This window comes from Globicephala melas, chromosome 1, assembly GCF_963455315.2.
Source record: "Globicephala melas chromosome 1, mGloMel1.2, whole genome shotgun sequence".
In the NCBI taxonomy this organism is placed as follows: domain Eukaryota; kingdom Metazoa; phylum Chordata; class Mammalia; order Artiodactyla; family Delphinidae; genus Globicephala; species Globicephala melas.
In genome coordinates this window covers 91,870,519-91,941,297 of record NC_083314.1, presented here as the reverse complement: position 1 = coordinate 91,941,297, position 70,779 = coordinate 91,870,519, and the positions used below count along the sequence as shown (strand labels likewise).

Genomic DNA, 70,779 nt, shown 5'->3' with positions numbered 1-70,779 from the left:
AAATAAGAAGTTTTAGAAACCCTACCATGTAAACAACAAAGCGCTGTTGACTGTAAGGCATCCTGATTTTATCTTCTTTTTTTTTTTTTTTTTTTTTTTTTACGGTACGCGGGCCTCTCACTGCTGTGGCCTCTCCCAATGTGGAGCACAGGCTCCGGAGGTGAAGGCTCAGCGGCCGTGGCTCACGGGCGCAGCTGCTCCACGGCATGTGGGATCTTCCCGGACCGGGGCACGAACCCGTGTCCCTTGCATCGGCAGGTGGACTCTCAACCACTGCGCCACCAGGGAAGCCCCTATCTTCTTATTTTTTTAAACTTTTTATTTTATACTGGAGTATAGCCAATTAACAATGTTGTGATAGTTTCAGGTGCACAGCAAAGTGGCTCAGACATACATATACATGTATCCGTTCTCTCCCAGACTCCCCTCCCATCCAGGCTGCCACATAACATTGAGCAGAGTTCCCTATGCTATACAGTAGGTCCTTGTTGGTTATCCTTTTTAAATATAGCAGTGTGTACAAGGACATCCTGATTTTAGAGATGTTAGAATGTGGAAAAAATAAGGGCATCTTAGAATCAATAAAATGGGTACTTCTCCCCGTCTCCTCTTTTTATGCTCCATAAAGAATGTGGTCCATATTTTCCCAGGACCCAACAGCCCAGAATTAAAATGGGGTTGATGCGACTCCAAGTACCTGCATTTTAGGAGGCCTGCTCCCTCCCCATCTCCGTCATTTCTGGGAGTCTCCACAACACCTCGGCCTTCCCACTTGGCTTTGTTTCAGCCTCTCCTGTGAGGCTGCTGCGGTTCTGAGGGATGCCCTCCCCAGGCAGCCTCTGAGAGCGCTTTAGCTCAGCTTGCCGGCAGTCCCTCGAAGGCTCATCCCAGAGGACTTTTCAGTGCTCATTTCAAATGCCATATCTGAGAAGTCGAATTCACCATCACTCCCCCCCCCCCCGCCCCCGTCATCACAGTAAGAAAGGACATCGCCATGCTAAGGCAAGGTTTTGGATTTTCTTTAACTCAAGCCGGGATCCCTGCACTACCTTTAGATATAGGGTCTAGCTCACATCGTTACGTGCCATGTTGAAATGGATGGATGGACTTCAGGACCCAGTAGGCTCTCGATTCTGCAGCCCAAAGAAAGCAGCACAAACATACCCTCAAATCGAGGGAGGCCTAAGTGTGGAGGGAAGAGGGGCAGCTCCCCCTCCCCCAGCCCAGCACCTGCCGTCCCTTTGCTGTCCTCAGCTGTCTCCTTGACCATGGGCTGTGGCCGCCAGGGGGTGGTGGTGAGCTGAAGAGACGTGCCTCCTCCCACGCCCCTGCAGTTCCTGGAAGGTGCCCATTGCATCCTGTTTCTGTGTCCTCCCTCTGCGCAGAATGGTGACACCCACATCTGAGTGCACCTTCCAAGGTGCCGCTCATACTTGGCTCCCTCAGACTTTCCTGACCATTTTCTCCCACGTTCACTGTCCTCCGGACGCTGCCACGCCGGGTGGCCCTTCTTTGTGGATTTCCTCATACTCTCCACCAGCGCCATCCAGTGGAAATACAGACGGTCCCTAACTTAACGATGGTTTGACTTTACGATGGTGCGAAACCCCTTCTCATCCAGTGGAAACCTGCTTTGAATATTGAATTTTGCTCTCTTCTCGAGCTAGTGATACGCGGTATGACACTCTCTCCTGATACTGGGCTGGGTGGCCAGTCAGCGGCTCTCAGCCAGACACGCGGTCTCCGGGGGTAACCAACCGATGCACTACCACCATTCGGTGCCAGACAACCATTCTGTGTTTCACTTTCAGTACAGTATTCAGTACATTACATGAGGTAGTCAACACAGTTATAAAATGGGTTTTGTGTTAGATGATTTTGCCCAACTGTATGCTAATGTAATTGCTCTGAGAATATTTAAGGTAGGCTAGGTGTATTAAATGCATTTTCAACTTACAGTGAGTTTATGGACATAATCTCTCCAAAGTCGAGGAAGACTAGTATAATGCTAGCCACCTGTTTAATTTTAATTGTTCTAATAGCCGCATTAAAAAGTAACTTTAATAGTATGTTTTATTTAACCCACTATATCCAAAAATTATAATTTCAACATGTAAATCAACTTAAAATGATTAATGAGATATTTTACAAGATTTTCTGTCCCTACTAAGTCTTTGAAATCTGATGTATACTTTATACTTAGAGCACGTCTCAATTCAGATCCTAAGTTTTCACTAGAAATACTTTAACCTGTATCTAGATTTCAAAACATTTACAGTTGAAAAAATTGATTTACATACCCAAATCATCCCAAATATACCTAAAAGATTTCAATGACTGAATTGAGTATCAGTTTAAAAACTTAAGCTAATTAAAATGAAATAAAATGAAGATTTGAGTTTCTCAGCTGCACTGGCCTCACTTCAGGTTCTCCGTGGCCACATGTGGCTGGTGGATCCCACGTGGCACAGCTCAGTTCTAAACCATAGGCTTCCTGAGGGTGGGGATTGTTTCTTTGCCTTCTCAGAGTCGTACATGGAGCCCAGCACATAGAGGTAACGAAATGTTTGTTGAATGAGTGACTAACAGAGTTGGGACTTCTAAGAAAGGTAAAAGCAAGAGGATAATAACGTATTTATAGATCAAAGCCTGCCTGGATCAGTTCAGTTCACCAGGGCATTTCTCTGGAATACAGCTCCTTCACCTAAATCCTTTTAGATTTTAGAGAACCTTCTCCCCAGCACCAACCCAGCTCTTGTTTCCGCCCACTCATTTGGCTTCTGAGAGCTTCGAGAGCTTGGTTTTTCAGATCCCCGGGGCTGAGAGGTAGAAACAGATTTCACTTCTTCCCCAGATGTTTCCAGCTAGAGGCTCTGCATTTCCCAGGTCTCAGAGCACCTGGCAGGCCAGGTGGGCAGGAGTGGGTGGAGCCACCCTGGCAGCCCCTTGAAGGGCGGTCCAGCAGGATTCTGTGCTCCAGCTGCAGCTAAGGCCAGTGGAAGCATCCGTCCTGTCAACGATGACCCTTAGGGACAAGGGAGCAGAGAAGACCAGGGGGACATGTCCTCCGAGTCAGTCTCTGTAGATGGGAGCCCAGTGGATGTTTAGGTCCTTTCTTCCAAGCCAGAAGGTGCTTCTTGGAAGGTGGGTGGAGGACAGCCAAAGACACGAAGACGGGAGGATCCTTCACTCCATCAAGGTCAGTGTGGGAGGAAGTAGCGTGAAGGTTTTAGTGTTAGAAGATGAGGTCACATTAATCTCTCCAGGTTCCGAGGGAATTATTAATCCTTGAATCCCCTGCTCATGTTACACACCTGAGGGCCATCCTGTCTCAGAGACCAGGTGACAAAGTTACAGGAGCAAGTTAGGAAATTCGAGAGGGTCCCAAAACCAGGCTAAGGAATTTTAAATACTCTCTCCGCTAAGAGGAATAATTAGAGCCTGGCCCGGCACCTCCCTCATCAAGCTTTATCCAGTTTTGCTGAGTCATTCAGCATCTCCTGCAAGTTACACAGGCACCTTCTGAGCTCCTTTGTTCTTCTGGGGTGCCTCCTGAGTTTGCACCTTAGGGAAGCTGTGGGCCTCCTTCTGAAACAGAAGAATATTGTAGAGACAGAGTGAATGACGGGGCCTCCTGAGGGACAGGGGTGGCTGGGTGGCAGTGAGGGGAGTGCAGCAGAAAGAGCATAGACCTTCGGGAGAGCCAGGGCCAGGCTGCGTTCCAGCCTTTCCTAGCTATGTGAGCATGAGAAAGTTGCTTAACCTCAGTGTGCCTCAGTTTCCCCTTTTTGTTGCAAAGAAGTTGGAAGAAAAGCTGAGATTTAGTTCACAGATGCTGTCTTCTTTGTCATATTAACCCCACAGAGCACAGCTGTCACGGGCCTCCCTGGGCAGTCTGTGTGTTCGGTGCCTGTGCTCTGATGGATTCCAGACCTTGAGTCAGGCTCTTCTCCTTCCCCACACTCAGGGCCTAAAGGAGAATCTCTGCCTGCAGAAAGCCAGCTGCTCCTTCCAGCCCAGGGCAGAACTGACCCCGGAGCCCTGGAGAGTTCCAGGCGTCCTTTAAGGCCTCAGCTGCCCACTTCTCTTCAGTAAGTTCCCTTGCACTTGCCCCAGTTGGATGTTCTCTTCTGCTGTCAGGGTCACTGAAGGGTAGTACCCTTGCCCAGTAAATGGGTCCCCAACTTAGGAGGGGAGTTGGGGCAAATGCTGTGATTACCTCTGCTTTGAAGAGCTCAACTAGACCTCTCACCTGCTATACCTAACCCTGAGGTTGCTCTCCACTGCCCTGCCAGGAAAGTACCAGCCTGGTATGGAGGCCTCATGGCCAGCTGGGCCCCTTACTGCTCTCAGCTGCAGCAGCTGGCCTGGTCCCAGCCCCAGATATGTCTGATTGCCAGGTAAAGGCTGGCCAACACCTGCTGTGTCTTGTCTTTTTCCCTCCTGGCTACCTGGACTCTCCAACTGGCCCTGCTGCTGCCAGGAGATTTAAAGGGCCAGTGCCATGGTTTTTCTCTTCTCAATGTTTCACTTTTTCTCCTTTTGGAAACCAGACATTTGAGGTCTAGGACATTCAAAAGCAACCATATATATGGGGGAATTTAGAAAGGCACCACACAGACCTTACATGTACATCTCAGACTGATCCCTGACACAAAGACACCATATAACAATTGAAACACACACACACACACACACACACACACACACACACACACATACACTACAGCAACTTCTGGAGAAGGGTGAGAATCTAATCTTCTGAGTTACCACATTATAAGATTCAAATATTCATTTTTTAAAAAAATCACAAGGCATACAAGAAATAGGAAAGTATGGCCCATTCCAAGGGGAGGGGGGTGGTAAATCAGTGGAAACTATTTCTGAGAAAGACCAGATGGTGGACTTACTAGACTTTAAGTCAACAGTCTTAAAGATGCTCGAAGAGCTAAAAGATGTGGACAGAGTTAGGAAAACAATGAGTGGAACTACCATATGACTCAGCAATCCCACTACTGGGCATATACCCTGAGAAAACCATAATTCAAAAAGAGACATGTACCACAATGTTCATTGCAGCACTATTTACAATAGCCAGGACATGGAAGCAACCTAAGTGTCCGTCGACAGATGAATGGATAAAGAAGATGTGGCATATATATACAATGGAATATTACTCAGCCATAAAAAGAAATGAAATTGAGTTATTTGTAGTGAGGTGGATGGACCTAGAGTCTGTCATACAGAGTGAAGTAAGTCAGAAAGAGGAAAACAAATACCATATACCAACACATATATGTGAAATCTAAAAAAAATGGTTCTGAAGAACCTAGGGGCAGGACAGGAATAAAGACGCAGACGTAGAGAATGGACTTGAGGACACGGAGGGGAAAGGGTAAGCTGGGATGAAGTGAGAGAGTGGCATGGACATATATACACTACCAAATGTAAAATAGATAGCTAGTGGGAAGCAGCTGCATAGCACAAGGAGATCAGCTCGGTGCTTTGTGACCACCTAGAGGGGTGGGATAGGGAGTGTGGGAGGGAGACGCAAGAGAGAGGGGATATGGGGATATATATATATACATATAGCTGATTCACTTTGTTATAAAGCAGAAACTAACACAACATTGCAAAGCAACTGAACTCCAATAAAGATGTAAAACAAAAACAAAAATGAGTGTAAAAAATGGAAATATCAAAAAAGATATAGAAAACATAAAAAAGGAACCAAAAGTACATTTTAGAACTGAAAATTACAATAACTGAAATGAAAAATTCACTGGAAGGATTCAAAGGAAGTTTCAAGAAGGAAGAAGAAAGAGTCAGGGAATTCCAAGTAGGATAAATTCAAAGAGATGCACACCAAGACACATTATAATCAGACTATTGAAAGACAAAGACAAAGAGAGATCTTAAAAGCAACAAGAAGGAAGTAACTCATCACATACAAGAGCTCTCCAAAAAGATTATTATCAGATTTCTCTTAGAAACCTTGGAAGCCAGAAGCAGTGGGTTGACATATTCAGAGTGATAAAGGAAAGAAAAACCTGTCAGCCAAGAATCCTATATCTGACAAAACTGTCCTTCAACTATTAAGTAGAAATTAAGACATTCCCAGATAAGTGAAAGCTGAGAGAGTTTTTTTATCATTAGACCTCCCCTACAAGAAATGCTAAAAGGAGTCCTTCAGGTTGCAATGAAGAGAGACTAGAGAGTTATGTGAAGCCATGTGAAGAAAAAAAGACTCCTGGAGAAGGTAAATACACATGTAATGATAAAAGCTAGTACTATTATAACTTTGTTTTATAACTCTCTTTTTGTTTTATATATAATTTAAGAGATTAGTCCATTAGAAAATAATTATTAGTCTATGTTTTTTGACACACATGTATAAAGATGTAATTTTGTGACATCAATAATCAAAGAGAGGGGACAGAGCTGTATAAGAGCAAAGTATTTGAATGCTATTCGAATTAAGCTGATAGATATTCAAATTAGAGTGTTGTAATTATAGGATGTTGAATATAATTCCCAATGGTAACTACAAGGAAAAATAGCTATAGAATAAACACAAATAAAAATGAGAAGGAAAATGAAAAGTTTCATGACAAAACATCAACTACACATAAAAGATAGTCATGCAGGAAATGAGGGAGAAAAAACTATAAGGCAAATAGAGGACAAATAGCAAAATGATAGAAGTAAGTGTCTCATCAATAATTTATTTAAATGTAAATGAATTAAACTCTCTAATCAAAGGCAGAGATAAGCAGAATGCCTTAAAAAACCATGATTGAACTACATGATATCTACAAGAGTCAGACTTTAGATCAAAGGCCTAGATAGGTTGAAAGTGAAAGGATGGAAAAAGATATTCCAAGCAAACAGTAACCAAAAGAGAGCAGGGCTATACTAATATCAGACAAAATAGACTTGAAATCAAAAAATGTTATAAGACAGAAATAAGAACATTATCTATTACAGAGTGTTCAATAAAGCAAGAAGATATAAAAATTATAAACATTTACACACCTAATAACTGATCAAAAACTGACAGAATTGAAGAGAGAACTAGTTCTACAATAATAGTTGGAGACTTAAACACCATGCCACCATGCTTTCAATAATGGACAGGACAACCAGACAGAAGAAAAGTAAGGAAATAGAGGACCTGAACAACATAATAAATGAACTAGATTCAGCAGACATATTAGAACATTCAACCCAACAACAATAGTGTACACATTATTCTCAAGCGCACATGGCACAATCTCCAAGATATGTGGGGACACAAATAAAGCATCAGGAATTTAAAAAATAGATATCATATCAACTATCTACTTCAACCATAATGGGATGAAGTTAGAAATCAATAACAGAAGGAAACTGGAAAATCCACAAATTTGTGCAAATTAAACAAAACATTTTAAATAATGAGTCAAATAAGAAATCACAGGGGAAATTAGAAAATACTTAGAGATGAGTGAAAATGAAAACACAGAATGCCAACACTAATGGAACACAGCAAAAGCACTGCTAAGGGGGAAATTTACAGCTAGAAATGCCCACATTAAAAATAAGAGGATCTCAAATAAACATCCTAACTTAATAAATTAAGGAACTAGGGAAAGAATCAAACACAAATCTAGCAGAAGAAAGGAAATAATAAAGATTATGGCAGGGATAAATAAAAAAGGGAATAGAAAAACAGTAGAGAATATCAATGAAAAGGTTCAGGAAATTTCTTTGAAATGTTTAACAAAATTGACACACCTTTGGCTAGACTGACTAAGAAAAAAGGGAGAAGATGCAAATTACTAAAATCAGAAACGAAAGATGGGACAGGACTACTGATTCTACAGAAGTAAAAATATCACAGCAGAATACTACAAACAACCATATGTCAACAAATTGGATAATCTGAATAAAATAAATATGTTCCTAGAAACACAAAACCTAACAGGACTGAAACATGTAGAAATAGAATTCCACATGTTATTTATTTTAAATTTAATTGCTTTCTAAATTCTTGAAGCCTTGGTTTGTATTTATTTATTCTTAATACTATAGACATGTAGAAAATTTATTTTCTCTATTCCACTATCACAGAAGCTAATAAATAATGATTTTTATTTTTTATTCAGATTAAAAAATACTCTTTACATCGTGGATTACCAAAGTTTACCCAGACAATATTTTGAAAACCTTTAAAAAAATTAGTATATGGTAGGACACATTTTAATACTACTGTTGGTATTTATTTAGTGTGTTGTTTTGTATTCTGTGGCTATTTTATACAGAATTTTTAATTTACTTTGAGAGTTCATAATGTCAGCAGTATAGCTGGAAGGATGGAATGCAGTGCAGAGTCAGACTAGAGACCAAATTCTCAACTGAATATTGGATACAACATGTTTTGATGTCCTGCACAGTGTTCTCTAAAATATTAGAACTTATCAACACGCTACAGTCAAGAGAGAGCACATGTAAATCCAGAAGATGTGGCCACATAGGCGCTGAATTTCAGCGTGGCAACCACTGGCTGCATCACGCCCTTCAGCCCACTCTCCAGTTTCCCAAGTCCCCACTGCTTGCTACTGCCTTTCTCACACCCACTGCACCTACGGGTGTGACCCCTGGGCCTGGGGGCTGAGTCTGACAGCCTGCTCGGCCAGCCCTCCTCATCCTCTTGCAGAATTGTCCTCTTCCTCCTGAAGGGGCCACCTGTGCTCTGGGCGTCCCTATGTCTGCAGTTCCTTGTCCTACCAGGCACTGCCTCTTTCTCCTGCCTTCAACCCCTCTCCCTCTTAGTCCCTCTCAGTGTTTGAACACTTAAAATCTCTTCCATATTTTAAAATCTGTCCTTGTATTTTCCAGCCTTAAAAAAAAAAAGAATGAATGGATGAATGCTAATGTAATAATACCTGTTCTACATATTTTAAATATTATGACTGTTTAATGTTAGTTTAAGAAAATCATTTTCTCAGTGGAATCTGGTCATGTTTCTTTTCCAAGCTCAAGATGTGTAAAACTCAGAATGACAACTTCTTTATATTGTGAAAAATATAACTATTGAGGGCTCGCACTTTTGTGTGTGAGTGGCCACCATCGCCTCCTTGTGGGCAAACCGAACTAGGAATCCACCTGACCCTGAGCTGCATGCTGAGTCTGGACCTCAACCTGGAGCCCTGAGGACTGGCAAGGTCAGAATGGCTGGAAGCATCTGCCATGGGGACTGAGCTCTGCTGGTCTCTGGTGACACAGTCTCCCAGCTCCCCAACTTAGCAGAGATGTGCAGACTCTGACTCTGTGACTTAACAGGGATTAGATAGAATATATCTGCTTTCCTCAAACCCCCACTCCATACTCTATCTTGGTGGTCAGAAACCTTCATTGAATACTGGGTTCATACCTTTCTATCCTTGTAAAGTGTTAGCTAATTTTAAACTTATTTTTCTGTAGTGTACCAACCTTGCATTTTAACTTGTAAAATCCATTTGCTTTTAAAAGTTCTTCTCATCTCTTTTCATATATCCATTACCTTGTAATATACTTTAAACAAGGGAAAAGTGAACCCAGACCAACCTTGTCCTATTCTCCTCATTCTGAAATAACGTTCAAGCTTCAAAGAGGAAAGTTGGCAGGTAGGACATTGTTCTTGAGGAGGTTGTATCACAGAGCGTCATCAAAGGCCACCTGAGCCACCCTCTCCTACACAAAACCACACGCGGGTCAGGAGCCAAGGATCAGGGCAGGAATCCGTGGACCTGGGCAGCCAAGGTGTGCTGGGCCCACTCTGCCTGTGGTCCTGTGCCAGTCCTCCAGGCTCCTTGCTGGTCCCCCCTTCTGGCCCCGCTTGCAGCAGGAGAGGCTCCTAGCTGCTCAAAGGACAGCCCTCTCCCCCCCCACTCAGATCCCTCTGTGACCACCACAATCCAGGTCACTGACCCAGTCAACCCAGTCAACGTGAGGGTCATCCAGCTGGCTGTCGGGACATCTCTGGACTGCACCTGGATATCTTCTTTGCTGGGCCTGGTTCTGAATTTAGAGTCACTATTTAGGCCATAAAGCTACTCGATTAATTAACGGTTGGTCATTATCACTCAGGCATACGACTGAAGGGACGAGTCCTCCATAGTCCCCGAAAGGAAAGCACTGACCACATTTACTTTTTCTGTAGCTTGTCGTGGGTGTTTCTTGTATACCATTGATAGTCTGTTCTAGAAGATATGCTGCTGTCAGGGATTATAAAGAGTTGGGGGAGCGTTAGGATTGCTTGGAGTCCTCATCTTCCTGTGCTAGTGGCTCGTTTAAAGTTTCGATATGAGGGACACCACTCTTCGGACTTAACTTGGCAGTCAGAGCCTTCCAGAGCCCGGGGGAACTCGGCAGCCCAGGAGCAAGCCTGAGCGATTCCTGGGAGGGCAGGGGAGGTGGAAGATTCGTGCTCTTGTGATTCAGGCTTGTTCCCCGAGCGCACTGCCAACTCCCCCGATTTACCTGAGATCTGACTGGGGACGGGAACCAGGCTGCCCTCAGCGTCCTGGCGCCCAGAGCTCGGCTCCCGAGTCCCCGCGCCTGGAGGGGGACACGGACTATTTCCACTGCTCTGGGCGCAGATACCGCGCTGAGGACCCCGGGTGCCCCGGGTCGCAGGAGGCCTCGGAGATTGGGTAGTAGTTGGGGGCGGGGCGGAGAGACGCGGTGGGGCGTGGCCTCACTCAGGCCACACCCAGGCTTGATCCAGGCACCCGGATAAACTTCCACAGCGGTTCGGAGAGGGTACCCCGATCCACGAACCCTGACCATGGCAATGATCCGGGGTTACTGGGATATCCGCGGGGTGAGCGGGGGTCCACCAGGGCGGGCAGGGAAATGCTGCGCAGCTGGGGACCGGTTCGCCAGAAACTTCGTTTGTGGGGCTCGCTGCAGCCCAGCCCCTTCCCTCCGCCTCTCCTTCCCTGGTCGGGGAGAGGGTTGGGAGTGTGGGAGGGGACCCGGAGCACAGAAAGTCGCGCGGTTAAACCTCATGTCTGTCCTTTGTCCCGGCTATCTCTCTCAGCTGGCTCACGCCATCCGCCTGCTTCTGGAGGACACAGACTCAAACTAGGAGGAGAAGAAGTACCCGCTGGGGGACGGTAATGGCATCCTTGTCATGTCCTGGCTTCTGCTCAATTCATGCTGATTTGGTACCAAGCAACCCATGTCCTGGCCCCTGTTATTTCTGTCTGCTGCCCTCCAGCAGCTGGAGAGAGGTCTAACCCTTCCCGAACTCTTTGAGTGTCTAGCTGGCCTCCAAGGCCGGCCATGAGAGCCGATGGCCGGGCCCCTGTATCAGCCATTGGCACGGGTTCCTTTTATTGCTTGCACTAACCCTTTGTAAATCATACTCATGTGGGCTCCAGAGCCGTCTAATTATGCTTTCCCCCAAAACTCCATGCGAGATTTAGAGGTTCAGATTCCAGATCCACCTGTTCAGGGGCTCTTGTCTCTGACTCCTTGGTAGGTCCCCCAGGAAGGAGGGTTGGACTCCGGGGCAGTTTGTTTCACTGCATCTTCTTTACCACAGCTCCCAACTATGACAGAAGCCAGTAGCTGAATGAAAAATCCAAGCTGGGCCTGGACTTCCCCAATGTAGGTGCAGGGGCTGGGGTGCTCTGGGGGAAAGTGGACGGTGTCCCTGTCCATCTGCTTACCCAGCTTAGAGGTTTCAGGGTCCGGTGCCTTCTGCTCGGCCTCTCAGCTTCCTGGTTCTCTTCACTGCCTTTCCATAATGCTGTATGTCCCAGCTCATCCCTTCATTTTACAGTATATTATTTAGTGTCTACCATGGGCCAGGCTCTGTGAGTGCCAGGTTTCATCTCTGCCCTTGCTCAAGGGAGTGGGTGCAGGGGAGCCTGGTGGCCCAACCGACCTGGCCTGTTGTTCCTCCAGCTGCCCTACTTAATTGATGGGGCTCACAAGCTCACCCAGAGCAACGCCATCCTTTGCTACATTGCTCGCAAGCACAACATGTGTGAGTGGAGCTGTGGGTGGGGGAGGGGCACAGGTGGCCATGCCCTGGGCTTGTCTGGGGCGGGATCCTGAGGGTGAGTCCCTGTTGTGTGGCCACAGGTGGGGAGACAGAGGAAGAGAAGATTCGCGTGGACGTGTTGGAGAACCAGGTTATGGATGTCCGCTTGTGCATGGCCATGATCTGCTACAGCTCTGACTTTGTGAGTCCCCTCCCACCGGGCCGGACAGGGTTTGAAATGCTGGTCAGGGTCGCGTCTACACTGGTCTTTTGCCTTTGAACTCCTTGGAGCTACTGATCCACCAAGACATTCCCTTGGAAACTCTGACTTAGTTCCCACCAATCTTAGGATAGAGTCCAGACATCCTTGGGTGGAAATTCAGTTCCTAGACAGGGTGTTTTCCTCGTTAGCCCAGCACCTCCTCCTCGGCATCTCAGGCATAAACACATGTGCCCAGCAGGCAGCCTGGGGTCAGACTTTGTTCCTCTCCCTCCTTCCTTTCAGCCTCTCAGATTCTCCTCATCTGTTCAGAGACTGCATCGGCATTCACACCCTTTCTGTCACCCACGCTGGAACTTAGGACTTCTTTCCTGAGTCATTTGAGCGTTGATCTTCCTGAGGTCTGAGGCCTGCGCTCTGCCAGGTCTCACAGCACTGCTGGTCTGACCCACGGCAGGTGCTTGGAGCTGAGTGGTGACAGGTTCAGGCGCGGTGTTGTTTTGCCCTTTGCCTTCCCATCTCCTCTCACAGATGGGAGGTGGTACCTGGTAGGAGTCTAATGAACACAAGTGGGTTAAATCGCAGCCTGGGCACTGACCCAGGTGTACTTGGCAGCTGGGATCAGGCACAGCCCTGGGAGGCCTGGTCTCTGCCCAGGGAGTCTATATCTGAGGGCAGTGACAGCTGTTTTGTGCCTCAGGAGAAACTAAAGCCTGATTACTTGAAGGAGATCCCTAAAACGATGAAGCTCTTCTCAGATTTTCTGGGGAAGAGGCCCCGGTTTGCAGGGGACAAGGTAAGGGGGACGGCTTCGGGGGATGGAGAGCTGTTATTTTTCCCGCGTTCAGAGTTTGGTGCCCATTCACGCTTTGCCTTTCTGCAGCTCACCTACGTGCATTTCCTGGCGTACGACATCCTTGACACGCACCGCACATTTGAGCCCAGGTGTCTGGATGAATTCCCAAACCTGAAAGACTTCACTTCCCGTTTTGAGGTGATTCTCCTGACCCCTCTAGTATTTATATCTCTCTTCTCTTCCCTCTCTTCACTGATGCTTTCCTAGTTGGAACGCAAATGAAGAATAACATTTAATGAGGACTTGGTTTATGCCAGAATCTCTGCTCAGCATCTAACATATATTGTGTCAAATTTAATCTTTGTAACATTCCTCCGTGGTAAAAGAATTATCCTCTTCAGTTTACAGATAAGGAGTTAAGCTGAAAGGATAATTTCTGAAGGTCACAGGGCCAGTACAGGCTGTGCTGGGCTCCCAGTCAGAACATCTGGCTTCTATGGGCAGCAGTCAGTGGCTCTCCTTTTCCTGTATGGAAAAGAAAGCTCAGGTCCTTTACCTGTCTGGTTCACAGCTCTGGAAAGTGTGGAGGAAGCAGAACCTTCAGGAGTTTGCCTGCAGCTGGCATTAGTAGAGTTGAGACACCGTAGGACTGATATCAAGTACTAAAAACACAGACAATATCTTCTCTAGATCTCCAGAGGGGTCTGCACAAGTGAGTCGCCGCCAGTTGTATTGAGATTCTCAGGACTGTAGTTGGTGCTGGGATTTGAGTACATACATAGGTGTCCTTTGGAAGGATTTTATCTCGACACCTCTTATAGTGGGCACTTTCCTTCCCTCATCTTCCTTCCTTCTTCCTGCCAGTTACCCAAGATTCCGATCTCAGAGGCGGGATGGTACATTTATTTTTAGTAACATTCACTGATCTGACCCTCTCCTCTGTATGAGGCACTGTGTCAGGCACAGTGGGGATGAAGAAGCAACACAGTCCTGGCGCCCACCTTCTGGGGCTCAGTGCAGCTGGAGAACTACAGGAACCCCGAGCTGTGTGGTGTGCGTGGAACCACTTGGTGCTGGAGGAGCACAGCCTGACCTCACCTCCCAGCTCATCATCGGTCACCCTCAGTCAACCAGTGGGAGAGCAACAAAGTCTGCTTTATGTCAGATTTGGGAATCTGAAGCTCTAATCCAATAGGTTTTTCAGTACAGTCTGTTCTCTATTCCCACCCCCACTCCCCACCCGGCCCCATCATCAAATCTGCTTTCTTAGCTAGTTCTCATCAGCTCTGGTTCTGCTCCAGGCTTATTGGCCTTGAGAATTTTGCAAGAGCTGGGATGACTTCCCGGCAGGGAGGATGGGGACAGATGTGGGCTGCAGTATGTGGCCTGTTGGGGCCTGAGCTGTTGGGTACAGGCACCCCCAGGATCTTTGAATCCTTGGAACTTATTGGGCACTGTCTGTCTTGGGAAGACTGTGCACAGATACACCTGAGTGTCTCACTGCCTAGTTGGCTGCAGCAGTACTGGGATGTGGTAGGTTGGGGCCCAGTGAGACTGGGCTCAAGTCCCAGGCCAGGCAGGTGGACTCTGTCCTTTAAGTGGAATAATTAGAGTCTGGCTTGGCCTGGCCTGTGCTCCACACCTTCATACTGATCTCGGGTGGCCTCGGCCTGCAGCGGCTTGAAGCAGGATTTTGGTTCCCAGCCAGAGACTGAGGTCGGGTCGCAGCGGTGAGAGCACCAAATCCTAGCCACTAGAACAGTGGTCAGTGACAAGGCCCTGGCCTTTGGCTTTGCAGAAAAGAATTCCCACGAAGATGGAAAGTAGTGAAACAAGCAAAGTGTTTATTAGGAGAAAAATAAGAGTACTGTACGTGTGGATAGACACCCGGGTGGGCTCAGAGAGAGAGTCGCGGCCTTGTGGTAGTTTGAATCACTTTTATGGCGCATTTCTTCCAGGTTTCCTTTGACCAGTCATCTTGCTTTGCCTGATTCTGAGTCTGTATTTGATGTATCTTAGGGTCCTCCCCTATGTGCTTGCACATCTCTTAGCCAAGATGGATTCTAGCAAAGAGGCCTATGGGTAGTTGACATCACTTACTATGAGTTGGCACTCCCTCGCTTTTTGACCTCCAAGGAGCCTTTTTGCGCATCTGTAGTCAGGGAGGTCTCCTTGACTTCGAGAATGAGGAATATGTGGTCTTTTATCTCTTATCTGGGCAGGGCCCAGCCTCCCCCATCATCCTGCTTTTATGGAGTTTCTGCTATTACGGAGTTTTTGTCCACAGGGGACAAACTTCAGCTGTTTGGCCTGGGGCCCATCTATCTCCTGCCTCAAATCCCCCCCTGAGAGACATGAACCCCAAGAAATCTTTATTGGGAGGACGAAAGGCAAAGGTCTGTCTTCTGTAGCTTCTTCAGGCTGTCAAGAGGCTCACAGACCCTACCTAGTTGGGGTCACAGAGCTCTCGCCCTGACTCATTAAGCGACCCGGGGTGACATCTGCTGTTATTCCAGCAGGATCTGTTCCAAGAAGTGTCTGGAATCTCTGCATCACCGTCATCTTGTCTGGGAAACCGTTGTGTCCTTAGAAAGAACAAGCTAGGCTTCTTAATTTTAAGTAGATTTTTATTTATTTATCTTTGGCTGTGTTGGGTCTTTGTTGCTGCTCATGGGCTTTCTCTAGTTGCGGTGAGCAGGGGCTACTCTTCGTTGCGGTGTGCAGGCTTCTCATTGCAGTGGCTTCTCTTGTTGTGGAGCACGGGCTCTAGGCACACGGGCTTCAGTAGTTGTTGCACGCAGGCTCAGTAGTTGTGGCGCATGAGGTTAGTTGCTTCATGGCATGTGGGATCTTCCTGGACCAGGAATTGAACCTGTGTCCCCTACATTGGCAGGTGGATTCTTTTTTTTTTTTAACATCTTTATTGGAGTATAATTGCTGTACAATGGTTGTTAGTTTCTGCTTTATAACAAAGTGAATCAGTTATATATATATATAAAAATATATATACGTATATGTCCCCATATCTCTTCCCTCTTGCGTCTCCCTCCCTCCCACCCTCCCTATGCCACCCCTCTAGGTGGTCACCAAGCACCAAGCTGATCTCCCTGTGCTATGCGGCTGCTTCCCACTAGCTATCTATTTTACGTTTGGTAGTGTATATATGTCCATGCCACTCTCTCACTTCGTCCCAGCTTACCCTTCTCCCTCCCCATATCCTCAAGTCCATTCTCTAGTAGGTCTGAATCTTTACTCCCATCTTGCCCCTAGGTTCTTCATGACCTTTTTTTTTTTTTTTTTAGATTCCATATATATGTGTTAGCATACAGTAGTCGTTTTTCTCTTTCTGACTTACCTCACTCTGTACAACAGACCCTAGGTCCATCCACCTCACTACAGATAACTCAGTTTCGTTCCTTTTTAATGACTGAGTAATATTCCATTGTGTATATGTGCCACATCTTCTTTATCCATTCATCTGTTGATGGACACTTAGGTTGCTTCCTTGGTATCAATTCACATTCCCACCAACAGTGCAGGAGGGTTCCCTTTTCTCCACACCCTCTCCAGCATTTATTGTTTGTAGATTTTTTGATGATGGCCATTGTGACTGGTGTGAGATGATACCTCATTGTAGTTTTGATTTGCATTTCTCTAATGATTAATGATTTTGAGCATTCTTTCATGTGTTTGTGGCAATCTGTATATCTTTTTTAGAGAAATGTCTATTTAGGTCTTCTGCCCATTTTTGGACTGGGTTGTTTGTTTTTTTGATATTGAGCTGCATGAGCTGCTTGTAAATTTTGGAGATTAATCCTTTGTTTAATCAGTTGCTTCATTTGCAAATTAATCAGCTGCTTCATTTGCAAATATTTTCTCCCATTCTGAGGGTTGTCTTTTCGTCTTGCTTATGGTTTCCTTTCCTGTGCAAAAGCTTTTAAGTTTCATTAGGTCCCATTTGTTTATTTTTGTTTTTATTTCCATTTCTCTAGGAGGTGGGTCAAAAAGGATCTTGCTGTGATTTATGTCATAGAGTGTTCTGCCTATGTTTTCCTCTAAGAGTTTGATGGTGTCTGGCCTTACATTTAGGTCTTTAATCTATTTTGAGTTTATTTTTGTGTATGGTGTTAGGGAGTGTTCTAATTTCATTCTTTTACATGTAGCTGTCCAGTTTTCCTAGCACCACTTATTGAAGAGGCTGTCTTTTCTCCACTGTATATTCTTGCCTCCTTTATCAAAGATAAGGTGACCGTATGTGCGTGGGTTTATCTCTGGGCTTTCTATCCTGTTCCATTGATCTATACTTCTGTTTCTGTGCCAGTACCATACTGTCTTGATTACTGTAGCTTTGTAGAAGTCAGGGAGCCTTATTCCTCCAGCTCTGTTTTTCTTTCTCAAGATTGCTTTGGCTATTCGGGGTCTTTTGTGTTTCCATACAAATTGTGAAATTTTTTGTTCTAGTTCTGTGAAAAATGCCAGTGGTAGTTTGATAGGGATTGCATTGAATCTGTAGATTGCTTTGGGTAGTATAGTCATTTTCACAATGTTGATTCTTCCAGTCCAAGAACATGGTATATCTCTCCATCTATTTATGTCATCTTTAATTTCTTTCATCAGCATCTTATAATTTTCTGCATACAGGTCTTTCATCTCCTTAGGTAGGTTTATTCCTAGATATTTTATTCTTTTTGTTGCAGTGGTAAATGGGAGTGTTTCCTTAATTTCTCTTTCAGATTTTTCATCATTAGTTTATAGGAATGCAAGAGATTTCTGTGCATTAATTTTGTATCCTGCTGCTTTACCAAATTCATTGATTAGCTCTAGTAGTTTTCTGGTGGCATCTTTAGGATTCTCTATGTGTAGTATCATGTCATCTGCAAACAGTGACAGCTTTACTTCTTCTTTTCTGGTTTGGATTCCTTTTATTTCTTTTTCTTCTCTGATTGCTGTGGCTAAAACTTCCAAAACTATGTTGAATAATAGTGGTGAGAGTGGGCAACCTTTTCTTCTTCCTGATCTTGGTGGAAATGGTTTCAGTTTTTCCCCATTGAGGACGTGTTGGCAGGTGGATTCTTAACCACTGTGCCACCAGGGAAGTCCCCAATTCAAGTTTTGCACCAGCTTACTTTTAAAATTCATTTATTCAGTTAAATTTATTTTAAGCTTAGTCAATCCTGACCATTCTCAAAACTCTTTTCTTGGGGTCCACTTTCCACAAAGCTTTTTGTCAGTTTCTGTATCCAGTACTTTTTTTTTCCATCTAGAAACAGCCACCTGTAAGTCAGACCTACTTCTTTTTCCCTTAATAAAATGCAATTCCATTCCTCATATCTTCTTTACTAAAAACACACATCCTACTTTCTTTAAGCAACCATGAACTGTCCTTTGTATCAGCACTCTGTAGATTGGTAAACATAAATCCAAATAATAATTTCCTGAAAAATGTGCTTTCTTACAGAAAATATAGATGTGTGGCACCAAACATATTTATTAATAGTTCTAGACCTTTTGTTTCTCTGTAAAAGGAAGCCAGTGTTCAGTAATGAATGTTTCAGTATCTTATTTTATTCCTAAAAAGTTCACCCGAAGCTGTTATCTCATTTGAATTTTTTTCCTTAGAAGTTTGTTCACATTGAGTTACTTTCCTTGCTGACAAATTTACAACGGATATAACAAGATTTTATTAGCTTATATTAAACCTAGATGCAATAAAAGTGTTATACTTAATGTTGATGACTCTAAAGACATGTCTATATTAATTAGATCAACAAACTTAAACATTAATACCAGTTATTAATTTAATACTGAATATTTCCCAGTTCATGTGAACCTGAAATTCACTTAGCTTAATTTCTCTTGTATTTAGAATTGCCTGATTTGTAAGTGCTTACTTTCCTTTAAGCCAATTAAATAGAGCTTATTTACAAATTAACCTCAGCAATATTATCCGAAGACAAAGACATACACTGAGACATACATATATCCAGACAGATCCAACGAGAGATCTAACTTCATTTTCTAAACTTAGTCATGAATTAGATATCACAATGTAAAACTCACTAGTTTATAAATAACAGTTGGAATAAGAAACATTTTAAAAGGCTTCATTCCAGTTTTTTTTCTCAGCTTCAGGAATTAGAGATGGTCTAGATAAGTGTTCCTGAGAGCCCTGGTCTCAAGGCACAGGAAGAGAAAATCAAGTTCTGCTAGTAGGACTTGTTCCTCAGTGTCAGAATTCTGAAAAAAGTAACAAGCTAGCTTTTTCTAATTGCACATGAAAAAAGAACCAGTTTTGGAATTTAAAAAAAAAAAAAGTTTTTTTTCTTAACCTGTTTTCTCCAGAGACTAAAGAATATTGTGGCCACACTCAAAAATCATCTTTCTTTTTCCTTGGTCATAGTTTCATAGCTAAAATTTAGACCAATTTAACGCTCAGATTGGCCTGGATACAGGGGCAGACTGGCTGATAAAATGTTGTCCTGGCAGGGATTGTCCCTCCAGAGAGGTGGGGGTCTTAGTTTGATCAAAAGAATCTGAAGGAGTAAGGGAACTTGCAGGAGTGGGGGGAGCTTGGTTTCCCCCCTGAGAGTTGGGAGAAGTTAGAAGGGATCATTTAGAAGGTCAGGAGAGTTTTCCTCAGTCCATTTCCCCATACTATGGCAGTAAAGATCTAATTGTAAGAGACCCATTTTCAGGCCATTTTTTTCCATCCCCCTACTTAAATAAAGGCCAGGCAATGTTACAGCAGGACCTAAGCTTTCCTTTCTCAGCCCATCTGGCTTAACTGCACTCCTAGAAATGAAGTCCGCATTCTGGAAACATTACTAGGAGGCACCTGAAGGAGATTCAGAGCGTCCTCTGAATTTCCTTCAAATCCTGTGCTTGGTGGGATTTTGAGTGTCCTCTACTCTCCCACTGATCCCTGACCAGACATCTCTGGTCTACCCAGTCCCTCAAGTGAGGGGTTCCTTGAACCACTGCTGGTGCATTGCCAGGGCTCTCCTTGAGCACTGCAGTCTGCTTGAAGGTGGCTAACCCAATAGGCTGTCTGTTGCAGTGTATGGACTGCCAACGCCTGGAGTGAAGGGGGAACTCTGGAGGAATTGGAGTTGGCCGCAATGGAAAATGCCATGGGGGTCAGGACCTGAGGGCCTGAGGGGTGGGACTTGAAAAGAAAGTGAGGCAGAGAGCAAGAGAAAGAAGGCAAGAGTGAAAGTCAGAGGCCTCAAGCCGCAGCTGGGCAAAGCCCGCAGTTTACCTTAAATTCCCTGGTTTTGGCACCAAATAAGATCTCAGGTGGCCTCAGCCTGCAGCGGCTTGAAGCAGGGTTTTGGTTCCCGGCCAGAGACTGAGGTTGGGTCGTGGCGCTGAGAGCACCAAATCCTAGCTGCTAGAACAGTGGTCAGTGACAAGGCCCTGGCCCTTTGGCTTTGCAGAAAAGAATTCCCACGAAGATGGAAAGTAGTGAAACAAATAAAGTGTCTATTAGGAGAAAAAAAAAGAGTACAGTACGTGTGGATAGACACCCAGGTGGGCTCAGAGAGACAGTCACGCCCTTGTGGTAGTTTGAATCACTTTTATGGGGCATTTCTTCCAGGTTTCCTTTGACCAGTCATCTTGCTTTGCCTGGTTCTGAGTCCATATTTGGTATATCTTAGGGTCCTCCCCTATGTGCTTGCACATCTCTTAGCCAAGATGGATTCTAGCGAAGAGGCCTATGGGTAGTTGACACCACTTACTATGAGTTGGCACCCCCTCGCTTTTTGACCTCCAAGGAGGCTTTCTGTGCATGTGTAGTCAGGGAGGTCTCCTTGACTTCGAGAATGAGGAATATGTGGTCTTTTATCTCTTATCTGGGCAGGGCCCAGCCTCCTCCATCATCCTGCTTTCATGGAGTTTCTGCTATTATGGAGTTTCTGTCCACAGGGGATGAACTTCAGCTGTTTGGCCTGGGTCCCATCTATCTCCTGCTTCACTATCACCTTTCATCCAGGTTTTGCTGAGTGAAATCTGGTCTCTTCTGCAAGTTGTTTGGGCACTTTCTGAGACCCTTTGTTTTGCTAGGCGTCCATCCCTCTGTGGGCAAACCCTGGGAACCTAGAAGTCTTTTCTGAAAAAGAGGATGTTTTTGCAGAATGAGAAGAACAAGTACTCCCATAACAAGATGTTGACTGGAAAAAAAAAAACCCTCACAACTTAAGAGCAGTGAGTTTCAGTTTTATTTGGGGACCTTACTGAGGACTGTAGCCCGGGAGACAGACTCTCAGAGAGCTCGGAGGAACTGCTCTCAAGACGTAAGGTAGGAGACAGTAGGTATATGAATTTTTGGCTGGGAAGTACATGTAGTCAAGCATGCATCTTGGTAAAAGATTAGTGCTAATTATCGAAAAACAAATATCTCAAGTTAATGATTTTAGTGTTTTTATATGTGTAGGTAGATGCACGAATCTGGGGTGACTGAAATTCTTTGTTCGATATGCATCCTAACCCTTTAAGGTCCCCCATATCCAAAACACAGAATGTTTCATCCTGGTTTTCTCCATCCTGAATTCCCCTCAGGGCGCACTGTCAGTGGGTGACTGCAGTGGGTTGCAGCTTCCTCCTTTCTAAAACCGATAATGAGGGAGACTCTTTAGGCTTTTTACTATTCGTGGAAAAGACTTAAGATTTACGTTCATTCTTGACAAATCCTTAAAAGAGGCTGTGAATTAGATTTTGGGTGAAGGAGGCTTTCTAACCATTTGAATTTAAAAAGGCCTCTTTTCCTTTATTTTTTCCCTTTGGTTTCAGGTTCTACCTTATTAAGTTAATCAGGCTCAGTCTCAGGTCATTGTGGGCTGTATTTACATTTCTGAAATGTGGGGATTCGCAAGACAAACATAGTTGCTTTTATTTTTTTGTTTTTAAAAAATATTTATTTATTTGGTTGCACCAGGTCTTAGTTGTGGCAGGTGGGCTCCTTAGTTGCGGCTCATGGGCTCCTTAGTTGTGGCATGCAAACTCTTAGTTTCAGCATGCATGTGGGATCTAATTCCCTGACCAGGGATTGAACCTGGGCCCCCTGCATTGGGAGCTTGGAGTCTTAACCACTGTACCACCAGGGAAGTCCCCACAGTTGCTTTTAATTCCCCAAAGAACTGGGCTGCCACCTAAATGATACCAAAAGATTGATTTGCCCAACTACATTTTCTTTAATTTGTTTTCTTATATCAGAAGGAAAATTTCCAACTAAACTGGAAATCAAAAGATTTCCATATTCCAGAACTTTAGGGATCAGTGTATCATGCCTTCAAATGTTTGCAGAAGGTCCTCTTTCTGAGTGCACAAGTCAAACTCAGACCAATTTACCCTAGGGACAAACAAAGCAAAACAAACAAACAAAACCCCCAAACCAAACTCCATTATTGCTTTTGTTAGCCCCTGAATATTAGACCCCAGCTTTTACCTCATACTCTGTGGACTCATGTAACCCTATTGGTTTCCTTTATCATGTTTAATTAACATTGCCTGAGAGACAGATTATATACCCTGTCTTATACCAGGCAGGGGAGCATTCCCCAGTGAGACATATTGTACATCCCCACAATATATCAGGTAAAAGAGATGAACCATCTTACATAAAGCCTGTTCAAATACACCAATTTTTTGGGACTTCCCTGGTGGGGCAGTGGTTAAGAATCTGCTTGCCAATGCAGGAGACACGGGTTCGAGCCTTGGTCTGGGAAGATCCCACAGGCAGCGGAGCAGCTAAGCCTGTGCGCTGCAACTACTGAGCCTGTGCTCTAGAGCTCATGCTCCGCAACAAGAGAAGCCACTTCAATGAGAAGCCCGCGTACCGCAACGAAGAATAGCCCCCACTCGCTGCAACTAGGGAAAGGTTGAGCGCAGCAACAAGGACCCAATGCAGCCAAAAATAAATAAATAAATTTATTTAAAAAAAACACAAATACACCAATTTTTAATAAACTTTCATCTCAATTCTATCAACTCTTATACCTTTAACTGTTGCCCTCATTAGGACCCTATTAACCAGTCTTGGTCTTATAAGGAGTCCCAGAAACTTTCCTTTTTATTCCCTGGCCATTTTACCCATTTCTGTATAAAAGGCTTTGGGGTCTCCAGTGAGGGGTTGAGCCAAGGGACCCAGGGCTTTTTGTCAATCTTTAACTTGATTGATTGGCATGTTGCCCCGAGCAATTGCTGGTCAAGTATCTGAATGTAATTTTTTTTACCTTTTTGCCTTTAAAATTTTTCTAAACTGGGGTAAATAGAGTGGACTTGTTTGGGGCCCTTTAACATTAGGAGGACCAATAAGGGGTCTTTTTGGCCTCTCCAAAACATCCTTTTTGGTAGTGTTGTATCAAAACCGTTGTTTTAATGCTGTCGAAGTCTGTTTCATTTATCCCATCTCTTAATAACCATCTGAAGATTTCCATCCTATAAACTAAGGGAGTTCTTAAGGTTAGCCATTATATTTCTTTGTATCCACCTTCTAGTTTGGGGTTTCCATAGATACCAATAAAACAACTGTTTACAATGAGAGGTCTCTAAAAATTTACCAATTTAGAAGTTTTTCCAATTTAAAGGATCAATTGTTAGGATTTTTAGTTGTGATTCAAACCAATAAGATGCAAGAGGCATCCCCAAAAGAGAGTGCAAAGGATGTAGCCTTCACCAGAACCAGAAAGTTTACTCCCAAATATAGTCGAAGAAAATAAAGGCCTTTGTTGTACAGGGACACAAGGAAGGTTGAGACAACAAAGGCGCTTTATGGACTGGGACCACTTATGACACGTTTCCCTGAAGCTGGCGTAGCTGGACAAAAAGACTGCTTGGAATCCCAGATGCAACTTTCTGCCAAATGTATACCATATGTGTACCTTCTCAATTGCAGAGACTAAGCTACCAAAACACAGTAGAAGATGCCTAAGATCAGGTAGAATATTTATATCTCAAAGGCATGGGGAGATGATGCACGTTCCTCCTAGAAGGGCATTTGTTTCCTTAAGGTCAGAATTTTGGGAAAAAAAAAGTTTTAAAAACTTTTTGGCCAAAATAATCACAATTTTACCAAGGCTTTTGAATTATTGTGCTTTCTGTGGGGAATCAATTTTGGTGTTACAAAAACGAAGTTGAGAGAGAGACGAATAGCATGAAGGAGAGCATTGCAGTGGACACTTAGAGGAGCGGGGAGGAGCAATGGAGAGCAGGTCCAACTTCAGGGGCTTTTTAAAAATTCGGATATAATTTCAAGCCATTTTTTGTTGCTTTTCTGCAAGAAGTTACTTTCTCATTTCCTCTTTTAGAAGCTTCTAAATACCAATCGAAATGAGCATTCCATTCAGTCTGTTTGATCTTATAGCCTGCTTTCTCTAGCTGTATACACCCAAAAAACCCAGTATTGGAATGTCCAAAGAACCCCGTTTTGGCCATTTTTAGGATGAGATCTCCTTTGGTATAGCTTCCCCAATTACGTATTTGCAAGTATAAGCTCCGTATGTAATGTACCTAAACCTGGCTGTGGTGTTAGTCATAGGTTAGCAATCTGTCACTCTTCTTTCTTTTGTTTAGAAAGCTTTGTTTCCCATTTCAGAGTCTGTTTTTCAGGATAAATTACTATTGAAACTGTATGTGGTGGGCCAGTGTGTTGTTTTTGAGCTGAACTCTCCTAGTTGTCACCCTAGAGTCATTTCAGGTCTTTTACACGTCTCAGTTTCTCCCTCTGACAGTCTAAAGCCTCGATGGGCACTGGGAACACTGGATGGCCAAATCTTTTTGTGTGTCCCCAGACGGGCCACTTTCTGTAAATTAAAGAATGGATTTCCCTATGGGACTGCTGTGTGGTATAAAGGACTGGCCTCCACCACTCCTGCAAGTTTCTCAGTTGCCTGAGAAGGCCATACCTGGCCAGGAAGAGCTCTGTCCCTTATCTTTGGAGTTAAGAGCTCTTATATGGTATCTACACTATATTCCAACTAATTCCGTTAAAGCAGTCAATTCAAGGAAAGATGCCAACCAGCCCCTTACCTACTCACCCAGCCTGAACCTTCCCAGTGGCTCTCGACTGGGTACTTTCTCAGTATCTCTGAACTGAGAAGTCAGGTACCTTTTTCATCTGCCACTGAATAAAACTCAGGATTGTCAGCCAAGATGGTAAAACTGAGATCAGGAGAGACTCACCCAAATTCGTATGGACATGTAGAGAGGTGGACCGGCACAAGGGGCCTTGCTGGTACCAAGGCTCCAGATCCTTGTAAAGTTCCGGTGAGGGGAAGAAGTCTCCTCTGGGCCCCTTTGTGGCCACTAAAACTGTCCACTGGAAAGTAAAACCCACACAACGTAAGAGCAGTGGGTTTCCCTTTTTTTGGGGAACTTACTGAGGACTATATCCCGGGAGACAGCCTCTCAGATAGCTCTGAGGAACTGCTCTCAAGAAGTAGGGGAGGAGGTTTGGGAAATAAGAATAATCAACTCTAAGTCTTGGTAAAAGATCACTGCTAATCACCAAAAAACAGGTATCTCAAGTTAGTGATTTTAGTGCTTTTCTGTGGATGGAAAGGTGCACACATCTGAGGTGACTGGAGTTTTTCCTTAGTTATGCATCTTAACTATCTAGCAGCCAGGTATCCGAAATACAGAATGTTTCATCTTGTTTTTTTTCCATCCTGAATACCCCTCCAGGCACAGTTGGTGAGCAACTGCCCTGAGTGGTGACTTAACTCTTTGTATAAGTGGATGATGAATGAACCTTGTTCTTTTTGTTTTCCACTGCGAGGAAGGGAGTGCAGCAGAAAGAGCTCAGAATGGAGAGTGAGAGCGAGCCAGGCTGCATTCTAGACATATTACTTATGAGCTGTGTGACCAGGAGGGAGGTGCTTATCCTCTGTGTGCCTCAGTTTCCCTTCTGATAAATGGTGACAGTAGAACCTATCTTGTCAGGTAGTTGTGTAGAGATTCTAAACCTATATTATCATCTCTAGTGGATATACAGCACCTTATACAGGGTGGAGTCTCCATATGTGATAAGTCTTATTAAGAAATCAAATGAATTACAGGAAATTGGAAGAGTCAGCTTTCCAGAGCTGAGCATCCCAAAAGACTGTCTATTGCCCCAACATTTGACCCCACATGGAAGGGCTGTACCAGGGTACCAAACTTGGGGAGAGCTGCATGAGCCCCAGTGGGGCAGCAGACCTGAGGCCTGGCCTTCTTTTTCCCACCCTCAGGGCTTGAAGAAGATCTCTGCCTACATGAAGTCCAGTTGCTTCCTCCCAGGCCCTCTGTTTCTAAAGACTGCCATGTGGGGCAACAAATACTGCCCTGTAACCAGGAGACGGGAGTGAGGAGCCATTGTCCTGGAGACCAGGTGGACCTCCCTGTGCACAGAACCGTCTGTCTTTTTCTTTCTCCTTCTTTTCACTCTAGATGCCGTCTTGGCCCCCTTTATCTCCCTCCCAACCCCCTTTTCATCCATCCTTTATTCAGTTCCCCACTTTTCTTCAGCGAAGTTCCTCCCCCACCCCACATTATCCCTCCTGCACTAAAGCCAACTAGACTATCCTTCCCTTCCATGGTTGCTTCTGCTGTGAGGAGCCCGACCAGACCCCTGGCCCACAGAGCTCTGCTCTGAGCTCCCAGCACTGCCCTGAAGATCAGAATTGGCCTGGTGTGCAGGTGCAGGCCCTGCCTCCCAGTATGGTTCCTGCCCAGCCCTGTCTGATCCCCAGTAAAGCCTTAATGATACCTGCTGTGTCTTGTCTTATTCCCTCCTGGCTTCCTGGAGTCACGACTGACTGTTGGGTGTGTGTGGGTGTCCATTTTTCCTTCTGTTGTCCACTGCAGAGGCTCCGTGGATGGGCATGCATGTGTGTGTGTGGCGGGGGGTTGGGAACAGGTGGTATTATACTATTGCTTGCTCCTTTCTATTTCTACTTCATGTACCTCTGTTCTTTAGCATGGGGTCTTTACAGAAGGGGGGCCCTTCTGTGCCTGGTTCCCTCCTTAATTCAGCATTCATGGGAAGCCTCCTGTCAGCTTGTGGTACTCTGTGTCATGGTTCAGGGGGCTCTTGGGTGTGCTGGGGAAGGGGTTTGAGTAGTCTACTGATAGTGTGGGATCCTGGTGGCCTACCTTCTGTCACCCTTTCCTGGAGGCTTTCCCTGCTTTAGATACCCTTCATCTGTGTTCTTAGATCTCAATAAAACATACCCCCACTGTATTATAATTGTTGTTTTACTTGTTTTGCTCTCCAACTCAACCATAAAGTCATTGAGGAAAGAATCCATGTCTTATTTGACTTTATACTTCTTATATCGATCATACTGCCTGGTGCACAATAAACATGTAATGAAATTTGGAAATTTGAAAGAATTATCTCTAGTTAAAGCCCTGGCGAACTCTACAGCCATTATATGGATTTAGAGCCTTGGATATAGTTATCTCAGCCATCTGAGATAAAGAATACATTTCAGAAGGTTTAAAATCTACAGGTCTGGGGGAAAGCCATTAGCTCTCTCTAGCTTAAGCATTTAGTAGGCTGTAGCTGCCCCTTGGATATCCTGATCTGAAATGGGCAGGCCTAGTGGGCTGGATCAAGTGTAGCCACTCTGTGCAGTCAAGAGGTCGTGTGGCCATTTTATGTCAGGATACCTGCAAAGTGTAGGGCTCTTTAGAGTACCATCTTATTAGCAGGTTCCTCAAACAGTGGCTGGATAGTGGAGTTGGGCCATCTTAAGGCACGGCCTCAAGTCTTAGCTCAAAACAGGGAGTAGCTTTAGAGAGGTATCCTGTTGAACATTTGTCCAGATGACCATTTCTTGCAGTTATTACATAAACAGCAGTAAAAATAATGTTAAAGGTCTTTAAGAATTAAGTGATTAAAGATAAAAGTGGTATGCTAAAACAAAGTCCAGTAACGGAGAGCAGCCAAGATGGTGGAGTAGTAAGACTCTGAGTTCACCCTCTCTCATGAGCACACCAAAATCACAACTCTCTGCAGAAGAACCCATCAATCAAAAAGACTGGGACCTACCAGAAAAGATCTTCTATAACTAAAAGACACAAAGAAGGAACCACAACAAGATGGGTAAGAGGGGAGGACTCCCGATATAATGAAATCCCATACCCTCTATGTGGATGACCCTTTTTTTTTCTACCAATACCAATACAATTTTATTGAAATATGGAATGTGAACAGATGTTTTCAAACAAACAGTCTAACCTTATACAAATGTATGGCATTATTAAATAGTTAATAAAGATCCTAAAATGTGACACAGTGGTAGACACTTTGAGCTCTAGCTCACCTAGCTGAGGTGTGTGAGGTCCCCAGAGCTGTGGCATGGCTCTGTAGCTGGGGTCAGGGAACTGCTTGCAAACCATGAGTGAGAGTTCTGAGCCCTGCATCAGGCTCCCCAGTCTGGGGGTTCAGCACTGGGAAGATGAGCCCCCAGAGCACCTGGCTTTGAAGGCCAGTGGGGATTAACTGAAGGGGGAAAGAGATTTCACTCTTAAAGGGTGCACATGAACTGGAGGGACCCCCCCTGAAGTGCTGGCCTCAGCCAACTAAAGAGTTCGGGACCTGCACTATCACAGGCACCAAACACCCTTAGACCAGAACAAGGGGCACAGTTAGGAGGTGGTCTGTGCTGTGTCAAGGGGCTCAGCTGCACAACAAGAAGTTCTTGGCTTACCCCTGGATCCTGACCATCATGTGGCTGGAGAAACTGGGCATGTGGATCAGGCAAAAGGCTGATTGGCAGCAGGTAAAGTTGCTGCTGTGATCTCCTTCTGGTCGGCCGTCCCTACTCAGCAGAGACCAGAGCTGCCCTTCATCTTTCAGCCCTGCTGCCCCCTGTGTTTTCTCAACACCACAGAAAGACAAGAAAGGCCTGAGCCTGTCAGAACCAAGGAAGCTGATAAGAGGGTGAACAGAGACCTCGGTGATCTCTGAGAAACAGTGAAAGGTGACACAGGGTGTGAAAATTTCACCTCTTTTGAAAGGAATCTCAAGAAAGAAATACAGAGCAGAAGCAAGAAGAACTACAGTCCTGCAGCCTGTGGAATGGAAACCACAATCACGCAAAGTTAGACAAAATGAAATGGCAGAGGAATATGTCCCAGATGAAGGAACAAGATAAAACCCCAGAAAAACAACTAAGTGAAGTAGAGATAGGCAACCTTCTGGAAAAAGAATTCAGAATAATGATAGTGAAGATGATCCAGGATCTCAGAAAAAGAATGGAGGCAAGGATCGAGAAGCTGCAAGAAATGTCTTAACAAAGACCTAGAAGAATTAAAGGGTGCACACAAAATATCACACATACTGGGATCCAGAGCAAATGCAGTAATTTGATAGGATCCTGAGTCAGACCTACCTGCTGGTCTTGCAGAGCCTCCTGGAGAGGTGAGGGGTGGCTGTGGCTTACCCTGGGGACACAGATACTAGTGGCAGACATATTTAGGAACGTTCAACCAAAGTAAACACTCCTGTTGGTTGCTGCCATCTTAGCTCAGTAGTACCAAGCCCTGGCCCCCCACCAACAGCCTGTAGGCACCAGTGCTGGGATGCCTCAGTCCAAACAACTAACTAAGCAAGGGCAGTGTTCCGTCCATCAGCAGACAGGCTTCCTAAAGACTCCTGAACCCATAGCCACCTCTAGACACACCCCTAGACGTGGCCCTGCCCAGCAGAAGGCCAAGACTCAGCTCCATCCACCAGTGGGCAGGCACCAGCCCTTCCTGCCAGGAAGTCTGCACTAGCCTCTAGACCAGCTCCATCTATCAGGGGGTAGACACCAGAATCAAGAAAACTATGATCTTGCATCCTGCACACAGAGTCCACCAATAGCAGCCCATACCCTACCTTGGGACCAGCTGGGCCCTGGCCCTGCCCACTAGCCAGCCAATGCAACCTTCAGGACACTCTGGACCCCATACCCAACTGTATCAGGAACTGCTCCCACCTCCACCCCAATGATCTGAAATGAGGTCTTGGACCCCTGGGCCCTGCAGGCAGACTCCAGGAACCAGCTCTGCCTGCCAGTAGTATGGCACTAACCCCAGGATCTGGCAACAGCCCTGGAGTCTTCAGAAACTTGGCTCTACCAACCAGTGAGACAGCACTAGCTCCTTGGCCCCTAGGCTTCTGTAACCAGCTGCCTCATGGCCAGGCTCTGCTAAACTGCAGTTGGAGCATCTGCATAAGGCAGGACCTGGCAACAAGCAAGCTTACCAGACCACCCACATAGCCTGACACAACAAAAGGACCCATGCAGCCCTCTTAGGGGGAACCCCTAGAGCATATAGCTTGGATGATGAGAGGGGAGTGCACTGCTGGGATGCACAGGACATCTCCTGCAGAAGGCCACTTCTCCAAGTTTGAGAAATGTAACTAACCTACCACATACATAAAAATACAAAGAGCAACTTAGACAAAATGAGGTGACACAGGGATATGTTACAGATGGAAGAATGAGATAAAACCTCAGAAGAACTAAGTAAAGATATCCTTCTCTCCAGGAGGAGAATGGATGTACAGAGTGAGAAGTTAGAATTTGTTAACAAAGAGTTAGAAAATATAAAGGACAACCAAACAGAGACGAAGAATACCATAACTGAAATGAAAAATACACTAGAAGGAATCAACAGTAGTCTAAATGATACAGAAGAATGGATCAGTGAGCTGGAAGACGGAGTAGTGTAAATCACTGCCACTGAACACAAAAAAAGAAAGAAAGGAAATGAGGACAGTTTAAGAGACCTCTGGGACAACATCAAGCACACTAATATGTGCATTATAGGGGACCCAGAAGGAGAAGAGAGAGAGAGAAAGGACCTGAGAAAATATTTGAAGAGATAATAGCTGAAAACTTCTCTAACCTGGGAAAGGAAACATTCACCCAAGTCCAGGAAGCACAGGGAGTCCCATACAGGATTAAGCCAAAGACAAACACGCCAAGACACACTGTAATCAAAATGACAAAAATTAAAGATAAAGAGGGAATATTAAAAGCAGCAAGAGTAAAACTAACAGATAACATGCAAGGGAACTCCCATAAGCCTATCAGCTGATTTTTCAGCAGAAACTCTGCAGGCCAGAGGGAGTAGAATGATATATTTAAACTGATGAAAGGGAAAAACCTACAACCAAAAATACTCTACCCAGCAAGGCTCTTGTTCAGATTTGATGGAGAAATAAAAAGCTTTAAGACAAGCAAAAGCTAAAAGAATTCAGCACCACCAAACCAGCTTTACAACAATTATTAAAGGAAACTTCTCTAGGTGAAAAAAGAAAGGCCACAAATAGAAACATGAAAATTATGAAGTGAAAAAGCTCACTGATAAAGGCAAACATACAGTAAAGGTAGGAAATCATCCACACACAAGGCTAGTAGGGAGGTTAAAGACAAAAATAATAAAATCATTTGTATCCAAAATAAGCAGTTAAGAGATACACAAAACAATTAGATGTAAAATATATGATATTGAAAACAGTAATTGTGAGGGGAGGAGAGTAAAATGCAGGGGTTTTTTTCTACTAAACATTTATAGAAGACTTAACACCTATCCTTCTGAAACTATTCCAAAAAATTGCAGAGGAAGGAACACTTCTGAACTCTTTCTATGAGGCCACCATCACCCTGATGCCAAAACCAAAAAATCACAAAAGAAGAAAATAACAGGCTAATATCACTGATGAACATAGATGCAAAAATTCTCAATAAAACACTATCAATCTGAATCCAATAATACATTAAAAGGGTCACACACCATGAAAAAGTAGGATTTACCCCAGGGATACAAGGATTTTTCAATATCTGCAAATCAATTAATGTGATACACCACATTAACAAACTGAAGGCCATATGACCATCTCAACAGATGAAGAAAAAGCTTTTGATAAAATTCAACATCCATTTATGGTAAAAATTCTCCAGAAAGTGGGCACAGAGGGAACATACCCCAACATAATAAAGGCCATATATGACAAACCCACAGCTAACATCATACTCACTGATGAAAAGCTGAAAGCATGCCCTCTAAGATCAGGAACAAGACAAGGATGCCCACTCTCGCCACTTTTATTCAACATAGTTTTGGAAGTCCTAACCACAGCAATCAGACAAGAAAAAGAAATAAAAGGAATCCAGATTGGAAAGGTAGTAAAACTTTCACTGTTTGCAGATTACATGATACTATACATAGAAAATCCTAAAGACACCACCAGAAAGCTAGTAGGGCTCATCAATGAATTTGGTAAAGTTGCAGGATACAAAATTCATACACAGAAATTGCTTGCATTTCTATACACTAACAACAATCAGAAAGAGAAATTAAGGAAACAATCTCACTTACCATCACATAGAAGAGAATAAAATACCTAGGAATAAACCTGCCTAAGGAGGCAAAAGACCTGGACTCCAAAAACTATAAGACACTGATGAAAGAAATTGAAGATGACACAAATGGATGGAAAGATATGCCATGTTCTTGGATTGGAAGAATCAATACTGTTAAAATGATCATACTACCCATGGCAATCTACAGATTCAATGCAATCCCTATCAAATAATCAAGGGCACGTTACACAGAACTGGAACAAAAAAATTTTAAATTGGTATGGAAACACAAAAGACCCCAAAAAGCCAAAACAATATTGAGAAAGAAGAATGGAGCTGGAGGAATCAGGCTCCCTGACTTCAGATTATACTACAAAGCTACAGTAATCAAAACAGTGTGGTACCGGCACAAAAACAGAAATACAGATCAATGGAACAGGACAGAGAGCCCAGAAATAAACCACTTATGGTCAATTAATCTATGACAAAGGAGGCAAGAATATACAAAGGAGAAAAGACAGTCTCTTCAATAAGTGGTGCTGGGAAAACTGGACAGCTCCACGTAAAAGCATAAAATTAGAACATTCTCTAACACTATATATAAAAATAAACTCAAAATGGATTAAAGACATAAATACAAAACCAGATATTATAAAACTCTTAGAAGAAAACACAGGCAGAACACTTTTTGACATAAATTGCAGCAATACTTTTTGGATCCATCTCCTAGAGTAAAAGAAACAAAAGAAAAAATAAACAAATGGGACCTAATTAAACTTAAAAGCTTTTGCACAGCAGAGGAAACCATAAACAAAACAAAAAGACAACCTATGAGAGGGGAGAAAATATTTGCAAATGATGAGACTGACAAGGGATTAATTTCCAAAATATACAAATAGCTCATACAGCTCAATGTAAAAAAACAAACAACCCCATCAAAAAATGGGCAGAAGACCTAAGTAGATATTTCTCCAAAGAAGACATACAGATGGCCAATAGGCACATGAAAAAATGTTCAACATCACTAATTATTAGAGAAATGGAAATCAAAACTGCAATAAGGTATCATCTCACACCAGTCAGAATGCCCACTATCAAAAAAATCTACAAATATTAAGTGCTTGAGAGGGTGTGGAGAGAAGGAAACCCTCCTACACTGTTGTTGTGAATGTAAATTGGTGCAGCCTCTATGGAGAACGGTATGCAGGTTCCTTAAAAAACTAAAAATAGAGCTATCATATGATCCAGCAATCCCACTCCTGGGCATATATCCAGAAAAGATGAAAGCTCTAATTCGAAAAGATACATGCACCCCAATATTCATAGCAGCACTATTTACAACAGCCAAGATATGAAATCAACTTAAATGTCCACCAACAGATGAATGGATAAAGAAGATGTCTCACACACACACACACACACACACACACACACACACACACACACTGGAATATTACTGAGCCATAAAATAGGAAATAATGTCATTTTCAGCAACGTGGATGGACCTAGAGATTATCATACTAAGTGAAGTAAGACAGGGAAAGATAAATACCACATATCACTTATATGTGGAATCTAAAAAATGATACAAACGAACTTATTTACAAAAGAGAAACAGATACGCAGGCATAGAAAACAAACTTATGGTTACCAAAGGGGTAAGGGTGGGGGCAGGGAGGGATAAATTAGGGAGTTTGGGATTAACAGATACACACTACGTATATAAAATAGATAAACAACAAGGACCTACTGTATAGCACAGGGAACTATATTCAATATCTTTTTATAACCTATAATGGAAAAGAATTGAAAAAAAAGAATGTGTGTTTGTGTATAATTGAATCACTTTGCTGTACACCTGAAACTAACACAACACCATAAATCAACTATACTTCAATTTTTAAAAAAGACATGAGAGAGCGGGAAAAAATGCCCAGATCAAAAATAAATCTGACATGAAGAAAATAAAGTCTAGTAGAGCTAAAAGTTAATGAAACTGGTAAGATAAGTCAGTAAATGTTTTTGGCTTTGCGGGCCATATGGTCTCTGTGACAATTGGTCCCCTTAGCAGCCATAGACAATACATAAATGAATGGATGGAGCTGTATTCCAACAGAACTTCAAAAACAGGTGGCCTTAGTTTCCCTACTCATGATTTGGAGGCTCAAGTTAAAAGGACATAGCTACATTAAAGCTTAAATCTTAGATTTGAAATGTAAAAGGTGATTATCAAGGAAAAAAGGAGCAAAATAACTCAATCCTTAAGAAAAGAAGGAATACGTGATGATGAAGTCAGTTGCAAATGAAGTTTTTCTAATCATTGTGGTCAAAATTATAAAAGGTAAAGACATACATTTTAAAGTCTGGGGTAGAAGCAGTAGAATGTATGTACTTCAAACTGAGGCAACCAAAAAAGATGAATTTTCTGGTGGTTGGGATCTGGCAGAGTTCTTAAGACTTGGGATTCTTTGGCACCTCATGGCAGTGCTCCTACACCATTCAATGTGCACCTTTCCCTCTAGAATGAGAAAACAAGACACATTCTGAGAACATGGCTACCTGCATTGGGGTCTCCTCCATTGACCTGTAATTACCTGCTGTTAATTACAAGTTCCATGCCTAGTATTCCTCCATTATCATTGTATCAGCAGAGAAAGATGAAGCTGATAGCGATCCCAAGCCAGCGGCCTACAGAAAATGGAAGTTTAGTCTTCCTTCGTGTCCCATGGGGAATAGTCCAGGCTGTTGAGGCAGTTTTGCTCCATGAAGTTATTCAGGAACTCAGGCTCCTTCCATCCTGTGGCTCTGCCATTCGTAAGGCTGCTTCCTCATTTCCTTGGTTGCAGCTCTATCATGAGTATGGGAAAGAAAACAGAGCAAACCCAAGGAGCAACTTCCCATTATACAAGTGAGGCAGAAGTTGCAAACATCACAAGTGATCACATTCCATTTGTGATCAGTTGTGTGGCTTTACCTAGTCACAAGGGTAGACACATATTTCAACAGAAGAATAGATTTGGTGGACAGCTGCAGTCTCTCCCACACCCAGGAGACTGAGGATTAAAGGTTAAACTCAAGCAGAAACCTTGGGTTTAAGCCAGTGGTTTCAAGCAGGTAGGATAGAGACTAAGGTATTAAAGATAAGATGTTTATCTTCAGATAGACCTAAGGGGAGTGGCATATCCTTTAGTGTTCCTTCTTGCTGAAACAGGAAAATAATTTTTTAGAGGTATCAGGTAGCTCACTGAATCCCTGGGAGGGCCAAGGAGTTGGCATTGGAAGCTGGGTAGCTAGGAAGTGTGCCTAACCACAAGTGGGACTGTCCTAGAGACAACCCCACAGCCACTGCTGGGCACAGACACTGGGACTCCTAACCCTGACATGTGGCACTGGAGGCGAATGTGTCACCACTGTTGCCTCCAAAATCCTGATCCCTCCACCACTACCCATGCCAGATAAATTCTCAGGGCCTGCCTCTTTGGAACTGAGGTCCTGTACCACCGTGTGTAGTTAACAGAGCCTGGGTCACAGGCCCATGCCTCAGCCACAAGGGAGGCTGGAAGAGCAAGTGAATTAGTTAGGGTTTTAAGTTCTGCTGTATATAACTAAATAATAACAGTGGCTTAAATAGGACAGAAGTTTATTTCTCATGTGAAAGAAGATCTGGAGGTAGATAGTTAAGCACTGAGAATGTTGGCTTCATAGTAGGTTTAATGACTTAGTTTCTTAACTTTATGCGTCATCATCCTCAGCAGGTGTTTTCCATTCTCTATGTCACCTCATAGACACAAAACGGCTGCTAAAGCCCTGTCACATCTGTGTTCCCGACAGCAGGAGGGAGAAAGAGGAATGGGGCTTGCTCTTTCCCTCTTAAAGAAACTTCCTGATAGTAACATATAACATTTCTATTTATATCTCATTGGCTAGAACTTAATCATTTTGGAAATGATGTCTTCCTGGGAAGTAACATGCCCAGCAGAAGTGGAGATTCTGTGACAACAGAAGATGGGGAGATGGGATATCAAGTGTCAACTAGCAATCTTTTACCTCGGGGAGGTGGGACCTATAATGTGAGAAATTCCCCACCTATAAGAATGATGTTTAAAAGATGCAGAGGATAGATGCCTAACAGAAACATAACCTTTTCCACACGTGCATTTCCAAACAATCATCCCTACAGCCACCACAAGACACTCATGCAACCATCCCTGTACAAACAAAAACACGTGTACCCTCTTTCACCCAAAACAGGAACCACCCAAAGTGTCATCAACTACTGCATCCAGTTCCAAGTTTGGCATCTCGGGGTGACATTCAGACTGATATTTTGAAAATGACAGACTAAAGCATAATGTCAGTGACTTCCAGTTCATCCCATATGAAATAGTAAGGGAATGGGAGGTGTAAAACAGGGAAAATTAAGCGAGCTCTATAACTTAAAACAGCCTGCACTCAGATTTGCAGATAAGCTGTTTTGCATTTATCTACAATGCTTATAGGACGTTCTTCTTTGGTGAGAGGATTCCAAAGAGATGCTGCATAATAAGGCTTTTATACTAAACATTGATACCTGCAAACTAAAATTACTCCCTGGATCAGCTCTTGTGTCCATCCCTCTGGTGACCCCACTTCCAGGTTCATGATCGTCCCACTTTATTAGTCTACCACCTGATTGATAACAGACACAGAGACCAGCCTGCTCTACGTGGTAACTCAAGACTTGGAAGCAAAGAAGAGCGTCCAGTCCTGGTGGATTCCAGAACATGCCCATTGTCCTATTCCTATTTAATCAGATCTGGCTTTTCCTAGACTCTCCTTGGTGGGGTAGCCACACCCCCTGAAAAAGCATAGTCCTGTCTAAAAGGCCCAACAGCCATTCTGCATTTCCTACATTCTTCTACTTTTCTCCCCATTTTAAACATAATTTTGGAAGGAAGCAGATATGCTTTCAGTCACAGTTCAAAAAAAAAAATCTGTTAATACAGTTGGAAACATTACACCACAAAAGATAATCTCTCATTTTCCCTCCAACTTCTCACACAGCATGAACATTATCCTGTTTATCCTATTCCCACCCCTCGCCACCACTGTAAATACCCGCTCTAATGACAGTAACCTCAGGTTGGCCCTGGGTCTTCATGTGTCCTCTGCACCGCAGCACCTATTCATTTGAAATTCAAACATACTCACATCTATATAATCTTTTCTTCTGGATTTAAATCTCACGTGTGAAGCACCTATAGTTATTTCTATTGAAAACCCCCCAAAAACACTAAGAGCTCATGCCTGTTGGTCCTCAGCAATGTTTCATTACAATTTGGCCTAAGCAAGGAGCATGCCAGACCACGAAATCTCATCACCCACCCTCCAGACTCAGAGTTCTTTGCTGATCCCCGGGACCTCCCTGAACCTGAACTTCTATGCTGATTCCAAGCACTTCGGCCATCTGCTTCAAGAACAGGGCATTTCGTGTTGTGTTGTCTCCCAACCAGAACAGAGAGAAATTTTTAAAGTTCCTTGAGAGCATGAAGCACTTTTCTGAAGCAAACTCTTCTTTTCTCCTTCCATTCTCATTAGAAGGAAGGGAATCAATGCATCGTTGCGTCTACTTTGTGTCAGGCTCTATACAAGCTCCAAATTAAAAAAAAAAATTGGCTTAAGTCACAGTCCCTGTTCTCAGGCAACGTACAGTTTACCGGCAGAGACTGACATTTAAACCAGCAATTAGAGTTCAGTGTGGAAAGTGCTGATGGAGGAGAACACTGAATCCTGTAGGAACAGGGATTTTAAAAGTCAGTACATTTAAATTAGCTGGGGGGAGGTGGAGGAATGTCCGGCAGGATAAACCAAACCCCAGTGGCTTAATGCATATTTATTTCTTGCTTATGCTTCACATCCACTGCGGTCAACAGGCCCTGGTTTTCATGGTCTGTCAGAGACCCAAACTGATGGAGGCTTCTGCCTGGCACCTGCTCTCAGTCATGACAGCAGTTGGAAGCAGATATGGCCACTCCCACACTGGCTTTTAAAGCTTCTGCCTAGAAAACGTGTATAATTTCCACTGCATTTAATTGGCCAAAGCAAGTCAGAATGTTACACGTAAGTTCAAGAAGGTAATGAAGCTTCCCTAAAAGGAAAACAACCAGAAATCTTTGGTGACCATCACTAATGCTTCCCACAAGGGTTATCAGCTGTGGCTCCTCTAGGCAGGGGCTTCTCAGCTTACCTTACACAATGAATAGGCATCAGGCAGGCTTAGTTGGCCAGAGCAAAAGCATTCCAGGCAGGGGGCACAGCAAGTCCAAAAGCGTTAAGATAAAAGAGAACATGGTGCTTCTGGATAATTTATATTTACAAATTTATATAGCATCCATCCATTCTAAATGTTTTAAGAACACTGGCTTACTCCTTACAAGGTCCCGGTGAGGGAGGGTTCATTTGTCAGAGAAAGTACAGAGACACAGGAGGCCAGGGTTTACTGTAGCAGAGCCAGGACCCGAACCCAGGTAGCCTGACTATAGAGTCTAGGGAATTCAGAAAAGCTAGAACCCAGTGCTCCGGGGCAGGGAAAGAGGCGGGCGCCTGCCAAGAGATGTAGCTGGAAAGGAAGCAGAGGTCAGATTATGAAGAATTTTGTAAACTGGAGGAGATTGTCTTTTTCCCGAGGCCTAAGAAGCCATTAGCCATATTCAAGTAGGGGAGTGACATGAGCAAGCCTGCACATTAGCAAAATCACTGGCTAAATGTCACTTCCTTCCCTCTCCCCTACCATCCACCTGAACTCCTTAAATCCCTTTGTATCCACATGGCTCATTGTGCCACCTAGTCCTGCAGCTGAAGGATAAGGAAAATGCAATTTCTGTACCAAGTCCAGGTGTTTTCATAAGCCCTTAAACTGTCTTTAAAGGCAGATCCATGCCCATACACATCAGAGTCCCTCACTCCACCCATCCCATCAATGAAATAACTCTACAAATTTTTCTTGAATCACATAAGTTATTTCCTTCTGAACTGGAAATGCCTTAATCCAGTTGCTCAACAATGAATACAAATGAATTTCCCTAATACTTTTTGGGGACCTCCTCCACCAAATTCAAGTCAGCGATCACAAGTTTTTTGTTTTAAAAAGTTCTTATTGACGCTACTTGCACAAACCCATCACTAGTCTACTAGTTTCACACTTGTGCGATCTCTGTGCCTCTGGGATGATAGGGCATCCACTTCCCTTCTTTCCTTGCAGGGAACCACCGTGAGAGTGTTCTCTTCTTGTCCGTCTTAGAATTAGAGTTAGGGGCAGTTGGGACCTGGGGGAGCCACATCTCCTGTGGAATGGGTCTGTTCCTCAGTGACCTTCCCTGCTTTCTTGGTTTTGGATAACCGTTAAATGGATTTTCCCTAACAAACATAATGACTAGAAAAATTTGGAACATGTGATTTTTCTACAGTCTATCTGGAATTCAGGTGCAATATGGACCTATGCTTTTAAAACCTCTCCTTTACAATTGCCATGGTGCTCTCTTCTGTCATCACTTTTTCCCAGGATTCTTTTCTCAGGGGACTGCAAGGCCAATTTCCCATTTCCTTGCCTCTTCCCTGTGGTGAACAGACTCTAAAATGGCCCTCATAATTCCACCTTCTGGTACTCAACGATCTTGTGAAATCCTCTCCCCCTGAGTGTAGGCAGGACCTATGATTTCTTCTAACAAACTGCAGCAGAAGTAATGGGATGTCATTTCCTTGATTATATTACATAGGACTGTAGTGTCCTTCTTGCCAGGAGACTCTTTCTACCTTACTGGGTTTGGGGAAGCAAGGTCATCTTTGTTGGGTCACAGGATATGATTTGAATTTTAGAAGATATTGACAAATTGTCCTCCAAAGTAGCTATACCAATTCACAAGTTCACCAGCAAGAAATCCTTATCAATTTCCCAAGCTTTGCCAACATTCACAAACTTTAAGTTTGTTCATCTGAAAAATGGTCCTCTTACTGGTATAATTTGCAGTTTCTTGGATTATAAACATTTTTAAAACTTTCTTTGGCTATTAATAGTTCTATTTCCATAAATCATCTGTTCATAGATTTTTGTCCTTTTTAAAAAAAAAGAGTTGCCTCCACAATGAGGTATCACTTCACACCAGTCATAATGGCCATCATCAAAAAGTCTACAAATAATAAATGTTGGCGAGGATGTGGAGAAGAGGGAACCCTCCTACACTGAAGGTGGGAATGTAAATTGGTGCAGCCTCTATGGAGAACAGTGCGAAGGTTCCGCAAAAAACTAAAAATAAAGTTACCATATGATCCAGCAATCCCACTCCTGGGTATATATCCAGAAAAGACAAAAACTCTAATTCAAAAAGATACATGCACCCCAATGTTCATAGCAGCACTATTTACAATAGCTAAGACATGGAAGCAACCTAAATGTCCACTGAAAGGTGAATGGATAAAGAAGACGTGGTATATAGACACAATAGAATATTACTCAGCCATAAAAAAGAATGAAATAATACCATTTGCAGGAACATGGATGGACCTAGAGATTATCATACGAAGTGAAGTAAGTCAGACAAAGACATATATATCACTTATATGTGGAATCTAAAAAATATACAAATGAACATATTTACAAAACAGAAACAGACTCACAGACATAGAAAATAAACTTATGGTTACCAAAGGGGAAAGGCAGTGGCAGGGGATAAATTAGGAGTTTGGGATTAACAGACACTCACTAGTATATATAAAATAAACAGTAAGGACTTACTGTATAGCATAGGGAACTATATTCAATTAAAAAAAAAAAACCTGGGCTTCCCTGGTGGCACAATGGTTGAGAGTCCACCTGCCGATGCAGGGGACACGGGTTCGTGCCCCGGTCTGGGAAGATCCCACATGCCGCGGAGCGGCTAGGCCCGTGAGCCATGGCCGCTGAGCCTGCGCGTCCGGAGCCTGTGCTCCACAATGGGAGAGGCCACAACAGTGAGAGGCCCGTGTACCGCAAAAAAAAAACCCCAAAAAATCCCAAGTTGCCTTAATGAGAGTTCTTTACATGGTCTCTATACTGGTCCTTTATCTCACTTGTCATTTCGTCACAAAAAATTTTTATGTGGAATAATGTTGAATTTGTAAATCTTTCCCTTTATAGCTTTTTAAAATGTCTTAGAGAAATGTTTCCTACCCTATGATTCCAAACATTCATATGTTTTCATTAATACTTTATGTTTAACACTGGGCCTTAAACTCCAGATGACTTAATTTTAGTGAATGGTATGAAGTATGGGTCTATTATTATTATTTTTAATAAATTTATTTATTTCTATTTATTTATTATTTTTGGCTGTGTTGGGTCTTCGTTGCTGCGCGCGACCTTTCTCTAGTTGTGGTGAGTGGGGGCTACTCTTTGTTGTGGTGCGCAGGCTTCTCATTGCGGTGGCTTCTCTTGTTGTGGAGCACAGGCGCTAGAATGCATGGGCTTCAACAGATGCAGCGTGTGGCTCACGGGCTCTAGAGCACAGGCTCAGTAGTTGTGGCACACGGGCTTAGCTGCTCCGCGGAACGTGGGATCTTCCCGGACCAGGGCTTGGATGCATGTCCCCTGCATTGGCAGGCGGATTCTTAACCACTGCGCCACCAGGGAAGCCCAGGGTCTATTATTTTAATTGCTAAGTAACTGTCCCACTCCTATATGTTGGTTAGTCTACCAGTTTAAAATATCATCTTTATCACATATATAAGGGTCTGTTTCTGAACGCTAGTTCTGTTGAGTTCATAGTACCACACAGTTTTACTTATCTTCACCAGGTCTTCACAGGGGCTCTAGTCTCATTTAATACACTTGTCATCTACAGCCGTGCAATCTCACCTTTATTTCTAGTACTCTGAAGGGCTGGGCAAGAACCTCTAGCCCTTGAACTCAGGTGTGGGGTGGGGGAATGTCAACGTTGCAGTGATTGAAATAACATGTCCTTACTCTCCTTTGGCCTTTACTCCCAAGAGACATCCAGCTGGACACCAGTAACTGCAGTGCTATTTATTGAAAAGAGCAGAGAAAGTACAGGCCCCCCTAGGGACAGGATGGAACAAAACAAGCAGTGCAAGTATGCCTCCTGCTCAGCATATTCTCTTGTTGCCCCACTGGGCCATCTTGTTGTTGATGGGCATCTTAAGGAAGCGGTCAGACTGCATGTAGGCAGCTATTTTCTCCAAGGCCTGAAGGGAAAGCACACCAAACCTTATAAAGACTCTAGCCCAGCCCAAAGCCCCATTCCAAAACAGCAACACTCACATGCTGCCTGACTCCACCCCCAAGGCCCTCACCCCTGCCATTTCTTGTAGACAGTGCCTTCAAGGTATAGAAGCCAGGGCCTTCCCAAGACTTAAAGGCTTAGAGGTGTCCAACCTTGATCCCTTTAGGCAAAAGCTGGTGTTGGGCAAGAATCTACCACAATGGGGTCCCTTGGGGCCCGGGGAGAGTCTGTTTTTGTAAGAGAAAGGTGCAGGGAGCATCACCTCAAAACGGCGCATGAAAGCCTTCAGATTTGGAAATTCATCCAGGCACGTGGGCTCAAAGATATGGTTCTGATCTAACACATCATAGGTGAGGAAATCCACAAAGGTGAGCTAGAGGAACGATAAGATCATCAGGTCTGGGGAGTTCATTAACACCTGCAGAGATAGAAAGGGATCCCCTCCTTTTCCTTTCTTCCTACCTTTTCCCCTGCAAACCATGAGTATTTCCCCAGGAACAAGGAGAACTGTTTCAGTTGTCCAGGTAGCTGTTCCAAGTACTGAGGCTTCAGTTTTTCCTGGGAGAGAAGTAAAAGGGAAAGTGAGAATAGCTGTCATCATCTGCATGCGAATGGAGCAGAAATAACACTTGGGTTCCTCAATGCTCCTTTTTCTTGATGCCTTCCTGCTGAGGAAACTCACGTGGTCAGCGTTGTAGCAGAGTTGTATCAGTTGCATGCGAAAATCCATTATTTGGTTCTCCATCATGTCCACTCGAATCTTTTCTTCTTCAGTCTCACCACCTGTAGGCCAAACTGTCATTTGGCCTTATCCACCCCCAGGTGAGCAGCCCTCACCTCACCAGCCCTACCCCACTCACACATATTGTGCTTGCGGGCGATATAGCGCAAGATGGCGTTGCTCTGGGTGATCTTGTTCTTACCGTCCATGAGATAGGGCAGCTGGAAGGAAAAGGAAAGGCCAAATGAACAACCCGACTCTCTCTTGCCTACCTGCCTCTCTCTCCTGGGAAAGATAAGACTTGCAGGGAAGTGAACAGTAGAGAGAAGATGCTGTGTCAGGAGAAAGAAGAGAGTAAGTAAAAGTTAGTAACTGAGTCCACACCTGATTCTAGACAGGGGTGCTTAATCTGTGTGTGTGTGTGTGTGTGTGTGTGTGTGTATGCGTATGTGCACGCCATGGACGCTATTTTTTTTTTCTTAATTATTTATTTTTGGCTGCATTGGGTCTTCGTTGCTGCACGCAGGCTTTCCTCAGTTGTGTCTAGCGGGGACTACTGTTCGTTGCAGTGTGTGGGCTTCTCATTGTGGTGGCTTCTCTGTTGTGGAGCACAGGCTCTAGGCGTGTGGGCTTCGATAGTTGTGGCACATGGGCTCTAGAGCACAGGTTCAGTAGTTGTGGCCCACGGGCTTAGTTGCTCCGTGGCATGTGGGATCTTCCCAGACCAGGGCTCGAACCCATGTCCCCTGAATTGACAGGCGGATTCTTAACCGCTGCGCCACCTGGGAAGCCCTGGACCCTTTCTTAGAATAAGGTTTTTAAATGCATAAAGCAAATTACATATATTTACACGATTTATATAATATTAAAAGAACAAAATTGTAAGAGTAATATGTGCCTATGAATGCATTAAATAACAAGAGGTAATAACTATCATACTTTCAAAATATGATAAGTGTAAATAATATTTATTTATAATATCTGCAACACATTAATATAATACAAAAATATCCATTTTCTACTAGTGACAAAGTCACAGGCATGGCTAATAATCAAGGTCACTGACTGCCTATACTCACAACAGAAGGAATTGTTAACTTTTAGTTAGTGGAAATGAAAATGTAATTTTTTCTCCATCTAAGTTCAAGGACCCCTGAATTCTACCTATTCTATCCAGGTTAAGAGCCCATATTCTAGATCCCCCTAGAATAGAGAGGAAAGGAGCAAGGATATACTTGAAGACCTTCCCTTCTGTCCCCTATTCTCCTAAAGCCACTTACGTTAGGAAAGTCCAGGTCTAGTTTAAATTTCATATCCAGCCACTGGCTTTTATCATAGTCAGGAGCTGTAAGAGAGAGAATGAAGTGGGATCCAACCTCCTTAATATCCGACCTGAGGAGAGTGGAAAGATCTAAAGACACACCCTAATTCCAATACCTCACATACCTAGACCCCCAAAGCTTAACTATTACTCATAAAGTGTTAAGACAGGGTTGGGCTATGGCAGAGAGAGAATCCCCAGATCACTCCCCACACTGGACACGGCAGAGAGCTCCCAGGTGACTGGGGCAGAAGTCCCACCCGACCTCGTCGTGATGCCACCCTCAGGGCAGAAGAAGACAGGGACATTTGGAGGGCCTGCTCGGCTTATCGCGGCGTCGCACTGCCACCCAGAGGAGCATTACCTTCCCCGCACGTGTATCTTTTCTCTTCATAGGCTGTCTCCGTGAACTCCAGGAGCATGCGGATGGCATGCGCCAGCTGGGGAGTAAAAAAGCTCCCCGTCAGCATCTGCACAGCTCCCAACGGCACCCCCAATCCACGCCCGCCAATGCCCCGCCCCCTTCCGGCCCACGGTTGCCCAGACGCTGCATCCCGCCGAGCGGGTAGTTAAACGGCTCCTGAGACCTACCACGTTGGGCTTGCTGCCCTCAGCCCCTCTCCCCCAGGCCAGCGTGTCCAGAGGCGGGGCAGGGGTCGGCCTCAGCGGCCCGGGAGCTCGGCTGGGGCCGTTAAGCGTCGCGGCGTAGGAAGTTTGGCCCCCGAGTAGAACCCCTTCTCTCGGAGACCACTGACCGTGAGCCCCCGGCCACCTCCGCGTCCGTCTACCAGACCGAGCGGCTTGGCAATTGAGACGGCACTCACCCCGCGAATATCCCAGTAACCCAAAATCATGGTTGACTTCGACGACATTTCGTTATTGCGTGCCTGCCTTCGCGGACTCGGGATAGTTGGTTAACGGGAGGGGCTTTATACCCGACGTAAGTAGGTGGCACCAACGTGCGCGCCTGACTCCGCCCCCATCATCGTCTTCCCCTCCCCCCCGAGTGTCCGCGTGGCCACGCGCAGGCGCGACTGCTGCAGTCCCTGGGGTTGGGGGCGGACCGTCCCCGGGCTAGGCAGGGGAGGAGAGTGACCCGGACCTGGGTTTGGGTCTCTGCATTCTCCACGCGTGAAGCGGAATTGTGTTTGTTTACTAGTGCCAATTAGGGTGGGAGGAGCCCTAACAGCCTAGGCGGTGAGGGCCCTGGTTACCCCCAGAGAGTGCGATTCATGCCATAAATATTTATCTAGCGGGTGTGGGGGGTTTGGGGGGAGGTGGGCAAGAACCAGGAGGCGACTGAGACTGACCACCAGGGAATCTCTGTCTTTGGCGTGTGCATTGAGGATGGATGGAGAGGAGTTCGGAGCTGCTCGTTAGGTGTCTGGCCTGGCCTCTACAGCACAGCTACTTAGAACACAGAGCCCCTGTGTTCTAAGACCCCCTAGCCGGGGTTTGGGAACTCACATTTCCCCCTTAGTTTGGCTGAAGCAAAGATGAGACTTTTTTTTTTTTTTTTTTTTTTTGCGGTACGCGGGCCTCTCACAATTGTGGTCTCTCCCGTTGAGGAGGGCAGGCTCCCGGATGCGCAGGCTCAGCGGCCATGGCTCACGGGCCCAGCCGCTCTGCGGCATGTGGGATCTTCCCGGACCGGGGCACGAACCCGTGTCCCCTGCATCGGCAGGCGAACTCTCAACCACTGTGCCACCAGGGAAGCCCAGATGAGACTTTTTAAAAGGACAGTTCACTAAAAGAAGAAAGGAAAAAAGTACAAACACATTGGGACAGATGCATTTATAGTGCCTGATTTCTCCTCCTAAGATAACAGGCCAGTTACAAATTAACTTGGGTATAAGACTAACACTTAAGGAACACCTATGATATGCTAGTCAATAGTCTAGGTATTTCACGTATGTTACTAATTTATTGCAATTTAAGCTTCACAACAACTTTGTGAAGTAGGTTTTATGCCCATTAAGATTATTGAGGCCTGGAGAGGTTGGGTGAGTTGCCTTCCTAGGTTCAAGTTTCCATGGGTGGCCTGGGATTCAAACCTAGGTCTGTCAGCCCAATTTGTGTTAGTTCCTTTGCACTTGGATATCCAGACAGTCTCACCTCATCTCAGTCCTTGCTGGGAAATCTGGGGAGCATACTTTTTTTTATCTGGTTCTGGAGGGTTTCCCTGTTTCTAGGACTCCTTCAGCTCCATGAAGCCCCAGAAGGCAATGTGTCAATATCTCCTCTCCCCGTTCCCCCAAATTAACTTTTCTGGTTAACTTTTGCCCTTGAAAGTCAAACCTTAAGGGTCTCACTTTTGTTCTATTTTGTGAGGGAAGATGTTTGCTTTCTTATTCAGTGTCATCAGCTAAGAGAGATGATTTTCGGAGGCCAGGAACTTGAGGGGATGACATAGGCAGTCGAAAAATACAATATTCTGGCAGTGTTAGGGTCATGGACAAATTCAATTAAGAGAGACTAAGGGAAAATCTTAAGGACCCTTAATCCATAAGTACATCAAGCCTTATCTGTAGACTAAATCAATGAAAGTACAACCGGTTTTGTAGGGAGGGCAGTCTGTGACAGTTCTGAGATTAAAGAAGGCTATGTATACTAAATATCAGAAGCCACAGACAGTACAGGCTCTTCACTTAACGTTTGAGAGAAAAGGAAGCCAGAGAGTGAAATGACTTGCCAGAGTTCACACAGGCAGTCCAGTGTTCCAGTCCAGCGTTCCCTACGCTCTGCCACTAAAGAGACAAGCTGGGGAGGGGGCTCAAATTTAGCTCACCCAACAGGAGGGGACAAAAGTATTAGAAGAGAAAGTTGCCAAGTAGAGCGTGGACCACCTGACACGCTTTTTCAGTGCGTCTCTGGATCATCAGCCAGTATGGCTGATCAAAACCTACCACTGTCAGCCCCGGTACTCCTTGCTCCTGTGAAGTGTTGTGTCCTCAGCTGTGCTGGGTGCCTTGGAATATACTGGAAGAAGTGTACACAGAAGGATAAAGATGTCAAGGATAGCCTTATTTTGGAGTTTGTTTATAAAATAAGGAGAGCTTGGACCATAATTCTCAAATTCTGGCTCAGCTCCAGTGAATTCCCGCTCACATTCAAACAGTCTGGCCCAGTGATGGATGTAGGGCTGCTGCTGTTTCATGCCCAGTGTCCCAGCTCTTCCTGACTCTCTGCCTTTGGCCCCCATCAGGGCCAGAGGAAGCTGCAAGAGAGGCGCATGACAAGCTTGAAGATACTTTTATTGGGGAGGAGGGGGGCTAAACAGAGTCCTGACAAACCTAGGCTTAAGTGCTCCAGGCTCAGGAAAGAGATGCAATAAACAGGTGGCAACTGGGGAGAGCTCTCAGCACAGCAAGAAGGGGCACCATTCGTCTCAACCTCTGGGCTTGCTCATCTTCTTTGCTGTGTGAGCTGGGGTGTGGGGTTCGCTGCAACCTGGGGGCCTGAAAGAAGAATTCTCGGGGCTCTAAAGAGTTATCATATCCGCCATCTTGCTTGTGAGAAAGTCTTGGTCTTGGAGGTGTTTGAGTTGCTGCCTAAGGGTTCATCTGAGGAAAGAAAAGGTTGAGGTGAGGCTGGTGGCAGGTGAGGGACCCCAGAGCTGATGCCAACAATCAGCTAGGAGCTTCAAGGCATGCCTGAGCACATGAAATCAAGCCCCTGGGGGACTGTCCTGTGGCCAGACCTGACACATTGAGTGCCACCCCAGGGTTGGGGCTGCTGGCTTGTCCACCTGACACTCTCACTCAGGGAGCATCCCACATTTCCAGCGGTGGTCAGGATCCCAGGGTGGCCTCACCCCCAGCATCCTTCTGACAGCCTCCAGCCGTGCCAGGACCTTTGGGGCCTCCTGGGGACACAGCATCTGTAGCTCCCCAGGTCTCATGTGAAGCAGCTGGCGCCCCGTCATGGACCCGAGAGTCTTCACTGTGCTGGGAACAGAAACAGCAGAAACTGTCAGTGGTGGGGCGGAAGGACTGGGCCTGGGTGTCTGTGTGGAGAAGGGGCTGTTTGGGCTTGGAGACTGGGGTGACAGAAGAATTCACAGAAAGGGTATCTGGAGGCCAGGGAGTAAGATAAACATATTGGCTGAAACTAATTTCATAGCTCCTGAGGTTGAAGGGAGAAGCGCCCTGGAAGAGACTCTTGTGATGGGGAGGGGTGCCTGATTATTATCTGAGCCCTTTACAGAGGTAAAGCCATGGGACTTGGCACTCACACAGTGGAGAAGTTCTCTGCCTGCAACCAGGCTGTGACCTCCTCAGGCCTTGAGCTAAGTCGAAGCCCTGGAGCCTAGAATCAGGGGAAGTGGGGGTCAGAGGCCATCTCATCTCAGAGCCACCTACAGCCACCATCATCTGGGTCCCTTCTCTGGGCTTCCGTCAGATCACTTGTCTCACTCCATGGTTCGCTTGTCTGATAGGCACAAGGCTTGTTCTCTGCTCTGGTCCCACGAATAAACTCAGGATACAGTAAGCGTGTGATAATACTGATTAAGTTGAACCGGGACCATCTCCTCCACTTGTCACTGGATCCTCCCTGCCCCCACCTTTGACTCAGGCTTTATAGCTTCTGAATAGTCTAGGCTGGGTAGTACCGGAGGGAACGACTTGCTCTGGCTTCCAGGGAACCCCGACTGTAGGGGCTCCAGGATGTTGCTGGGGATGTAGCCGCTCCGTCCCATTTCATTCTTCACCAGCCACCACCGTTTACTCTCGTCCAGAACCTGCCAAGAGTCACTCCAGCGGTGACCCAAGCCTCTGTCCGACCAGCCTTGGCCCTCCCCCACCAGGCTTTCTCCCTTCTGGCCCTTCCCCACCTTCCCTCTCCCTCTCTAGGCCACCCACGCCATGCTCCCAGTAGCTCCCACCAACCACCACCTCCTTTTATCAGCTCAAGCCCATGCCTCACCTCCAGTACCTCTCCCTGGACCACAGTCAGTTCCCGTGGGTTCCTAGCTTCAAACTCATATAGGACTTGCATTTTCACGGCTGGCTTGACAGGTCCGGGTCTGGAGGGCCCAGGGTGGCGTCCGTGGTTGTGTGTCTCCTCTTGAGCAAAGTGCGAGTTGCTCCCTAACCTAGGGCTTCCCCCGCTACCCCCGGAGACAGTCAGGATGGCCGGAGAGTGGGGCCTCAGAGACTGGGCCCCTGTCTCAGCCCCAGATACCTCCCCGTTGGAGTCTAACGGTGACTTTTGGGCTTCCACAGATTTTGAGGGCAGGTCCTTCTTAGGTGGGCTTGGGGTGTGGGCTTCTATAAGCAGAAGGGGTCTGAAATGTTGATTTCTCAGGACTCTTCCAGCAGTGGAATTTTCTGCATCTCCTTTGAGCACTTAATACTCAAGCTCTGGGAAATCAGAGGTACGTGTGGAGAGTATTGAAAGAAGAAGGGATCGGAGCCTAAGAAGGTGAAAAACTGCCTCTTCACCCAAGGTAGGGGAGAGATGTGCCTGTACATGTATGTGCCTGGCTAAAAGAGAGCCCAGACGTCAGTGACATGTAGAATCCACAGATCCACAGATCAGCCCTGTCCCTCCCTCCCTGGAACCCTACGGTCCTGACTAAACCCAGGGCATACCGGGGGGAAGTAGAGTCTTGGTATCTTGAAGGCTCCTGTAGGGGTAGAACAGAGTACGAGCAGGATGTCAGCCAGCGTGGTGGTAGGGAGGTGGGGTGTGAGACCACAGACCCCCTTGCACACAGCTGCCTCATATCCTCTCACCTGTCTGCCCACCACACAGAACCCACCTACCACTTAGGTGTCACGTGACCATGGTTTGGATTGAGATAGTGGACTGAGAAAGCCCAGCCAGAGACTAGGGCTTTGAATAGGACTCTGTGCTAAGCTCCCCTTACCTCGTAGGAAGGTTCTGGAAGCTGCCAACCGTCATAGAATGTGGGTTGGTAGGGCAGGGGCTCACTGCCTGTCCATTTGGACCTGGGGGAAGAACAAGGCTGAGTCCACTCTGTGCCAGGCTGTGGGATGTGGAGAGGGCGGAGATGACAGGGCCTAGCCTGGGGAATCTTCTAGGTAGTGGAGGACATGGCCCACGTGCACTGATCAAAGGCCCCGGGACACCCACATAGGAGCGAACAGCTAAGCATGTGCAAATCCCACAGTGCAGGTATCCATGGGCCAGCCTCACCTCTGCCCGTGAAAGTGCAGACATATCAACACCAGAAGAGATGAGTACTTTATCTCACTGATGGGGGGTTTGACTGAGAGTGGTAGAACCGCAGAGCGTTAGGGCTGGAAGACCCCCGCGGGGTCTAACTGGTTAGAGTTCCCAGCAGCAGATCCCTTTCTAGCGGGTTAGTACGTGGAACTCCGCCTTGTGATCCCAGCACAGCACTCTGGCCGGCTCTAGGGTGGGAGCTGGTACTTGCCACTCAGCCTCCCCCTCACCCATTGCCTAGCACGCAGGAGGAGCAGCACACTGTTGGTGGTCTCCAGTCATGCTCTGCTTGCCGGCCTGGGGAATGCCAAGTCCCCTCTTCGAGGAAGTCCCCTCCCTACCTCTCGGAGGCAGAGGTGAATGCTTCCTCTTTGCACTGCTGCTGAACTCCAGACACCCTGGATTATTGCTCCTCTCACGCTGAATGGCACATGATTCTCACATGTCTGTGTTTCTTACTTACGTTGAACTCCTTGAGAGCTGTATCCATAGTACAGTGCATGGGACACAGGAGGCAGCTAATTTATTCAACGGGGACAAGTCAATGATTCCCCCTTCTGAATCGTTTTTATCGGCTCCTTTTCTTTGCCCTAAAAACATGCTCAGGTCTTCCCTTGACTCTGTTACTGTGCCCTTTAAGCTGTCATTCTATTCCCTTATCTTTGTCCAGTTTTTTGAGGACGTGTCCATATGCCCTGCCTGCATTTTCTTACCTCTGGTTCTTTCGTTATGCCTTGCAACCTGACTTTTACCTTTGCCATTGCTCTGTTGAAACTAGTTCTTCTAAAGTCCTGATAATCTGACTGCCAGATCCAGTGGCCTTGTATGGTCTATATCCTTCTGGATTACCACAGAATTTAGTGTTATTTATAGTTTTGGGTCAATTTGCCTAAAATAAAATAACCTGAATAAAATTTATCTGAAATTTAACTATTTTGAGAGTTTTTACAACTCTTTAGTTATTCTGTTTTCTGTGTTTCTGTCTTTCGTCTCATTCATTCGTTCATTTTTGGTTACTTTAAGAAATGAGAAAACATCTTAGGCCACATCTGACTTAATTTTATATTTAAAATAATAAACAGAGTCAGAAAATAGAATAGAGGTTACCAGGGGGCTGGGAAAAGAGAGGAGTGGGTACAGAGTTTTGGTTGATTGTGTAACGGGTACAGAGTTTCTGTTTGGGATGCTGAAAAATTTCTGGAAATGGATAGTGGTGATGGCTGTACAACATTGTTAATGTACTTAATGGCATTGAATTATACACTTAAAATAGTTTAACTAACTTTTATCCTATGTATATTCTACCACAATAAAAGAAATTGATTACATTAAGTTATAATTTATGTCTTTAGATGAATTGGACACAAAAATCCTTTAATGGGGCTGAATTGGAAAAAAAAACCTTGCTCATTAGGCAAAAAGAATCCTAGAACCACTGGTTTTTTTCCCAGTTGATTTCTCTTTCTAAAACCCTCTTCTTGGACTTCCTTGTTGGCACAGTGGTTAAGAATCCACCTGCCAATGCAGGGGACATGGGTTCGATCCCTGGTCCGGAAAGATTCCACATGCCGCGGAGCAACTAAGCCTGTGCGCCACAACTACTGAGCCTGTGCTCTAGAGCCCGCGAGCCACAACTACTGAGCCCGCGTGCCACAACTACTGAAGCCCGCGCGCCTAGAGCCCGTGCTCCGCAACAAGAGAAGCCACCGCAATGAGAAGCCTGTGCACCGCAACGAAGAGTATCCCCTGCTCGCTGCAACTAGAGAAAGCCTGCGTGCAGCAACGAAGACCCAACACAGCCAAAAAGAAATAAATAAATTTATATAAAAAACCCCAACCCTCGTCTCTCTTGGTTTTCATGCTTCTGCTTTTTTGTTTCTCCTTTTAACTCTCTGGAATTTCTCTTTGCCTCCTTAACCATGTTTCCTTTCACCACCTTGAAATTTCCCCAGGCCCTTCTCTCATGGGGAGAGCAGACCATGCTTGTTAAAGTGAGCTCTGAGGCTCCCACCACAGTGCTTACCTCCAGGTGGCCCCAAATATCACTTCTGTACTGACTATTCTCAAACTCTTGTAGCCAGGTCGGACCTCTCCCCCAAAGCCCAGGCCACCCTGTCTCTGCGCAGGTTCCATTGACACCTCAGCTCAGCATATCCAAGCTGGTCTCATCCTCCCCTCCCCACAGCTGTCATCAATTTGGCCTTGCCGCCCAACTGCCCATCTCACGGTTCCACCCGCGTGGAATATCTCTTTCTTTCTTAGCTCCTTGGCTGCTGGGTTGCAACTCTTATTGATATTACATTTGCAGCATCTCTTACATCAGTAATTGTTAAAATCTGGGCAGGAATTGAGACAGAGTTTTCACTTTGTCCTTGACAAAAATGAGAAAAATTTTAGTAGAAGGTTGCCAACTCTCCTTCCTTGGGAAGAATTGTTCTTTTTTCTGAAATAATGCTTTCCTTCAGTGGTGGGTGATGGTAAGTGGTGGTTTTGTTTTGTTTTCATTGTTTGTACTTAGCCTAATTAAAAGTTGGACACTCCAGGTAGAGTCCTTCAATTTGTTTTGAGATATTTCATAGAATAGAGGTTACCAGGGCCTGGGGAGTGGGAAGAATGGGTACAGAGTTTTGTTTAATTGTTTAATGGGTACAGAATTTCTGTTTGTTTTAAGACACAATGTAGAGCCTGCCACCTCCTGCCCTGTGTGTCCTGCCCTATGCCCCCACGTCCCTTGCCTCTGATTCAGTTAGGCTTTGTCGTCACTTACTGGCTGGTGGTCCAGGCTATGCCCAGCCCCTTCCAGAGGTTACTCTCAGGTGGGCTTAGACAGGACTGCAGCAGATCAACGGCCTTGGTGGTGAGGAGGGGTGAGATCACTTGGACTGCTAGGCCAGGCTCAGGGCACTGCTCCAGGATCTGGGGAGGGACAGAAGGTTTCAGGAAGCCTGGGCTCTTGCAGGGCCAGACAGGAGTGGGGAAGGGCCTGGGGTCCCTGGCTTCCCACTTTTGCAATACCATGCTGCCCCAGGCCTGCTCCTTCCTGCCCCCACTGGTGTCCTTGGGGTTAAGGACAGTGCATAGTGGGGATGGCGTCTTGGGGTCAAGGAGAAGAATGTGCTGAGGTGAGCAAAGGGCAGATCCACAGACTCCCTCTGCCCCCTACCTCCCACCCAGGCCTCTGTCTCATCTTAACTTCAGCATGTCCCTCTGCACCACCCTGTCCTCCCCCGACTCACGGAGTTCAGAGTTTGGAAGAGGAGGTGTACGAACACAGGGGCGCTTGTATCCTGCAGCATCGTGGCCAGGTTTCCCTGAGGATACAGGGCGAAGCCTGTTACCACCCTTCCTCCCACCCTACTTTCACCAGGACCCCAGGGCCCCATTGTTCTGGGCCTTGATGGGGAGCCTGGCATTTCTCCAAAAGTCCCAAGAGTGGGAAGAAGCTGGAGAAGCTTGGGATGTCCATAAGACAAGAGAGGAGGGGACTGCTGAGGTGGGGTGGGGGGAAGGGCTGGGGAACTTGTGGGGAGCCACATACCAGGAGGTTGAAGCTGTACTTGATCTTCTGGAAGCAGTCGATGTAATGTGCCTCTGTTATCCCTGTAGAAAGAAGTGGGAAGGTGGTGGGTCACAGATTATCCCAAGACTCGCCCCCCACTCCTCTCCCCTGGCCCTCAACACTCACCCCCCTGATGCTTTATCTGTTTCTTCCTCTGTCTCTTCTTCTTATGACTGGTGTTTGACTGGTCCTCCTTCAGCTTTTCCATGAATAGCTCGATGTCTCTTAGGACGTGGCTCAGCACCTCCTGGACCCCAAACAACCCATGGTCTGAGTGGGCAGTTAGGCCCACCCTGGAACTCCCAACCCTGACCCCCCGCCCCCTCCTACCACAAGCCTGAGCCTCAGGCCCAGCCCAGGGTCTGACCAAGGCTCCGGGTCCCTCCTCAACCCAGGCCCTGCCTTGGTCATCCTGGCACCTGGCTCCTTGGGGTGATGGAGACGACTGGTGTCCTCTCTTGGGCCAGGACCAAAAATCCTCAAGGAGCCCAAGACAGTCTGCAGTTACCTGATCCTGTCCTGGGTCCCCGGGGGATGGGGACCTCCTCGAAGGAGGCAAAGTGAAGGCACTTGAGTTTTGGATGATGGAGTGGTGTGGCAGGGGCCTTGGGGATCGTGGTGTGTCTGCAATGGAAGGGAACCTTGGCCCAGAACTTCTTTGACCTTTGATGGGAATCCTCTCCTCCCACTGGCCCCCACGCCCAAGCTTACTGTGCTCTGGGGTCATCCAGTGGTGCTGCTCTGGAGGGGGTCTGCACTCCAGAGGAGGTACCTGCTCCTTAGGGATCAGCCTTTCCAGAAGAGGCCCCCTGCATCTGTCCTGACCTGGGAGAAGGGCTCCGAATCGGGGCCTGTGAGCACATGGTGGGGACACAGCTTTGACAGGGTTCTTGGGACAGAGTCACTGCCCACCCTTCTGCCCTAGGACCCAAGGGTACCACTCCCTCTCTCCAGGAGCCCGACCAGCCCTGCTCCCTGGTCTCCATCTGAAGCCTTCCCTGACTCTCCCCTGTCTCATCTGCCTGCTCTCTGGGGCCAGTCCCTCCCACGTCAGCCTCTGAGGCCAGCCTCCAGTGTTCACTGGGCCCCGCCCCAGCCCCTTCCCCATGCCCATCTGTGCCCTATTTCAGCCTGGCCCCTCCCCAGGTCTATGCCTATGTTATTGGGCCACAGGCTCCTGGGCTCCCCCAGATGTGGGGCAGACCTGAGCTCTGAGGTCCTGCAGGTGGGCTGGGGCAGAGGCTGCCTACCTTTGCTCTAGCTCCTCCTCCAGAGCCTTCTGCAGGCTGATCTTCAGTTGCTCTGCCTGCAGGAAGCAGCAGTCAGACAGGCTGGGGATGGGGGGTCGGGGAGGAGTGGGGGGGTGATGGCTGTTGGATTCCACACCTACTCACCCCCACTTCCTGGCACTGGAAAAGCAGAGTGCTAGTGGCCGGCAGGCCTGAATCCTGCACAGTGATGGACAGGACAGAGTTGTAGGAGCAGGTGTTGAGTGCCACGTCCATGTCCTTGATGCCGTCCAGGCGGTAAGATTCCAGTTCCTCCTGGGCCAGGCAGAGAGGTCAGCTGTGAGGTCACTGAGAGCCAGGCTGACTCCTGGGAGCTCCTGACCTGGGTTGCTCCACCCTTCTAGTGGTCTGGGATGGGGCATCGTCTCCCCTGATCCCTGTGTCTCTGTCCCCCGTTTCTTCCTAGTCCTGGGTATGTATTGTGTATGGGGAGGGGTGGTTGCCATGTGGGACATGCATCGATGGTGTTCATGCCTGGTGCTTGCTTTCCCACGGCCTGGGTCAGCTATGATCCCTTGCGGGGAATGGTGGGAGGCTGACCTTTGTCTCGATGTCCAGCAGCTGGAGCCGGCCATCCCTGACCTGCAGGAGCAAGTCCTGGCTCCACACCCGGCCCTGAGCATCCATTTCCTGCAGCTTTTGCAGGGCATCCTTGGGCTCCTGGACTCTCTGCGTCCCCAGCTTACATGTCAGCAGGTGCTGAGGGGAGAGGAGAAGATGCAGGACTGGGAGAAGGTTTGGAGAAGGGGATCACAGGTGGGAATGCGCAGGGCTGGGGGGTGGGGGAAAGGCAGCAGAGGGGGAAGACATGTCCCTGGCCTCCCTGTTGGGGAGTGCCAGGCCATCCCTATAAAGCAAACTTCAGGGGCCTGTGTGCTGGCCAGAGGCAGTCAGGCTAGGATGGGGCTCCCAAGTCAGGGTCTGAGGGGCTGTAGGAGGGGGTTTAGGACTCTGGAGGAAGGACAGTCATGGCCTTTAACAGTCCAGGCCAGCTGAGGGGGCTAGATCGTGGTAGATGTGGGCTTCAGCTACCCAACAAATAAGTCTGAACTCCTCTGGGTGGGATATATATAGGATGCTCAATTTCTGTCCCTGGCTTCCTTTGCCCTCTTTGGAATCACCATCCCAGCCTGGTCCATCTCCTCCCTGGCCTAGCGTTCCTGTCTCCGTGCCTTTTCTCATGCTGTTCCCCCTGCCCAGAAGGCGCGTTCCACTTCTGCTAACCCATCACCTCCCAGTCTCTCAGGAAGAAGTCAAGCCCCCCTTCTCCCTGATTCCTGCCCAGAGAGGTCCATACTGACCTCTCTCTCCACTCAGGCCCTTGCCCCCTGCTAGTCTGATCATTCCAGCAGTGTTTTTATCCTTGAGGAGACCCCTCCCTTCTCCTATCCAAACGTTGCCTTCACCAGTCACAGTCCTGCCCCTCACCCTCCCCTCCAGGCCCTGGTTGGGGGGAGGTTGTCTGCCTCCTGCCCCTTGATCCCACAACGCCGCCCTCTGCATAGCTCCCAGCTCCTCTCCCCGTTCACACGGCTGGCATATTCAGGAGCTCTGACAACATGACCAAGTGCCCTGGCATCCTGGACATGCCTCTTCTTGCTCTTGCCTGCTAAACCTAACCGAAGCCGGTTCCTAACCCCCATCCCTCCATGAAGCCCAGTGCTCCTGGGCCCAGCCCAGATGGCTGGGGGGCCCTGACCTCTGCCGCCCTCTGGAGCCCCCAGACGGTTGCTCCAGCATCCCTCGCTGCTTCTTCTGCTTCTTCTCCGGGAGGGCCCTAGATCTGCTGCTGCCCAGGGGTGGTTTCTACCCCAGACCTTCAACCTGACCTGGTGTCTTCTCTTCTCTGCTACACCTTCCAGTCTGAGCTTTCTCTGTGGTGTCAGCAACTCTCCAGGCAACTAGATGTGGCAGAGCCAGTGTTGTCTTCCCACGCAGGGCCAGAGCTTCCATTGTAGGCTCTAAGCTGCGCAGGCCTGCCCCGGGGAGCTCAAGCCCAGAAAGCTCCGCTCTCAGACAGTGGTCCTTTCAAGTCCTCAAACAGGGACTGCTAACCTCACACAGTCCTTCCTCCAGCTGGGGCAGGGGGCGGACTGGGAGACAGGCGGGGATGGGGTGGTGGCAGGTGCCTCCTGACCCATCCCTCTGCTGCTTGTTCCTGCCCGGGGATAGGACGTCCACCACCTCAACCTCTAGCCTGGCCTTCCCTGCCCATCCTCCTTCCCCACATTCAGCAGATGCTCAGTTAGGCTTGCTGGACCCAAGCCCACCTGCTCTGACTGGGTCAGGCCATTGGCTTCTGTGGCAGAGACTTATCTCAGATGTCTGTTTTTTTGTCAGGGCGGTGGACACACGGGAAAACTTGGGTTGAATCAGGAAACTGTCTGGGGCCCCCGGGTTACTCACCTCCACCCTGAACTGCAGGTGGGTGGGCTCTGAGGTGAGATTCTGCAAGTACTCCTTCCGGTGCACTGCCGTGGCCCAAGGCAAGGGAGGGGGGCAGAAGAAGGAGGTGAGACATATACAGCAATAAGGGTTGGTCAGCTTGGCAAGGGAGGGAATGGAGGGCAGGGGGTTCAGGGAGCTCAGTGGGAGGGAACGGGAGAGGGCACTGGAGGGACAGCTTACAGTAAATGGCTCTGCTGCTGGGCCGGGACATGTTGACACCGCTGAGATGACTCCCTAGAAGCCGAAATGAATGGAAGAGACAGCAATCAGGGCTGGGGAGAGGGATACTGGGGCAGAGCTGGGCAGGACAGCTGTTGCAGCCCATCCCTGACCCGGGTCTGAGGCTTGGACCACAGGTCTTTCTGGATCCTTCTCCAGACATACCCTCTGCTGAGGAGCCCTCCGTCTTGGCTGGGCCTTGGAGGCCCCCAGGCAGGCTCCCAGCTTCCCATTATTTGGCCAGTAAAGCTCATTCCAATGGGCTCAGGAAAGCTGGGTGGACAGGAACTTGGGACCAGATCCCATCCTGGGCCTGAGTGTAAAATATGCCAGATGGGTGCGCCTAGCTTCTGGAGGGAAGGAATTAGGGTCTGCAGCCTTCCCTGCCAAAGCAAGCCTCTTGTCCAAGCCTGTTTCAATTCCTCAAATTAGGAGGAGGCCAATGTTGGCTCTTATGCTGGGGACCCGCTCAGGAGGGGTGTATATGTATGTGTACGCACATGCATTTGTATGCACGTTTATGATGGGCTCTGTAGGATGTGTCAGTGATCTGCACTTTCCTGAATGTCTTACTAAATCTTCTGTCTCTTTGCCTTTCCGTTCTCTGAACCCTCTTCTCAGAGTCCCTCCCCACACAACCCTTTAAATTCCAGCTCAAGGGAATAGACATTTTTCCAAAGAAGATATACAGTTGGCCAATAGGCACATGAAAAGATGTTTAACATCACTAATTATTAGAGAAAAGCAAGTCAAAATCACAATGAAGTATCACCTCACTCCTGTCAGAATGGCTATTAACAAAAAGGCAAGAGAGAAAAAAAAGTTGGTAAAGAAGTGAAGAAAAGGGAACCCTTGTGCACTGTTGGTAGGAATGTAAACTAGTGCAGCCACTGTGTAAAACGATATGGAGACTCCTCAAAAAATGAAGAATAGAACTACCATATGATCCAGCAATCCCACTTCTGGGTATTTATCCAAGGAATATGAAATACACACCCCTGTGTTCATCATGGAACTTATAATAGCCAAGATATGGAAACAACCTGAGTGACCATCAACAGATGCAGGATAAAGGAGATGTTGTATATACAATGGAATTAACCATAAAAAAGATAAAATCTTGCCATTTGCATGGACCTTGAGGGTGTTATGCTAAATGAAATACGACAGAGAGAGAAAGATAAATAACGTATGATTCCACTATTTTGTGGCATATAAGAAACAAACAAACGAAACAAAATATATAAACAGACCAAACCAAACGAAAGTGTAGATGCAGAGGACACAGTAGTGGTTACCAGAGGAGAAGGGGCAGGAGGGAGGGGGAAATGGGTAAACGGAATCACTGTGTGGTGATGGATAGAAATTAAATTTTTGGTGATGAGCATGCTATAGTGTACACAGAAGTAGAAACATAATGTTGTGCACATGAAACATATAATGTTATAAACCAAGGTTAACTCAATAATTAAAAAAAATCTAAATAAATAAATAGATTCCAGGTTAAGGATCACCTCCTCGGTGAAGCCCTCCTTGACCACCCCACTCCACCCTTCCCATCATCCTAATGCCACACCAAACCTTGTACGTTCCTCTCTAACAAAAGCAGCCACCCTGGTTAGTGCTGTGAGCCTAATGCTAAGTGCCTTCATATCATTTAATCATATCATATCATTTCATATCATATCATTTACCTTATATCATTTAATTTTCACTACCATCGCTTATACTTCCTTGGCCCTATGTGCTGAGCACTGTTCTACAGATGTTACCCCCATCAACTCATTTAATCCTCAGAACAACCTTGCTGGGTGGGTTCTGTTATTATGCCATTTACCAGATGAGGATGCTGAGGTTCAAAGAGGGTAACAGGCCTGAAATCTCAAGTAAGTATTTGATAGAGAATGAACCCAGCCATGTCTGACTGCAAACTCCATGCTTTAACTGTCTATATATGTGCCTCTGTCACTGGGCTGTGACCTCCTGAGGACGGACTTATCTTGCCACTGCTGTCCACACAGTGCCCTCCTGGCATAGAGGGGGTCTAGAATATGTATATGTTGAAACGGAATGGAAGTAAATGAGGTGCGTGTGTACGTGCAGGGTGGGGCGGGAGTTAGCTGAGTGTGTGGGTCAAGGTAATGTGTTATTTAATGATGTAGGTATGCATCACGAATAGGGTGTCAGTTCCGTGGGTGTCCGTGCATCTGCGTGGTGCCTCTGAGTTGTCCAGAAACCTTGGAATATCCTGGGCAAAGTGTCAGAGAGCAGCCCACGCCCCTGTTACTAGGACTGTTATGAAAGTAGCAGAAGATCTGATAAGATGACTCAGTGCTGGGGAAATGGTTGCTAGTAAACAATTAAGGGATTGTGGCTGGGTCTCTGTTTTCCTTGTTTGGGAGGAACCCTTCCCCCACCAAGGGTAAGGGGGTACTAAAAGTCTGCTCTCCCTCTCCCCAGCTGCACCTCTCAGGCTGCAACACTTCCTGCTTCTAGATCCAGAAGACAAAGAAGAGAAAATGAACGGTGTTTCGGTTAGCTCCCCGCCAGCCGCCTCGCACAAGGATGGTCCCTGTGGGTCTCTGTGAGCAGGTTCAGGGAAACATCTGCTGCTCAAGATCCTGATGACACAGGCAGGGGGTGGGGGGATCCTCAAGGTGGGGCGTGGGGATGGGGGGATGGAAGGTGGGGGGTGGAGGAGCGGGGGCCTCCTTGCCCCTGGGAAGGGGGGATCTCTGGCAGCCCAGTTTCCCCATTTATCCCCCAAATTTAGGGACCTGGAGTGGGGAAGGAGTTCGGGTCTGCATCCCGGACCCTGGGAGAAGCAGCCCAGAGATGCGGCTGGAGCCCTGCTTCCTGGCTGGCTAGCCCTTGGCCGAGTCCCAAGCTCTTCTTAGGGCTGCTCGTCCTGGCTACATCTGACATGGGCAGGAGGCCCTGGCCTGGGAAGCCTCACTGAGTTGCATCCGGCATCCCCCGCGGCTTGGGTGGGCCCTGATCTCACCGAGGGCCAGTCCCTTACCTGGGTCCCAGTGAGGCCTGGTGGCTGGTCCCCCCAAAGGCGCAGTTGTTTGAGCTGCTGGTCTGATGCTGGTGGTGGGAAGGCAGTGGCTTCTCTGCTAGAGGCGCAGCCACGGGCAGAGGCCCTGTGATCAGGTGAGCCCTGACGGCGCAGACAGGTCTTAACGCTGGTGAGGCCATGAGGCAGCCACACCTGTGCTCTTTGGACTCTGATGGGTGGGAAGGTCTCCTAGGCCACCACCTGCCCAGCACCAAAGCCTGGGCCTGTGGCAATGCCTGCGCCGACATGTGTCCCAAGCTTAGCCAGACTCCTGCTTCCCAGCTTCCTCCTCTGCTTGCCTCTGCCATTAGTGTGTGGCCCCCTCTTGCCTCCCCCTTTGGGTACCTCCTCTGAGGCCCCAGGTCAGCAACAGGCACCAGGGTTGGGACCAGAAGGAGAGGGCACCCATGGTTCGGGAGAGTCTGGCTTCTGTGGTCAGGGCACAGGTGGCTGGAGGTGGGCCCCGGCCTTGGGGGCAGCTGTGGGCTGGCACGTGTGCCTGTGTGCGCTGCGCACGTGGGTTTGTGACCGTGTGTGCCCAGGTGGTACCTGCGAGCAGGATGTGGAGTTTGTGAGAGCAGATGAAGGCTGGGGGCCGGGACCACCATGGGCATTAGGTGGAGGGATAAGACTTCTTCCTAGCAGGGCCCACCTCATTCTGCCCTTTCTTCTTTCCCCTCTGACCCAGCAGGGAGCCCTCTCCCTCATCCGCTCTTTCCTGCCCTACCCTACCCCGTGCCCTCAGACCTCTGGTTGAGCCTGGGTGGCTTCAGCAGAGATAGGAAACTGAGGTCTGCCTCTGTGCCTATTCGTGAACTTACCCACTCCTCGTGCTTCATGGTGTTTAAAAGCCTTCCTTGGCACCCAGGCTGCCTGCCCTCTGGGGGCTCACAGTCTAACAAGGGAGGTAGGGTGTAAACAGGGAGCGAGGCAGGAGGGGAGAGGAGGGAGGGAAATGCCCGTGTCCATGCGGTGGTGGGTCTCGTGGGCAGAGACCCGGGACCCGTCGGGTTAGGATCTGTGCTGGAGAGCCCTGTGGTCTGGGGGCAGAGCCAGCACGCCCACCCTTCGCTTCCTTGGGTCCATTCCAGGAGATCTCAGCCTCCTTCCCTGCCCCCGCTCCAGCCAACACCGCCCTGGATGGCCTGGAGTCCAGGAAGGGGGTCCTGGCTGGGGGCCTTCCCCACGTAAGAGAGTCCACGGGGCAGCCAGCTTTAGGGGCCCAGGGATCAGGTGGCTGCTGAGCCAGCCCCCAGCCGTGGCCACATGGGACCAGCTCTCCTGACCTCCCTGGCTGTTCTGTTCCCTGGGTCTCAGCCTCTTGGTCCTTCAGCTTCTTTCCAGATAGGACAGCCTGTCCCTTCGTTGCCTCCCCCAGTGCCGGCCCCAGCCCCGGCCCAGGTGCCCAGCCAAGACTATGTCTCTTATCTTACTCAGCTCAGGCCAGGCCCTGCCCTTCCCACAGGCTTCTCCCCATTTTCGCATTCAGGGGCCAGCACAGCTGGCACTCTCATGGAGGATGGGGGAGGGGGCTGGGGGAGGGGCACAGCCCACTGCAGAAATCCGTGTGAAATCTTCAGGTGGAGAAAACAAGAGCTCCATCTGCATCCTCAGCGTCTTGCATCTGCAGGGGCCTGTAGGGGTGCCCTTGGGAGCAGTGTGGGTATCCTCAGACAGGAGCCCTTTGCAGCTTGGGTGGGGCTGGGCCTGGGGCTTCTTCAGTGCCAGGCATTGTGGAACCACTCCGGTAAAGAGGGGCATTAGGAGAGATGGAGAGGCCAGGCCCCTCATCCCTGGGGACTGGGGGACCAAACTGATGCTTCTGCACAAAGAAAGCTCCAAGTGTCAAAGCAATTCTTTGGCAAAGTAATCCTGGCTGGGGCACCAGGAGCCAGGACGCAGGTGGGAGGGGAAGGGATTAGGGACTCATTTCATTCATTCACTCATTCATTCATTCATTCACTTATACATTCACTCCACAGCTATATACTGAGGGCTTCCTCTCTGCCAGGCACTGTGCTACATGCTAGGGACACCTTGGAACTCAGCTTGAGTTCGGTGTCTCCCTCCAAACCGCCCAGCCCCTCCTCCCATGTTCCCAGCTCAGCAAAGGCACCAACACCAGCCAAGCATGCAAGCAGGGCACTGGGGCCACCCCAAGTCCTCCCTCAGCCCCTGTACCTGGCCCATCACCCATCCTGTGGGTCCCATCTCCTTAGCAAGTTCGTACAGATCCATCTTCCTCCCACCCCACTGCCGGGGCCTGAGTGTCCCCCACTTGTCAAATTGTCTGCCTGTGACGGTGCTGGAGTCTCCTACCCTCCCAGCCTCCAGTCTTGTTATTAGTTCCCCTCCTCCTTGCAGACAGGGGATCTTCCTTAACTGGAAATCTGATCATTCACTCCTCTGTCTAAAACCCATCACTAACTCCCCTCTCATCTCAGGATAAAATCCAAATGCCTTATCATGGCACTTAAAAAAGATGCACAAATTTATTAAAACTTGAAGACATCTAACAATTTATTGGATAAATTCTTATTAATTGTAGGAAACCTAGAAGGTCCAGGAATTCAATTTCAAAGGATTTAGAAAGAATTCCTTCTAAAAGCTTTCACTATTACATTCTTTGTTAAACTGGGACTTGGATCACTTTGGGCATCATTTCGCCCCTGAACCATTGCCTTGATAAATTAGTCAGCAGCAGCGCATGAAATGGTGGCTAGATGAGAGACTCGTATTCTCTCTTACCCAAATGTAGCAAACAGCGCCATAGGTCCTACTTAATGGAATAGGAACTTCATGAACTTGAGGCTCCTGCCTCTGATTATGGCCTTATCTCCCCCTACTTGTGCCACTTGCACTTTACACTCAGCTTAGAGAATGATTTGTGATTCCTAGACACGTCATGCCTTGGTACCTAGCTACCCGCTGTTCTCTCTGCCCATGGGAAAAGCCCACTATGCTTCGTGTCTACCCGTAAGCTCTGCCTCTTCTGGAAGCCTTCCCACTGCCCAAGACTGGTGGGGACTCTGGCCCTGGCTTCCCAGATGCCTTGTACACATGTCCCCCCACTACTGCAGGTGTCACCTTGAGGGGTATGTCCCCATCAGACTGGAATGCCTGAGACCCCAGGGTAGTTTATTACCACAGTCTATAGAGGAGAGGAGGACCTGTGGACAAATACATACACTGTGGCATCCCAGGCACAAAGGACCATACTCTGTTTGGGGGCATCAGAGAAAACTTCCCAGAGAAGGGGATGCTGGGGTCAGTGCTTAAAAATCACGTAGGAGTTTGGCCCAGCAATGAAGTGGGAAGGGAATGCCAGGTGGAAGGAGTAAAAATCCTGTTGGATGGATGGGTGAAATGGAGTATTAGAAACTGGGAATGGCTAGAGTGTGTGTGTGTGTGTGTGTGTGTGCACGCATGTGTGTTTGAGTATGGCAGGCAGGTGGTGGCAGGTGACAGGGGATAAGTGTGTCTTTATCATCTGGTGGTAAGTGGAGTCACTGAATGCTTTTTTTTTTTAAATTAATTAATTTATTTATTTGGCTGCTTTGGGTCTTCGTTGCTGCGCGTGAGCTTTCTCTAGTTGCGGTGAACGGGGGCTACTCTTCGTTGCGGTCTGCAGGCTTCACATTGCAGTGGCTTCTCTTGTTGCAGAGCACGGCGTCTAAGTGCACGGGCTTCAGTAGTTGTGGCTCGCAGGCTCTAGAGCGCAGGCTTAGTAGTTGTGGCGCAGGGGCTTAGCTGCTCCGCGGCATGTGGGATCTTCCTGGACCAGGGCTGGAACCCGTGTCGCCTGCATTGGCAGGTGGATTCTTAACCACTGCGCCACCAGGGAAGCCCCTCATTGAAAGCTTTTGCACAAAGGTGTGACAAGGATGTCGTTGGTCCCTGCCTCCCGAGAGGGCCCTGCCACTTGCTTGTTCTCAGGGCATAGAGAGAGGCTGCTGAGGAATGGTGGGTAGGGATGGACCCAGGCGCACAGGTTTTAGACTGAAGGGGTCAAGGAGCCCCTCCAGGCTACCCTGGCCTGGCCCGGGAAACAGGCCTGGGCTTCTCGGAAATTCCAGAGCAGACCCTGATCGGTAGTGGGGATCTCTGGAGGGCTCTGGGGAAAGAGAGCTCTGCTTTCCTGAAGAGCAGTGAGGGAGATAGGCCAGGGCTCTGGTTATTTGAGGAGAGAGGCCTATTTGTGGCTGAAAGGCCTCTAGCGGTGGGGTGTCAGCTAGGAGCACCTCAGGCTCATGGAGCTGAGTGCCAGAGCAGCGTCCAGCCCGAGCTCTGGCTGGCATCCTGCACAGACGAGGCAGGCCTCCACGTCAGATTGGGGGCCTGGGGCCTAAGTCATGGTGGTCACGGCCAGGGGCTGGTGCCTGGCCCCCGGGCTGCTGGGAGTCACAGAAACAGACCCCATCTCTGCTGCCCCCAGTGCTGGCATGCAGGGCAAATTACTTCTATGAGCCAGACAGAGTAAATAAGGGCGATGACATCCCTGCACTTGGAGCTTACATTCCAGGGGTAGAAGAAGCAGACAGATATAGAGTGGGGTCCAGGGAGTAGCTGGACGGGCCGGCCTCGCTGGGAGAGAAGGGGCCTGAGCCAGCGGGAGCTCCCGCGCACACGGCCTCTGCCCTGGTTCTCTGGAGCCTCCACCTCCCTCCCGGCAGAGGCCGAGGAAGGAAAGGGGTCTGGCAGCAGGAGGAGGCTGGGAGGGGGTGATCTGAGGGCAAATGGTCAACTCTGTGGGGCCTGTGTGGTGTCGGAGGATTAAGTTTTCAGGAAGGAAGGCTGGGCCTTAGGCGTTCCTAGAAACAGCCCCATCCAGGGACTGGGAGACTGGGCTTAGAATCTCAGGCCTGCCCCCATTTGCCTAGCTCACCCTGAGTTCCTCAGTCTCCTAACCCCCCAAGCCCAAAGCCAGTTCTCAGGCCTTGTTTCTCCTTCCTTCTCCTAACTGTCCGTGGCAGCAGGATGTTTTTCTAGATGACAATCTAGATGACATTCTCAGTATCCCTCACCCCACTTCTGGGCAATTGGTTCCGCCTCCATATCCAGCCTTGGATCTGTTGGGTGACACTCCAACACATGCCTCCTCTTCCCTCCCCTCCATCTTGCATCCTACCCCTCATCCAGGGAGGTAGGTGGTCCCAGGGGCCCAGATTCATCCAGCCTCCCCTTACCCAGACAGCCCTGGTGGAAAGGCCCTCAGGGACGTCTGGAAAGCTCCTCACCAGAGGCCTGAACCTTGGACTGTGATTCAGAGCAGGCTGCCAGAAAACCTGGCGTACAGAGGAACCATGGGTCAGGCCGGGGAGGGCTGCTTAGGAAGGGGCAGTCTCTAAGAAGGGCCTGTCCTTGATGATCTCAAGGGAGGGGACGGACATGGGCCCAGCTCACTGTCCCAAGAGGGACAGCAGCCTGGGTCGCCCTCCCTGGGCCTGGCCTGGCCGCCTGTCATGGGTGTGCAGGGGAGCGGGCTCACCCAACGCCTCTGTCATGCACTTCTGCTCCTGTCTCCATTTCAATCCACTGCCCAAGGTGAGCACGATGCAGCCATTCAAAACCGCGTGTAAAAGTCTACTCAGTGATGCGCAGGAAAGTTCACAGTGCGGCATTAGACGGAGACAGCAGGCCACACGATGGTAGATACTGTAAGATCCTAGTTTTGTGAAATAAACAAAGAAGTACATAAATTGAAATCATATAAATAAAAACAGAAAAAATCTAAACAAAACTTTTAATCATGTAAATCGAAACAGAAAACATTGCAATCATAAATCTAAATATAGAAAATGTTCATGATTTTGTATTAGGTGAAAAAAAGCTTGTTACAAAATGGTAATACTCAATTTTGTAAAAAAAAGAATTATAATCACGAAAATCTAAACATAGAAATAAACGTCAGCATGTGAATCTAAACATTTATTCGGCATCCATTCTGTGACAGGCACCTATCTGTTGAATGCTCACAACAACCCTTTGAAGTAGGTTCTGTTATTTTCATCTCCAGGTTAGACAGGAAGAAACTGAGGCACCAGGAGGCGAGAGGTAATTTATCCTGGGTCACAGCCCAGAGATGGCAGGAGTGCCATTGGAACCTACGCAACTTGGCTTGAAGAAAAGGTACTTGAAGAAACAATGTCAGGTATCTTCAGGACTTTTTTGCAGGGAGGCTTCTTCTTTGTGCTTTTCTGTATTTTCCAACTTTTCCCCAAAGAGCATGTTACTTTTGTAATCATTGTCTCTCCATTCCTTCTCCACCCCATGCAAAATAAATGGGAATTTTTAAAGTAACAAAACAACACAAAATTGTCCAGGAAGGTGCTCCTCCTGCAGCCCTGGGACTCAGTCCTGCCCAGGGGTGTCTGCTGGTGGGTGAGCTCAGTAGCCTGGGGCCCCAGGAGAGCCAGCGGGAGGGCTCAGCCCTCCCCTCTGCGCTGTGTGGTCCCCGAGGGTCCCAAAGGCCTTGGGCTGTGCCCCTGAGGAATCTCAGGTCTCTCCATGGAGGCCACCCAGCACTTGGGCTGGGGCCAGGCCATACCCTGGTTGGCCTTGAGAGGTGCTGGACATGCTGTGCTGTCCCTCCTGAGCCTTGGGCGGGGGGGGGGGGGGAGATGGGTGGGAGCCTAGGGCCAGCTGAGCAGTCTCCGTGGTTTCTTGGCCCTCACACCCATGCCACATAGTCCCACCCCACATGGCTCCTCCACAAGAAGTAAGGTGCCCTTCTGCAGCATCCAGCTGCTACTGGGACCCTCTTAGCGACCAGGCCCTCACTACCTCTCCAGCAACGCAGGCCGTGTGGAACCCTCCACAGCCCAGAGCAAGGGCCGCAGAGCCAGAAACACTCAGTGTGAACCCTAACTCTGGCTCTTAGCTGTGTGGCCTTGGAACCTGAGTTCGCTGAGCTTCGGGTTCATGGTTCATCAAAAGGGCTGATGATGACGGGGAGGATGACGCAAGACAACATAGGTCACATGTCTGGAGCAGGGGAGGGGCTCCGTAAATAGGCTTCCCAGCACTGGCCTCCCCGTAAGTCCTTCTTGCTGCTCCCAGCTCTCCCTGCAGAGCCACACGGAACAGACCTGATACCTCCAAGATGTCTCTTCCCTGGCAGGTCTTCCCCAGCTCCCTTGGCAACACCAGCATAGCACGGTGCCAGGCAGGCTGCCACCTTGGTCTCTGCAGAGCACTGTCTCGAGTACCTGGCTCCGTGGGAATCCCTGGGAAGCCTGGCTGAACATACAGAGTCCTAGACTCCACCCATGCAGAGTCCAGGAACGAGTCCCAGAGTCCAAAGTTTTACAGTCTCTCCAGCGGTTCGATGGGAGCCAGTGGGCAATGTCCTGCCTTAAGTGTGTCAGCCAGGAGAGACCGGTGCTAGGCTGCTACCTGACCAGCTTGGGCCTGAGAGGCTGTCCTTCTGGCCGCTTCCCACCCTCCCCACTCAGTCCCCCCCATGGGGTGCGCTTGTGCCACAGACAGGCAGCATCCTTCCAGAGAAGAGTCCCACCATGCTCTGCTCTGAAACTGGACAGCAGCTCAGGCTGGAACCCCAGCCTGCCCAACTCCGACCCAGAATATTTGTCCAAAGAGAGGCCTGAGCGCCAGCGTCACTGGGCTCCCAGAATGAGCCCGATGAGCCTGATCTGTGGCTGCACTGACCTCCCCAGCAGGCTGGCAGGGCCGTAGCCTTGTGCAAAGACCACAGAACTCAGGCCACCAAAGACCCTGCCCTGAGAGGCCTTCCCTGGATTCCAGAACAAGCTTCAGAGGGAGGGGCCAGCTGCGGAACAGCCAGTGGGGGGGCTGCCCCTTGTCCTGGGACTGGGATCCAGAGGCCTGCAGAGAAGATACTGGGCATCTCCAGCCCTGAGGCTGACCGTGTCCCAGGGAGAGTGTGGACAGCTGCAAGGCCCGGCGGGGTGGGGGTGAGGGGGGCGGGGCGCTGAGCCCCAGAAGGGCAGTGGTGTCTGTGACTCAGGGCAGGCACCCACTGTACCAGGCCCTTCAGTCCTCTCAGAATGTGGTCCCCTGGGCTGGAGGGGGCCTTAGGGAGATCCACAACCCCTTAATTCCTGGCCCCCTGAAACACTCCCTTGGAGAATGTGCTCACAGTCAAGGCAGTCCCTGTTCCAGCCAGCCAGCCCCGACTGTTAGAACATTCTTCCTTAGGCCAGTGTCAGGCCTGCATTCCTGGAACAATCACCTAGTGTGTCTCCTCTTTTAAGGAAAGCTCTTCACAGGTTAAGAGATAGTATCACTACTGGGCATATACCCTGAGAAAACCAAAATTCAAAAAGAGTCATGTACCAAAATGTTCATTGCAGCTCTATTTACAATAGCCCGGAGATGGAAACAACCTAAGTGCCCGTCATCGGATGAATGGATAAAGAAGATGTGGCACATATATACAATGGAATATTACTCAGCCATAAAAAGAAACGAAATTGAGCTATTTGTAATGAGGTGGATAGACCTAGAGTCTGTCATACAGAGTGAAGTAAGTCAGAAAGAAAAAGACAAATACCGTATGCTAACACATATATATGGAATTTAAGAAAAAAATGTCATGAAGAACCTAGGGGTAAAGCAGGAATAAAGACGCAGACCTCTTAGAGAACGGACTTGAGGTTATGGGGAGGGGGAAGGGTGAGCTGTGACAGGGCGAGAGAGAGTCATGGGCATATACACACTAACAAACGCAGTAAGGTAGATAGCTAGTGGGAAGCAGCCGCATGGCACAGGGATATTGGCTCGGTGCTTTGTGACAGCCTGGAGGGGTGGGATAGGGAGGGTGGGAGGGAGGGAGACGCAACAGGGAAGACATATGGGAACATATGTTTATGTATGACTGATTCACTTTGTTATAAAGCAGAAACTAACACACCATTGTAAAGCAATTATACCCCAATAAAGATGTTAAAAAAAAAAAAAAAAAAAAGAGATAGTATCAAGTTCTCCCGGAGCTGCCTAAATAGTCATCAGTGCCTGAACCCCTGGGGGCAGATTTAACTCTTGGAACCTCAGTTTCCTCATCTGCAAAATGGAGACAACCATGGCTACTACTTATTGAACGCTTGCCCTGGCCTGACACTGTACTAAGCATGTCCCACGCCCCGAACAGCGGTGATTTAGTAAGAACTTTTCCTCACCCTTGGCCAGCCTCCCAGGCCGACCTCCGCGCTGGCTGGGAAGAGGTGTGGGCTCCCTCTGCTGGTCAGTACGTGAATTGCAGACAGGAAAGGCGAGGACACGGTGGAATCATAGGCAGTCTTGGTGAGTGGGACCTCAGAGGTGGCCTGGCCCCGCCTGGTATCTTACAGATGAGGAAACTGGGG

General features: G+C 47.4%; 2 protein-coding genes and 1 pseudogene across 2 annotated transcripts; 1 reads left to right on the top strand and 2 right to left on the bottom strand.

The window, feature by feature from the left end:
• Positions 1-10,810: 10,810 nt before the first annotated feature.
• On the top strand, positions 10,811-52,599 carry LOC115859700 (glutathione S-transferase Mu 1-like; annotated as a pseudogene).
• On the bottom strand, positions 42,403-45,618 carry LOC115859701 (glutathione S-transferase Mu 3). The gene is made up of 8 exons (XM_030868945.2): positions 45,492-45,618; positions 45,032-45,107; positions 44,627-44,691; positions 43,486-43,567; positions 43,308-43,408; positions 43,088-43,183; positions 42,888-42,998; positions 42,403-42,587 (listed from the first exon to the last, which is right to left on the bottom strand). Exons 1-8 carry the CDS (start codon positions 45,537-45,539, stop codon positions 42,489-42,491), a joined length of 678 nt encoding a protein of 225 aa, XP_030724805.1. The 5' UTR covers positions 45,540-45,618; the 3' UTR covers positions 42,403-42,488.
• Positions 48,160-58,366, bottom strand: EPS8L3 (EPS8 signaling adaptor L3). Its single transcript, XM_030868946.2, has 18 exons — positions 58,336-58,366; positions 58,114-58,178; positions 56,248-56,406; positions 55,813-55,962; positions 55,669-55,724; positions 55,130-55,269; positions 54,927-55,042; positions 54,545-54,665; positions 54,398-54,459; positions 54,096-54,170; positions 53,627-53,775; positions 50,540-50,621; positions 50,262-50,296; positions 49,594-49,777; positions 49,280-49,408; positions 48,902-48,975; positions 48,482-48,609; positions 48,160-48,230 (listed from the first exon to the last, which is right to left on the bottom strand). Exons 1-18 carry the CDS (start codon positions 58,364-58,366, stop codon positions 48,160-48,162), a joined length of 1,827 nt encoding a protein of 608 aa, XP_030724806.2.
• Positions 58,367-70,779: the final 12,413 nt, after the last annotated feature.

Bases quoted from the DNA above. Each gene is read 5' to 3' on its own strand.
- EPS8L3 (XM_030868946.2), bottom strand. From the start codon at position 58,366: ATGTCCCGGCCCAGCAGCAGAGCCATTTACT. The intron at 56,407-58,113 runs GTGAGTAACCCG...CTCTCCCCTCAG, and splicing joins ACCTGCAGTTCAGGGTGGAG to CACCTGCTGACATGTAAGCT. The intron at 49,409-49,593 runs GTGAGGCATGGG...GACTCTTGGCAG, and splicing joins TCCAGGGAGAGGTACTGGAG to GTTCTGGACGAGAGTAAACG.
- LOC115859701 (XM_030868945.2), bottom strand. From the start codon at position 45,539: ATGTCGTCGAAGTCAACCATGATTTTGGGTTACTGGGATATTCGCGGG. The intron at 43,184-43,307 runs GTGAGTTTCCTC...CTTCTCTCCCAG, and splicing joins TCTGCTACAACGCTGACCAC to GAAAAACTGAAGCCTCAGTA. The intron at 42,588-42,887 runs GTGATGCTCCCT...CTTTCCCTTCAG, and splicing joins CTTTCATGCGCCGTTTTGAG to GCCTTGGAGAAAATAGCTGC.